This window comes from Megascapheus bottae, chromosome 13 (assembly GCF_031878675.1).
Source record: "Megascapheus bottae isolate mThoBot1 chromosome 13, mThoBot2.hap1, whole genome shotgun sequence".
Classification (NCBI taxonomy): Eukaryota; Metazoa; Chordata; class Mammalia; order Rodentia; family Geomyidae; genus Megascapheus; species Megascapheus bottae.
Window position 1 is genome coordinate 52,947,948 of NC_143521.1, and position 72,089 is coordinate 53,020,036.

Below are 72,089 nucleotides of genomic sequence, written 5' to 3' on the forward strand. Positions count from 1 at the left end.
TCGCATCCACACTCCTCAGATTAGCTACATTTGGTGTTTATTAACCCAGGAGTCCATGAATCCTTTAAAAAAAAAATTAAAAAGAGGGTTGCATCGACTTGAGCACATTTTAGAGCTAGATCATTAGTGTAGATCAAATTTGATTTCAATTGGGAAAAAGGAGGAAGAAGGGTCACCTGCTTTCATTTGCTCAAAGCCTCTACCTTATCAGTCAAAGAAATCCAGTTTTTTGTAATGAGGTAGGACGGTTTCATCAGACTTGATGTCTGTTTCTTCTGGAAAATGAGGGAACTCATTTCAAAGGTACTTTAGGGACTATATGTAATACATGTGCTGTCAACAGATCAACTACTTGTAGACCACTTGAAAAGAAGTACCCCAATGGGGGAGGAAACCTGGAGACAGTATTTCTTTCCAGCTCCTATGGAAGCCCTATTGTCCTACTTACCAATGAAAGAAACTGATGGTCAGAGCAAAGGACTTCCCCAAGGCTTGTGAGCAACAAGCTCAGTGTTCTTTATACCTAGCTGTGCTATTCCTGGGTGGAAAGGATGTAGACAGTCAGACTAGAAAATACTACTCATTTTGTTTTGGCAATATTGGTGTCTGAACTCTGCACCTCATGCTTGCTAGGCAGGCACTCTTACCTCTCTGCCACACCTCCAGCCCAGAACTTCACTTACTGTTAAAACTTAATTTTTTCATGGAGTGAATTGTGATGAGTTAGTTTGGTCATCAAGCAGTAAGCCGTAGTGACTCTGTGAAGGGCATTTTCTGGTGCTTTGAACTCCTGGTTCATAGATGCATTCTTTCTGTTCAGTCATAGAATTATGGTTGGTAGTCATAGAATCATGGTTGGTAAATCATTCATTACTAAAATACGGAGTTACAGTATTCAGTTTTGAAAATTCTGCATATTCACCAAAATTTCCATTTTTGACTGGGGGGGGGGAGCATGGCTCAAGTAGTAGAGTACCCTACCTAGCAAGTAAAAGGCCAAGTTCTAAAAAGAGAAATTTTCCAACCCTATAAAATGGTACTTTGGGGTTTCTGGTGGTCAAAATTCAAGTCCCATTGTATAAGACAACCATAAGACACTTTTCAACTTCTCATTTCTGAACTGATATCCAGCCTTGATCATTTTTCTCTATCATTTCCCATCAGTTGAATATTCTTCCACAGTACCTAGTAAATGGCACGCTCATTATTCACTGGATTAACACTGTAGTGCAAAATTAGTTTTTACCATGTCTGGGAACACTGGAAAACTTGGACGCTTCTAATGATGGAAGGTTTGTTTTTAAAATGATCCTACTATTAGAAGATGCTAGATACTCATGTATGTAGTACTAGCTACTCAGTATGAGGATTGAGGTTCTAAGCCCGGGATGGAAAACCTGTGAGATTCCTATCTACAATTAACCATCAAAAAGGTGAAAATGGAGCTGTGACTTAAGAGGTAGAATACCAGCCTTGAATTTAAAGAAAACCAAAAGCTGTTGTTGGTTTTTACTTTTTTGTAACTAATATAAAGGTTATTACAATATTTTAGTCGGTACTTACCTTCTTCAGCCTTGCTAGTTCTTTTGTATTTGTGAAATATTTCTTCAGGTTATTTGTAACTTAATATTCTGGAAGGTCAGAATGCGTGGTGGCTTACTTATTTGAACTCAGGGCTGTGCACTTGGGAGTCTATTACTTGACATAATGCTTTTTTATTGTCTAGTGCCCATCCTGAAGCTCAAACTTAGGGATTGGGCACTGTCCCTGTGCTCAGGCTGGCACTAACACTTGAGCCATAGCTCTACTTCTGGATAATTGTGGCAGCTAATTGGAGATGAGTCTGCCTAGGCTGGCTTTAAACTGTGGTCCTCAAATCTCAACCTCCTGAGTAGGTAGGATAACAAGTGTGAGCTACCAATGCCTGGCTTCATAATGCATATTTTTAAAATGCCCCTTTTTTCAGATGCTGAATTAATTGCAAGAGGTTGATTAATTACAACAAATGTTCCATGTGACCTTTTGTATTCTACATAAAGACAGTATTCATTGAAAATGTTACTTACACTCATGTTCATTTTTTTATTTCAATAGTGTTTCTTTGAAATTGTGTGTTCACAATACATCAGATGAAATACCATAGGTCTAGCCACTAGACCCAACTAGAAAAGCTAAATCCATCTAACTTGCCACATTTCCAAACAGGTTCCTCATGTTGGTCAGAACCCCTTTAGTGTCTAGTGTCTCCCTTCTCTTTGCTGACTACTTAAAGATTAGGGGCACACACACACACACACACACACACACACACACACACACACTTTGTCTCCCTTGGCCTGCTATACAAAACAACAGAAATCTGACACAACTGGCTGTCTTAGGAAACAAAATTTGGGATTACTTCCTTTCCAGCAGGTGAGTCCAAAGCAGGGACAATAAATGTGGTGACCTTAAATGCAAATTATATATATACATATTGATGTAAGCGAGCAATAAAAGTCCGGCTTCCTGACAATCAGCACCTAATTGAAAGGGGATGATTTTACACTGTGAAACATCAGACTGTGACAGAATTTGGGCTGGGAGGAATCTTAAGAGGCCATAAAATCCTCAGTACCTTCTTTTTTCATGATGCTTCTGAAGACTTGTCAGGGCATTTGGCTTTCACTGGTTCCTTAAGTCTCAGTTCTGATTAAATACAACCAAAACAATCTATCTTCCAAAAACAGAATTTTATACAAGATCGTGGCAGGAACAGAGTTTAGCAGCATAATTCTGTGTGCTATTTTGTCTCATCAAAAAACAACAACAAATGAGTCTCCTAAAGTTACATTGGTTCCTCTTTTCCAGTGCGAAATGGGGGATCATCTCTCAGCTGGTGTGTGTTGTTTTTTAGAGGCATGCCTATGCGACTTACCGGGGTTTTTAAACGCAGGACCTGAGCTTTCCCTTTAAAAGCCCGGTCTGCCTCCACGGGAACCAAGGCTGCACTTCCTTGGGTGGCTGGTGGGAGATGAGCCTCCTGGACTTTCCTGTCCGGGCTGGCTTCCAACAGCCATCCTCCGATCTCAACCACCTGGGTAGCTAAGACTGAAAGACAGACGAGGAGCCCGTCCGCCTGCGGCCCTCGGGGTCTACTTTTCAGCCCACCAGCTGGAAATGACTCGGTTTGCAGTGGGGAAGGGAGGACGCGTGGACACCAGGGCGGGAGATGCCACACGGGCTGCAGAGGGAAGTCGAGGCGTCACTGTCCCCCCCCGGGGGAGGGGCGCTCATCTGTCACACGGGGGCCCCCGGAGCCCACACCCCGGCCCGTCCACCGCCCCTGCGGGCACGCCGCAGGCGGACACCATCGGGCCACCAACCCCACCTCGGGGCGGCGGCCAGGTGACCGAGCCAAAGCGCGCCCGTCTCCGGCCCCGATTCCCGAAAAGTCGGCCGCGGCACGAAGCCCGGAGAGCACTTGGAGCCGAGTCAGTCCCGGGGCGGGCGCCCGGCGCACCCCACCTGTGGCGCGGACCTCCCCCTCCCCCGCCCCCATCCTGGTCCCCGGCCTCGTGCCCCGGGCCCGGGGGAGCGTGACCGGCCACCGTACATAAACATGCACGACGGCTGCTGCCAAGCGCAGCGGCGCCCGGAGCCCGCGCTCGGCGTCGACGCGCCCGAGTCCCGGCACCGCCGCCACGCGCGCGCCGGCGCCGCCAAAGCCCGCCGGGCGCCCGCGCCCACGACGGCGCACCCGGGGCACCGAGCCTGCGCACGGGCTCCGGGGCTGGCCGGACACCTCGCACCGCACGGCGGGCCGCGGGAGCCGCCGGGCCCCGAGCCCCAGAGCCTCGCGCCCTCCCTCACCGCCCGGCCGCCCCGCTGCATGGAGCCCGGCGCCGCGCGCCACGGCGAGGGCAGGAAGAAGATGGCGGCGGCCGTGGCGGCGGCGGCGGCAGCGGCCGCGGCGGCCTCCCACGCGCCTCTGACGCCAATGGAGCGCGCCGGCCGGCGGGCTGCGGACGGCGGCGGCGGCGGCGGCGGCGGCGGCCCGGGCTCCGGCGAGGGGCGGGGCGAGGCGGCGAAGGGGCCGGCCGGAGGCGGAGGCCGCGCGGGCGGCTGGAGGGAGGCGGCGGCGACGGCGGTGTGTGGTGCTCGGAACATGGCGGGCGTCGGCGACGCGGCCGCGTCCGGGGAAGGCGGCGGCGGTGGCGGGGACGGCCAGGAACGGGACGGCCGCGGCGAGGCGGAGCAGCCGGGTGGCAGCGGCGGCGGCGGCGGCGGCGGCCAGGGACCTCCGCCGGCGCCTCAGCACACGGAGACGCTGGGCTTCTACGAGAGCGACCGGCGGCGGGAGAGGCGCCGCGGCCGCGCAGGTGAGGCGGGCGGGCGACGCTAGGCCGCGCGGGTCGGGGCCGGCCGAGGCTGCGGGCGCTGGGGACGCCGGCCCCCCGCGCCCCGCCACCCGCCGCTGCCTCCGGGGGGCTCCCGGCGCGCCGGGGGCCGGGCGCGGTCCGCGTCCGCGGTCCCCGCGGCTGGCGCGGCGGGTGACAGCTCCCCGGGCGGCTGCGGCGTGCGGCCCGGGCCCCACACGCGGGGTTGCCGGCCCGGGAGGCGGCGGAGCCGAGGGTCCCCTTGGGTCCCCCCGGGCCCCCCACATGTCCCCCCCCCGCGGGCCCGGGGCGGACCCCACCCCACGGCTCAGGGAGCCCCACGGAAGACGCGCGCGCGCGCTCTTCATTTTTGTGCATGCCAAGGTGACTTTTTTTTTCCTTAAATTTTATTTTTCCACCGTATTTTTCTTTTTTGTTTTTTTCAACGAACTTGAGCCCCCAGAAACCTGTGAACTCGTCCCTCCCGAGGTGTCACCCAGTGACCGTAATGACCGTGGAACCATGGGAGCCCTTCTCTAAAAACGCTGCATGTGAACTTTTTCCTAAACCGAGCCTGATCCAGTCATCTTGCCACCTAAGAAAATGAGGACCCCCTAGGAAACCCACCTTTCAAGAACGGGTTGCTAAGGCTTGAGCATTTCCCACCCCGGAGTTCTAGGGTTTTGTTGTTTTTAAATCCATTTCTTAAGTGGTACATTATATCTGTATGTCATTTGGCTTTAAAGCAAAAAAGAAAACATTTTAAACTTGACGTGTCCCTGAAGATAGAATGATCACAACAGTTTCCTAAGTCTTAGGTAAAGTCTAGCATCTTCAACCAGCAACTCTTTTAAGTTTCTTTGAACTAAGAGTCTGGGGGGTGCTGCTGCCCCTGTATATTCAGGGACTGTTTCACCGCTTTTTTTCCCTGCAGTTGGCACAAAACACATGTGTACATGATAAGGCTATGCGGTATGGTTATTGGACATTGAAGATGACTTAAGGCCAATGGGGATGGTCAGATGAGATCCTAATTGATTTGCCCCTTGTGGACATAAGTTCCTATCTTTGAAAACTTAAGAACAGACCGACCGTGCCTGGTTTGGTCTTTCTCAGATAACCGCTTAAAATTTTTCAGCCTTTATTTGGTGTAGTTGTCAGTTAAACACTTACTTGCAAAAGTATTTCCTTTCTGAGTTGGCATGCTTTAAGTAAGACAAAACATTACATCTCTCAGTTGTCTGTTTACTTAGAGTTGAATATTGAAAACTGGTTGCAAACAGAAGTAGATGTGGTCATGTTTCAGTACAGTTCCTTTAAATACTCTTGAGTTTCAGTGAAGTCAGTAGTCTAGGAGATGTTTTGTTGTTTTTGCGTGCAGAAGAGGAGTTATCGGGAGCCTTTGGTGAGCACACACCTTGGGCTGCTGGAATTACACCTAATTCTCCTCCTGACCATTCTGAGGATGGAATTAGAAGTGGGAGGGGATCTGGATTCCTGGACTTCGCTAGCCTTCAGCACACCACACACTCACCGATTCACTGAGCACAGTGTACCAAACTCCTTACCAGGGAGACACTCAGCTTTATCCTTGGGATCCGCTTCCCTATTCTGTCAGGTTTGTTTTCTTCCCCCTCACATTTTATAATTAGTATCAGTTCGTTGTGTAAGTAGGTTTTGTTTCTGCATGTCCATATATGCTTTTATATACCCCCTCCATCCTCCTCCCTCATTTCCTTTCCCCGAACAGTCTCAACAGGCATCGTTCCATTTTTGTACATGTGCGCAAAGTGTTTTCACCATAGTTAGCCTCCTCCACATCCTCCATTCGCTCTCCTCGCTCCCTGACAGGACATGTGGTTTTGCCAAGGTCCCTCAGACATGCGCCCGCTGTACTTTCATCAGGTTGTCCCCTGGCCAGTTGTATCAGCTGTGTGTGAGGAGAGATGTCAGTGAGGTCTCACCAAGGGACCAGGACCTCGATGGACATCCCAGGAACATTCTAGCTGGAGGCCACAGCCAATGCTTTTGGGTTTGTTGTCTGGCCTCCTATCCCCTGGAGTCAGCTCTAAGCAGGCTTTCACCATAACTGATGCTGCACTGAGCAAGGGTCCCCCTGCCAGAGTACCATTCTAGCGCTTCTTTCTCTGATCCTGATGCTCCAGCCCTGCTCTCTTGCAGTGCTGGCTAGTCTTGCTTCTCCTCACCAGAGTTTAGACATTGTTCCCCCTGCCAGAGGACCTCTGAGTGGCGCCACCTAGTGTCAAAGGAAAGCATGTCTCCGGGGGAGTCTAGCTAGACTGCCCAGGTTAAGTGCTTCTTTGTTGATACCTCCTTTTGGCTTGCACTGTCATACCCTTTTGCAAGTTATGTCAGCCTTTATCTTTCCATTTTGAAAGTCATCATCTTAGTGTCTTGCTGGGTAACCATTCAGAGTAATCTTTATCATTTTTCCCAAAGAATTCAAGGTTCTTATTATAAGACAGCTCTTGGTCAGTCCAACAGCCTGGGATTCCCTAAATAAATACACAAGTCGAATGCTTATATATACTCTCTCTAAGTTAAACACGTCAAAATAAAGTATAATGCCTAACGTTCATTTTATTGTTGTTTTCTTTCCCTTCTTGATTTATATGTTTAGAGAAGTATTTTCAGATATTAGTTTGGATATACAGTTGTATGCCATATGAATTTATCTACATCAAGTAAAGTTTTCCTTTTTATTTCTTTTCAGACTCTTCTATCACTTAATTTTCAGAATGTCCTTTTTTAAACTTACATATTGTCTGACAGTAGACTGAAACTTGTCCAAGAGGCTGGTACATTAATGCAGTTAGAGATGATACTTTACTCTCCATTCCCACCTATATGTAATCACTGACCTGGAACTCTGGGAATAATGACTAATAAGAACTAAAGATATTCCTCTGCTGTCTTTTCTCCTGTTCTTAAAGAACATTCCAAATTTTGATTGCACTTTTAGACATAAAGCCATACAAGTACCACATATCATTATGCTTTATTCCCCATGTGAACCTTCCACAAAGGTTCCAGGTAAGGATTTTATGCCCAGCAAGTCAACTTTGGACTAAGAATTAGGCAATGTGTATTCTTGGCTCAGTTCAGTTGTTGAGTTACTCTGTAGACAGAGTTTGCTTAGTTAGACTGCTTGCCTCATCCACTTGCCCATTTCATAATGCTCCTACTAAATAGCATCTAAACTAAGTTGGCCAAATCGTTATGTAGACTTATCCGAAGGCTCCTGGTAACATAGGTGCGACACCTGCTGGCAATGAGTGTGAAAATGCCTGCATGAAGCAAGTGTGGAAATATACAGAGTATTGCAGAATTTTAAAAAAAGCCTGAAGTTAAATAAGGGTATACAGTGTTGTTTCTGATAGTAGTTATTTCATGGCGTAGTTTTCCCTTTCTAATGGTGACTCGACTTCTAGAGCCCGTTGCTTATCCTTTTGCCTGTCCTCGGCTTTACCTAGTTTGTTTTACCTCCATCGAAGGTCTTCCAAAAAGACCAAAACCCAGAAAAGCCAACTGATCTGTTTAGTAGTTTCTACAAACATGTTTTGATAGGGTTTTTAACTTTCCATATCCTTGGTTGTTGGTGGGTTTTTTGTCATTGTTCCTGGTGGTGGTGGTTTGGTTTTTTTTTTTTTTTTTTTTTGCTTTGGGGATTGAACTCGGGACCTCCCACCTGGTAGGCAGATTCATATGATCTGTCACTTGAGCCATAGCTTCAGCCTCTTTTTCTGCAGTGGTTATTTGGAGTTAGGGCGGACACTTAGCCGGAGCTGGCCTGACAATCCTCCGCTGAATATTTCCCCTGTCCCGCCATGGGCTGCTTTTGAAGTCTTGAGAACTTCTTTTGACCAGGCTGGCCTTAAACTAGAATCCCTTGATCTCTGCCTCTCAATAGCTTGGATTAAAGGCTTTAGCCATTGCATTTGGCTGCTATTCATATTCTTAATGTCCTATTATTTGTATAATTAAAGTTTTATATTCTTAAATTATTTCCATTTAATCACTCCGTATTATAGGATATATTATATATAGTTATATCTGTGGTCCCAAACTTACCCTGATAGATGATTAAAGGGTGCTGATTTTTAACTATACTCTAGAATCCATTAATTTCTCTTGTACAAGGGAAAAGTAGAATAATTTGAAAACTGACTGGGCAATTATGTAGCGGAATCACAACCCTTAATCAGATAAAGTAAAACAAGTTACTTATTATACAATACTGTTCTGCTTTAAAAGTCTCACTTACTTAATTAGATCATATACACTAAACAAAAAAAATTTGTTTTTGTTTTTGATCAGTTCATTATCTTGGTCTTTTAACTAGTAAACTAAAGTTAAATTCATATCGAAAATTCAGCCCTTGATATTCATCTGTGCCCTGGTTTGGGGAATGCTCACAGGAAGGAGAATAGCCTCCACAAAGCCTCACTGCATTGACCGTGAGATTCTTGATATCCAGTTTCCCACTTCCAGTCCTTCCCTCCCTATCTGTAACCTTATGAAAAGTCAACTTTATTTTTATGTGGCCTTTCTATCTAAATTCGTGAATGTTCTACCTGTTCTTTGCATTTCTAACTGCACCAGTATAAACTGTTTTTGAAAGGGTTAAAAACTCGAACTCAAATATGAGCACAATATGGTTTCACTGATTTGTAACTCAGTACTTGTGAGGCAGAGGCAAGAGGAGAGGGCTCCAAGCCAACTGGGGCAACACATCAAGACCTTGTCTCAGAAATAAACCCAAACAACAAACCTGAATGTATAATATTAAGTAGTCACCTTAGGAGAGGAAACTTGCTCTTAATTTCCAGAAAAGCAGACCTGCGGTTGATGTTGCACAGGTTATGCCTCTACATTTGTACAGCAAACTTGTATTTAGTATTTTATTGTAACGGTGATAAAATTCATAAAGGCTTTCAGTTAAGACTGAAGAGTTGCATACTTCATTTTTATTTCCAAATTCTGTGTTTATGTGTGTATGTGTGTACATGTACACATACATGTGTGTGCACACACACTTCTGTGCTGATCCTGGGCTTGAACTCAGAGCCTGGGTGATGTCCCTGATAATTTTGCTCAGTTAGTGCTCTAACACTAACTTAGAAAGGCTGTTCTGCACTTTGAGTACCATTCTTCAAGAACTGTTCTATCTAAGAACATTTCAGTTTTTTTTTTTCCCCATTCTCTGGTTGTATTTCAAAGTTGCAAAGGAATTATTCTCCTTTATTAGGCCAAACATCACCTTTCCATTGTAAGAGCAAAGTCTATTTCAAGATAACATAATCAAATATTTATTTTCTAAACATTGATTTATTTTCTAAACATTTTTTAAATGTCAAGCAATTTTACTTTACCTAGATCATGTGAAGAAATTACATACAGAAAGAAGTTGTTAAAATAGAGATATTGTGCTATTTAATAACATTGGAACAACTATGATTTACCAATTGTGACTATTTAGTAAAAGGAAAATAATATCAACCATAAATCTAAATCAATTCTTCTAGCATGCTTGCTAATCAATATTTATCTTCAACCATAGAATATTTCTGCAATCTAGTGAGTTAAACTCAGAAAAAGTAGTGTAAACATTGCTTTTTCTTCTGTCCTAAAATAAGAACTATTGTTTAGTTATTGTCTGAGACAGCTTGCTTTAGAAATTAGATCCTAGAACCAAAAAAAAGTAATAATTAAAAGGAGTGAGTAATCACAGATATATTTATATGTTTGCTAATATGACTAAATATATCCCTCTTAAAATAGCATTGCATGTTAAAAAGTAAACTGGAAAGTAATACTGGCTAACTGTTAAGAAAATATAGCTTGGTGCTGATGGCTCAATCATTGTAATCCTAGCTACTCAGGAGGCTGAAATCTGAGGGCTGCCATTTAAAGCCAGCCTGGGCAGGAAAGTCTATGAGACTCTCATCACGAAAAAACAAAACAAAACAGAACACCATGTAGAAGTGAAGCTGTGTGAAGAAGCAAAGGGGCAATGCTCAGGCCCTGAGTTCAAGACCCAGTACTAGTAAAAATATAAATAACTAATAAGTAAATCATTCTCTGTGTTAGATGGATGATCATTATGATGCAGATGAAATAGTATGGAGCGGGGGCCTTGTTCAGGTTCAAGTTTCAGACCCATTTGGCCCCTTACCTTTTCAGTGTGTGAGGACAAGTATTCTAATGTCCTCACCTTCCTCCTTTGGGAAAGGTGAATGCTGTTAACTAGTCTCTATTTGTTCCAAGAATTGCATGAAGTAGTGGAAGCAAGGCCTTTTTAAACAGTCTCTAGCCTAACCTTTTAAATAGGGCCACTTTTCCCAAAGTGAGAAGAGAGAGATAAGATAAGACTCTCAGGATATGTAACCCCATGTGGCACAGTGCAAGGTCCCCCACAGGGGGCCACTGAAGAACCTGGCAGCTTGGTAGCAGTAGCCCAGATGGGAGGGGAGCAGAGCAGAGCATGGCTCCTAGTTTTCCAAATGCACTTGAAAGTAAGAGGCAAGGTTAGTGGTTAGAAGAAAAAAAAAAAAAAAAGCAGGGGGCCTGGAGTTGGCCTAGTGATAGAGTGCTTGCCTAGCATGCATGAAGACCTAGGTTCGAGTCCTTGGTACCACATACATAGAAAAAATCTGGAAGTGGTGCTGAGGCTCAGGTGGTAGAGCTCTAGCCTTGAGAAAGTCCAAGGATAGCGCTCAGGCCCTGAGCTCAAGCCAGACTGGCCAAAAAAAAAAGCAACAAACCACCACCTTGGCAGCAGACTGCTTGGCTTGGAATTGTACTACTGGTTGCTTTTTGTAGATTCCCTCAGGTTATCTGTGCCCTGCACTGTGGACAGAACTACAGAACTTGCTTCATAGCTGGGAGCAGGCGCAGTCAATGTGCTATTTGTTGTCTGGTATTTTAACATGCTCCAATGTAGAATCTAAATTTGTGCTTATAACTAAAATTGTATTTCCAACAGCAGAATCCTAACAATATTTGTTGTTTCTGTTTGTGTGGTAGATTTTTATTGTTGCTGTTTGTTTGTTGTTTTTTGTTATGCTGGAGTCTTGTGCTTGTTGGCCGGATGCTCTACCACTTGACCCACACTCCAGCTTTGGTTTATAAGATAGTTGAAAGACTTATTTCCTTATGTTGTAAGAAAAATCTATTTATAGGTAACTAGTTACTTATATGGTGTAGTTTGCTAACTATACATGACATTACTTTTTCATTATAGAGCCAGAATTTTAAAAATAGCATCATAAAACCTAGGTAACAACCAAAACAAAATTGGTTAATACTACAAATGTATGGAATTAAGTAGTTAAGACTTGGTGGCATGTGATTCTTTTTTTTTTTAATTTTTAAAATGGTTATTATAGCCTGGGAGCATAGCCTTAGTCGTAGAATGCTTGCCTAGCATGTATAAAGCCCTGGGTTCGATTCCTCGGTACAATACACAGAAAAAGCCAGAAGTGGTACTGTGCTCAAGTGGTAGAGCGATAGCCTTGAGAAAGCCCAAGAACAGTGCTCAGCCCCTGAGTTCAAGCAAGTTCAAGCGGAGGATTGGCAAAAAAAAAAAAAAAAAGAAAAGAAAAAAGAAAATCCTATAAAGGTGATGTAGAGAGGGTGACAGTCGTATAGGTCAGTTAATGAGTACATTTCTTTTTGAATAGTGCCACCCCTTCCTCCATTCTCTCCCATCCCACTTACAAATTGTCTAGCTCATTTCCAACATAGTGCCTACTGAGTACTGTGTGGTTCTCATGCTTTCATACTAACACTATCATTTTTCTATGGATCTGCGTGGAAGGCAAGCTGGAAATGGAGCTCTTAGATCTTTTGTAAGACTTGCTTTGCTCTGCTATATACTCAAACTGACAACTTGACCAAGGCCAACTCCACCAGGCATATGGGCCCAACAGTGCTGGTGTGGAGAGCCTCTCGATACCGATCCTGCGCTCTTCTTGTGGATGTAACACAGCTCCAATTATGAGAAGGCACTAGTGTGGAATGTAGTTTTCCTTTTTATTTAGTTTGCTTGTTTAAATGTTAATCTGTTGTGTGATGACATACTCATGGTCTGCCAAGCTTCTATCCTTGCCCTTGGTGTGGGTGGTGAGAATCCTTCCTTCCCATACCCAGAACCTTCCCAGCTGTGAACATGCATAGCACCTCTTCCCTCAGGAATTGAAGTCAGGCACCTGTTGAGTTGCCCTCCTCAATCCCTGAGATCCTTTGACTGAACAGAGCTTTTTCTCTTTCACTGTGCTGTATAGAGTGAGTCATCTGGAGCTTTTTGCCCTTTGCTGACTCCCCCAGTCTCCATCACATGTTTTCTCCTGTAATAGAGAATTGGGTCTCTCCTCTTTTGCCACTTCTGATTTCATTCTCCTTTTCAAGATGCAGCATTGTTATTTATTAAGCAGTTCCATGGATCTTGAACATTTTGACTAATTCTACTTTCTGTGTTCAGATAGATCAGTTTTAAATAGAATCAGTTTAAAGAAAAATGGGTGGAAAATGCCAGAAATTATAATACCAAAAGGCACAAAGAACCTACATTTAACCCACAATACTTGTCACTTCTTCCATTCTCCTAAGATCAGTTTGCTGTCTGCTGCCTATTTGACAAGGAGGCTGTATTTGAATACCACATCTTACATCTTTACAGCCCTTTTCCTCTTCCATTTTGTCACTAGCTTTTCAACTTTCAAGCTCTGGTTCTTTCTTACCATGCTTTTCTCTGTGTGTGATTTCTCTTGTTCTTTACTCCACACATTCTAGCATACAGGCATGGTACACTGTTAACATTCTGGGCCCCAGTGATGCAGGAGTAAATGGTATAACCAGACAGGAGAAAGATAACTTGCAGAGACGCATAAGCAAGGCAGCTGTGGTGGGAGCCAGGAGAGGAAGGGATGGATGATACCTGCACAACTTAAAGAAGTCTTCACAGAGAAGCTAAGGTCTGCTTATTCATTCCCACAAAACTAGAAGGGGGTGTTTGAACTGAGGAACAAGGTGAACCAGCTGATGCTTTTGGGAGACATGAAATGATCAGAGATATAGGGAGGCAGATGTGAGGCATGACGGAGAAGATGGGCCCAGCCAAGTTGTGAGGGTTCTAGTAGCTCCAGCACTGAGGAGCCAGGACAGGATCCTGGAGACAGTGAAGGGCCCCTGCCACAGGGCTGCCAAGCTTCAGCAGCCCAGCGCCAAACCTTGCTTTCAGTTCAAGTTAGAATTGATGGGAGTTAGGACTAGAAGGAAGGTGCAAAGACAGGGCAAGTTTATAAGGATCTGCAGGTAAACAATGAGGGCTGGGAGTTTGGCCTAGTGGCAGAGTGCTTGCCTAGCATGCATGAAAACCCGGGTTTGATTCCTCAGTACCACATACATAGAAAAAAAGCTGGAAGTGGTGCTGTGGCTCAAGTGGTAGAACTCTGGCCCTGAGAAAAGTCCAAGGATAGTGCTCAGGCCCAGAGTTCAAGCCCCACAACTGGCAAAAAATAAAATTAAAAAAAAATAATGAACAAATTCAAACGGAATATTGGAAAAAGAAAAAGTTAATGTCTTGAAGAATCAATGGGGCTTGGTGAAAAGAATGAGGTGGTCATCAGAATTGATACTTGGCTTCTAGCATAACAACTATATAGTGATTCTAGTGATGTTCTGACTCAAGGTCAGGACACCTGGTCAGGGCAGAATTGGCAGAAAAAAATTGAGTTCCACACTGTAGGTGGCAATCTGTCTGTAGGATGGCCAGGTAGAGTTACCCAGGAGGCCTTGGAGTTAGGACTTTGAAGTTAAATGTGTTTGGTACCTTTAGGATTTAGGTGATGATTTTTACTTCACACTTTCCTAAGAGTGAAAAGGTAACGGGACAGATCTGGGAACATGGACATTCAAGGAAGGCTGACATTTTACTGTAGCTAGCATTTTAGTAGGAGGTAGTTACTGAATTAAGCCTCAGAATAGCAAACACTTATGGGTCCAGTGTGAAGAGGGGGAGCAGGTCAGAAAAGCCAGCCTTTGACAGAGGAATCCCCTGTGAGGACAATTTGGGTTGTCAGGAAGGGACCAGGGAGTCTCCAGGGCCAAGGATTCTTCAGAGGTGACAGAGAAATACTTTACTCAGGATTCAGTAAAATCATGTGTAGCATCTTTTGCTTTTTGAATATCCTCTTGCTTTTCAGTATTTATGTAAGAAATACACACACACACACACACGTACACTCACACACGTACACTCACTAGCTATTCAGAATATTCTTTTCTTCTTAGTTGGAAAACTGACTGAGCAAGTATAAATGTTAGTTTTTCCTGGTGTTAGCTATTCTTCTTTGTAGCTCATGCAGCTTCTTTCTCATTCTTTTGTTCTGGTTTTAGAAAGTTCCTAACCAAAAATTTTATTCTGATGAAGTTCTACTAAAGCTTTTATCATGTTAGTGTTGGCAGTAGCATTTATGTCTCGTGTCCCTTTAATCTATATAACTTCATCTCTGTGCTAGACATAGGAAGCAAGACACCCATAGGTCATCCAGTGTCCTGCCTGCCCTGTGCCAGCATGGCTTGGGTGTGAGTCTGCTTTCCCCTTTCTCTGTTCTACCCCAGAGATCTCTCACACCTCACCTCCTCTCCAAGATGTTGCTGATGTAGTATTTAGAGACGAGTGTGTACATTTACAGAGAACAGAAGCCACATGACAGGCATGTGCCCAGAGCTAGGGGTTTGTTCTGGTGCTGGAGGAAGCAAACTATCTGTGATTCATTGTGCAGACCACAGCTAAGGCTGAGAGCTCTTGCAGGGTGGTTTTGACTGGAAGAGCTTTCTCCCAGCATTCCTCACCCTTCAAGGCTCCAGCTCCTTGAGTAGATCCTTGTATGTGGTATCATCCTTCCCCCTGTGTCAGTGTTTGGAGGCCACCTCAGGGCAAAAAGAACCCCATTTCTTAGAAGAGGGTTTGGCCTGCAAATAAGCATGATAGAGTGGACGTGAGTTGAGTGGCATGATGAGGTTGCTGAGTGATAAGCACTGGGAAAAGAGCTTGGAGCCAGACACTAATCCACACCTCCACTCCTCACCGCAAGTCTCCTGTTGAGGCTGAGGGAAAAGCTTCTAGCCCCCATTGACCATACTGTCCTCATCTAAGCTGCAGTAACTAGGGCTGCATTTTCTTTGACTAAAGTTGTGTGTTGTGTGGCTGTTGTGGTTGTTCAGTTGGGAAGCCTTCCCTTCAGGGTGAGGCTACACAGATGGGCTCCATAGATGGGCCCCTACTCTGGCTCTGAGGCTGATGGAGGCATTTCACGGGCCTCTGTTTCAGACCTCAGGCAGTACCTGCAGGGGATGTGACCTGCCTTTTGATTACTGCCCTCTTCAGTCTTGATAGCTACTCTTTCTTGCTCTTTTCTCTCCATCATTCAAGCCTCTTGTCACCATTCTTTCCAAATTCCCATGGTGCTCCAATTTACACCACATGGAACAGCAGTTGTCGTAATGTTTGTTGGCTGTTTGTATGTAGTCCACACATAGGCATAGAATTACAGATTATTGTGTTCTCCTTTCGTTTTATGTATGTATTACCTGTGGCTCTAGCCTGTAAGTTCCTTGATAAATACTCTTCTTTTTGTTATGTGTCATTTTCTTTCTCTCATAGAACTTTCCTTGTTGAGGTTCCTCAGTGCTGAACTAACAAGAGGGTACTTCCTGGAACACAATGAGGCCAAGTACACAGAACGAAGAGAAAGAGTGTACACTTGCTTGCGAATACCAAGAGAACTGGAAAAGGTACCATTTTTTTTTATTATTCATGTCCAGACATTATTTTGAAAGTTACATCAAAGTGTTAATTGTGGAAAAAAAAAGTGTGAACAGCTACAGTTGGGTTTTTAAAATAATTGGAAATAATGTGATAAGCAGTTAAATATGTTGTGGAAATAGGAGTTCCCTTCTAGCAAGAGGCTTTAGAAAGTTGCCAACTGACAGTTGGTCATATCTACCATTCTAGTTACTCTAGAGATCGAGGTTGGGGTGATCATAATTTGATGTCAGCCTGGGAAGAAAGCTCACAAGACCAATAGAAAGCTGGGTGTGGAGTTACACATCTGCCATCCCTTTGGAAGGAAAGTATAAATAGAAGGATCATGGTCTAGGCTGGCCTGGGCAAAAAGCAAGACAACTATTTGGCAAAAAAGGCTGAGTGTGTTACAGTATCTCACTTTGTTATCTGATATATTGAATTTATTTGTATTTGGTTATTTGAAATTTGATAGGGAAGGGGGGAAAACCAAGATGGGGGGGAGGGTAATGGGTACCAAGACATGTGAAAGGGTATCAATGTATGTGAATTAATGCACCTTCTATCTGGCAAATATCATGTAACCCTTTTATTAATTACAATAAAAAATATTAAAAAAAAAAAAAAAGGCTGAGTGTGGCTCACAGCAGAAGAATGGCAGGCAAGCAAGCTATAAGGCCCTAATTTCAACCCCAGTACTGACTTCCTCCCCCCCACCCTGCAAAAAAAAAAAAAAGGCTAAATTTTTATGTGTACAATGATAGTACTAAATTTTATCCAAATCTTAGTTTCACTTCTAATTAAACCTACTATGTTTGTGTTCAGATAATTTTTCCTTCAGAATTTAATGTCCATTTCTATAGATGTATAGTTTTCTTCAGTTTTGTTTTACTAGAATCAAAATATGTTTTGGCTCATCCTGTTGTTATCTCAGCCCTTTTTAACAAGTTTCTCGGAGTCTCATGTGTTAAAGAGCATACACAGTTCTTCAAAGAAAAACATGATTTGTGAATTGTCAGAGTATATGTAAGCACAGTAATAGCCTTCTGTCTTCCTGTGCCGTGTCCCCCGCCTCCTCAGCCGCTCAGGGTCCGTCTGAGGACAGGAATGTTCTTTTTCCTCTTTGGGGTGCTAGCGCTGATGACACTGAGTGGTCCAAAAGTGTGTTGGTAGAAGAAAAGATATGAGATAAAAGATACGAGACATGTTTTCATACAGTTGGCTTTCGCTTCCCATCCAGGTAGCTATGGAGGGAGGTGGTGCCCTCTGTCGCTGTGCAGGAATAATGAGAATGTGGTTGGCTTGGGAAGCAGAGGTGCAGCTTTCTGGGCCAAAGTTCTGTTCTTTTTTTTTTTTTTTTTTTTTTTTTGACTAGCAGCTTTTCTCCTGCCATGGCCATTTGGTTATTATATTATTTGTAGGCTCTCTAGCTTTATCACAAATAGCAGACATGCTGAGGGCAGACTGTGAGACCCTGTATGTAGCAAGTGATTTGGAGGGTCTCCTAAGGCATGTAGCTGGATGTCCCCCTCCCCTGCATCAGTTGGTAGAAGGAACAGAGTCAAGGACAGAATAACAATGCCAGCAATATTTTTCTTATTTTTGGTCAGTTGTGGGGCTTGAACTCTGGGCCTAGGCACTGACCCTCTTTTGCTCAAGATTAGTGCGGTACTACTTGAAGACACAGCACTACTTCTGGTTTGTGAGCGGTTAATTGGAGATAAGAGTCTCACAGAAGCTTTTCTGCCCAGGCTGAGTGTGAACCTCAATCCTTGTATCTTAGACTCCTGAATAGCTAGGATTATAGGTGTGAGCCACCAGTGCCTGGCTCAGCAACGTTTTCCTATATAGATCTTGCTTCAGTGCTACTTGCTGAGTACAGTTTGGGGTGAGACAGAAAATGGGTGAAGAGAGCAAGCAGGCAAGACAGTGGTTAATGGACTTTGATGAAGGACAAGTGCTCAGTTTACATGCCTTGTTATCCCTTCATTGCTGCCTTTCTAGAGAGGACAAGGTCCTGAGGGGCCTAGAAGGAGCCAGAGGGATTTGTGGAAGAGGAAGAAATCTAAGACTTCATCTGGTCTAGAAGTGACACATGGGGAATGTTTCTTCTACTTGAAAGAAAATAGTGATGAATCCAGTTCCTATAAACACTGTTAAGTTGCTTTCTCTGGCAGTGATAACCCACTAGGTCATAGTGTGAGGGGGCAGTGCAGAGGCCGGGGTGCGCATGGTCTTTTCAAAACAAATTATATCCTTTAATTTGACTGGCTTTCCCTCTATATAGGGTAAGTTTTTCTCTCATCCCTCTGAGCATTGCTGGATTTCTCCATTTTTTTCTGTAGAGAAGACACAGGATTTGGCTGACAACCCATAGCCAAACCCTATCAGTACAGCCCAGTCTGTCTAATAGGAGAGGGTATCTGAGCTACTTTATCCCATGTTGGAAGTAATAAGCAGAAACAAAATCTGCTCTGATGCCACTCCTTATCACCTGCAGTCTTTTTTTCTGGTTAATTGGAGATAAGAGTCTCATGGACTTTTCTGCCTGGGCTGGCTTTGAACCCAGATCCTTACATCCTAATGCATGCAGTTCCCCCCCCCCCCAAAGTAGCTAGAATTATAGGTATTAGACACCAATGCCGGGCCAAAAGAGCTATATTTTATTTGGGCATTATAGGCCATGTGTGGGCATACCATTAAATGAGGCTGTATATATTGTTGACATTGAGAGATGAGAATTTATTAGGTACAGACAGGGAACCACTGAGGCACAGAAAGGCTGGATTCGGGTTATATTGTAGTCAGACTATAGAGTTTAGAACTCAGGCTTTGGAGGAAATGACTGAAGATTCATTTCTTAGGAATGCTTCTAGCTCTATAACAGAAGCACCATGCACAGTACTAAGACGCATAGTAGTAAATGGCTTAATAAATACTAATATATACATTTTAAAAAGTAAGTCTAGAGAAAAGAGGTGTCAGTTGTTCTAGCAGGTTAATGAAAACACCAGGGATCTAAGATTTTCGCTGTCCTTGGTCAGTTAAACTCCTAATCCTCTTGCTTTTTGCTTTTGGATAGAAAGATGACAACCACGATCTCGGGTGTAAGTATATCTAAGATGTACCATCTTTTGACTCTCCCTTACAGAATTAAGCTTTCCCAGAGGCCCTTCCCCAATACTTCTACTTCTGTCTTATTAGCTAAAATGAACTACATAGCCATCCGCAGCTGCAAAGGGATGGGAAATAGTATGCTTTCTAACAAAGGGAAGGATGGAGAATGGATATCAAGTCACCCTCTCCTCACTCCTATGCTTCTGAAAAACTAGTTTTGCAGTATTTAACATGGATTGGAATTAAGAACAATGGAAGCTCAAGCTTCCCTGTGCTGTATGAGCTCTACAAAATTTTAATCATCAATTGGTTTATTCCTTGTGATAAATATATACAAGATACAGACTAGTAAGCTTTCACTAACATTAACTCTCGTCCATATAATCTCACCTGTCGTTAAAAAGGTTAAACTAAAATGAAAATATATTTTTGACTTACCTTGTAGTTCCATGCCTTTTGGAAATCCTTTATTTCATTTGTACATGTTACAGCTATTTATATATTTTTCTAAAAATTACTTATTTTCTAAGAACTGGCTAATTTTTATAAGTGCTACATTTATTAAGTTGAATGTACAATGTAAATATTGATACACAAGTGTGTTGGTTAGACTTTCCATCTCTGTATAAAATATCTGTGGTAACAAGTGAGGAAGGGTGTATTTTGGGTCACAGTTTCAGAGGTTTCAGTTTTGGCTCTGTTGCTTGTGGATCTGTGGTGGTGCAGAATCTCTTGCTGTGAGGGCATGTGGCAGAAACTGCTCTTGGCAAACAGGAAGTTGAGAGAGGAAATGGGCAAAAAACGATTTAAAGCTCCCAAAGACACACCCCAGTGACTTACTTCCTTGGTCAAGGCCTCACTTCCTAAAGGGCCCACCATCTGCTGGAAAAGGACGTGGGGTAGGAATCAATCCTCAATACATGAGCCTGTGGGGACATTTCATAGTTAAACCATAACAACAGGTGTAGAATATTGTTACTACTAAGCCTAGACTGTTACCAGAAGGGACAAAGATGCTGTAATTCATGTTCAGGCATTGGCCCCTTTAGCTTCTCATCTTCATTCTTATCACAGACACCTGATCAAGGCATCAAGTTTCCTTCAGACTTTTTTTTTTTTGTCAGTTCCAGGCTTGAACTCAGGGTCTGGGCACTGTCCCTGAGCTCCTTTTCTTTTGCTCAAAGCTTGCACTCGACCACTTGAGCCACAGTGCTACTTCCGGCTTTTTCAATTTATGTGGTATTGAGGAATTAAACCCAGGGCTTCATAAATGCTAAGCAAGCACTCTACATTCCCATGCTTAGCCCATCTTTGTACTCAAGACTAGCTCTCTACCACTGGAGCTGCACCACCACTTCCAACTTCATCTCAGTTTAGAAGATTGGACAGGATCATCCAAAAAGGCTTAGTAGTTGATGGTCCTAACATGAGACTCCTGCAAGGAACAAAAGAAATAGGTACCAATGGAAACATTTCCAGAAAACAAAATGTTAATATATGGCTTGAGAGACTGCCATTTAAGAAAAATAATCCCGAAGTTTATTTCATAATACTGACCTCAATTTAAATTTGTTTTTCCCCCCAGTGGAGAAAAATAGTAATCTTTTGCCTATATTTCAATAAAATAGTTCTAGGGGTCCATTGCAATGCTAAGACTAATTAACCAAGATGTAGCTTGGGGTGATTACTTCTTAGTTACCTATTTGGTTTCCTAAAAGTGCATCCTTGTAAATCTTTCCGTGGCAAAGCTGTTAGTGACACGCCCTTGCTCAGGTGTCCGGGTGAGGCTGTTCAGAAGCAAGAGGGCAGTGCAGAGCATTTTAGGCCTTGGCTGGGGTTCCTTTCCTCCTCTCCGTTGTGCATTGCCCCCTGCTTGTGACAGTATTTCCCCCTTCTTCCTTCAATTGTTTTGTCATTCTGAGGATTTTCAGAGGACAGGGCTAGCTGAGGGTAGCACGAGAAGTGAGGTGCTCCAGAAGGGAGGCCTGAACATGAGGTGATGCAGGCCTGCTCAGCCGCCTTCTCTGACCTATTATGTACTTTGACCTCCTCCCCGTTTACTGAGACAACTAGTGAACTTGCTAAGGTGGCTATTGTCAAGAACTTATTTCTGCCCTGTTAGTTTTGGAAGCAGTGTTGTATTTTTTACCTCCATCAAGTCACTGTGGTACCTTATTCACACAGTGCTGCTAATCACATTGTAAAAAATAGATCTGAGCCTAAGAGATAGGCGATCCTAGCCCGGTCCTGGGGCTTGTACTGTCTCTGAGCTTATTTTGCTCAAGGCTAGCACTCTACCACTTGAGCCTCACTGCTACTTCCAGCTTTTTCTGGGTATGAGGTACTGAGGAATCAAACCAAGAGCTTTATGCATGCTAGGCAAGCACTCTACCACTATGCCACATTCCTAGCCCTGAAGTAGCTCCTTCTACCTGTGAAAATGTTTGCTCCTCAGGTAACCCTCCCCTTGCTGAAGCTCCCAGACGCTCATCTTGCAAATTATAGCCTGGCAGCAGGAACTTCTCAGACTATTCGTAGTTAAGAATACTAATACTAAAAGGTAAGATGAGTCAGGTGCTTAGAAATATAATAGTATTCAACATGGACTGGAAATAAGGGAAGAAAAATGCAAAGATCATTTGTGTGTATTTTTTGTTGTTGCTGCTGTTGGTGGTGGTTGTGGGGCTTGAATTCGGGGCCTGGGCACTGTCCCTGACCTTCTTTATGCTCAAGGCTTGAGCCACAGTGCCACCCTGGATTTTTGAGTGGTTAATTGGAGATAAGAATCTTGGGGGACTTTTCTACCCGGGCTGGTTTCAAACTTCAGTCCTTAGATCTCAACCTCCTGAGTAGCTAGGATTATAAATGTGAGCCACCAGCACCGGACTCGTGTACTTTTTATACAAATTTATATCTTCAGTTATCCACCTCCTGTGAAATAAATGTATGCCACATATAGATTTGTAACATTAACATTGATTGAAATACCTTTGCTTTCTTTGGTTGCAGATGTGTATGTAACCTTGTCTATCCCATAAGATCCTGACTCAGCAGTCTATCTATACCTGGAGGGTAGACTTTCTAGTCCGTGTGAATAAAATTGACTTTTCTTTAGAGATGTCTTTGAGTCTTCAGTAATTGCTTTCAGAGCAGTCATTTGTAAGTTTTCTTGAAGATAAATTTTAGCCTTCATGCGCCTCACATTGTACCATGCACACTCTTCCTCTGTGGGAGGCTTTGCTAAATCTAATTCCCCCTTCCCATGCCTGCCCACCTTTCTCTATCATATACACACTGCAGAGACCTAATGTCTTTACCGGGTTTCCAGCGCATGCCACTTACTACTTAACCCAAGTGTCTGTCAGCTCACAAGATTATGAATTCCCTTGGAAAGCGGTTTTCTAATGACCTCTCTTCCCCAAGGGTAGGAATGAAATGATGTGGTCCCCAACTTCACAGCTTATAAAAAGTGAGATTCGGAGCAGGAGAAACGTGTTGTAAACCTCTTACTCCTAGCTACACACCTCGGTAGCTAGTGCAGTAGCTCACAACTCGGTGGGGTCATTTGTGGTCAAGATGGAACAATGTGGAATTCAGTTCTGTAACATGCTTTGTTTTTCTTTGTTTTTTGTCGGTAACATTTTATTTACTTAAAAATCCCAATGTAACATTAAAAGGTGCTAGGAGGAGATTTTTTTGTGTGTCAAAAAGGAAAATGCAGGTTTGTTTTTTTCTAATCTCTTCACCATGGACAGAGACTTTCATTTTTATTTTTAGGAATATGTCTTTTAGTGGCTAAGGGCAACATTAGTAAGTTCAAAATAAATGTGGTAAGAGTAATTTGCAAGAAAGGGTATCAATGTGTGTGAAGTAATCCACCTTCTATCTGGTGAATATAATGTAACCCTTCTATTAATTACAACAAAAAATGTATTTTTAAAAAAAGAGTAATTTGTAGACTTTTTTTTTTGCAACCATGTAATATTTCATTGACCTAAAGTGTTAGGGAAGCATTCCTCTTAGCTGTTTTTTTCAACATGAAAGATAGGATGTTAGCTGGGGGTGGTGGCTTGGGCCTGAGGATCTGAGAATCGCGGTTCAATGCCAGCCCAGGCTCTGAAGAACATGCGGCTGTGGCTCTAGGGCGACAGCCTTGAGCTGAAGAGCTCAGAGACAACACCCAGGCCCAGAGTTCAAGCCCCACAGCCGAGAAAGGAAAAGAAGATGATGTTAAGAGTTTTGTTGTTTTGTTTTTTAATGTTAAGTCTTCTTCAGCTGTATAGAGACTAGCAAATCCAGCAGTGAGTTTGAGCAACCTTGAGTGACAAGTGTCATGCGTAAAGATGGTGCTTCCGTTTTTTGTAGTCTGAGATCTAGGCCCTGCCTTTCCTGCCCAGGAAATTAGGAATACTCCTTAGCACTGCCACAGCGTGGGCGTGCTGCTCACTGCGGTGAGGTGAAGAGAGATTGAGACGGACTCACAGGCAGGGCCCAGCATGCACTGTGGTGGTTTCTGCAGTCTTGCACAACAGCTCTTTGAGAGAAGGCTTGTGAACGTTGCTGTCCTTGGAGTTTTTGCACTTGGAAAAATTGCAGGAACCACTTCATTAAGTTAATGATTATGCCTGAAAAGGAATTTTAAGAAAACATTTTAAAACTTAATGCCTAAAATGTATAACTCAGAGCTTATGTCTTTAAACAAACAAACAAAAAGAACTATTTCACCTCTCGACCCTCTGCAAAGCTCCAGGTTAAATTGTCTCCAGTACCTAAGGTAGACACATACGGAGGATTCCAAATTTTCATCCATCTGCCTATTGGGGACCTGATTTTCACACTGTGAGTTAGCACCCACTCAGTGGGCTTGAATTTTATTTATTTATTTAAAGAGTACACCAGCTTGTTTTTCATAGAGCAAAAGTTCTTTTTTGTGACGCTCTTCTCTTCCATATTTTAAGGTATATATATATGAATCTCTGCATAGTGGATTACAATGTAAAGTATATTTCTAACTATGAATTGCAGGCAAAATTTGAATTTATTCTCTGGGCAGTAAGCTCCTTAAGCCTTCTTAAAACAGTGAATATGTTCTATTTATTTTGTTTTGTTTTGTGGTAACATCTTGCTGTGTCGCCTTGATAGGCCTGGAACTCTTAATTTACCTGTGTCAGCCACTGGGTGTTGAGATTACAGACATCACCACCCTGTCCAGAACTGTACAATACATGCTTGATTAAGGGAGGGATAGAGAAATCAAAAAATGAGCTACACTGATAACAGGACTTACTCAAGATCTCATGTAGTATTTTGTCTTCATCCCTGAGGTAAAGCATGTGTGCCACAGAATGGGAAAGTGTGGTTTCTTCTCAACATGTTCTTATTATGCTTCTAATTCTTTTCCACATTTTGGTTTTCTGCAAGTTCAAAGAAGTGACCCGTTTATTTTAGGTGTTTATTTTGTAAAGATGAGAAATAGTAAAATACCGCATTTTTACAGGGTAAGGTGCAGTGAGGTTGCAGAGACAGGTCTGAAGGAGAGTGAAATGGAAAGAGTCACAAGGCTCTGACATACCAGTATGACTCTGCTGACAGGAAATACTGCCACCTGTGACGTAAGGAGATAGGTTCCAAAGTCATTGTATGTTCATTCTAGCTGCAAAGTTGTATTTATTTTGAAATGGTTTAAAGTAAGTGTGTGTGTGCGCGCATGTGTGCGCACGCACGCACTGATAGGAGGGCTTGAACTCAGGGTCTGGGTGCCCTCCCTTAGCTTATTCTGTTCAATACTGATACTCCATCACTTGAGCCACAGTTCTACTTCCTATTTTTTGGTGATTAATTGGAGATTAATCTCATAGATTTCCTGCCCAGGCGGACTTTTTAACCGCTATCCTGCCTGAGTAGCTAGGATTATAGTTGTGAGCCACTGAGACCTGGCTTTGAGATGACTTTTAAAGAAAGGATGTTTTTGTGTTTGTCAGAAGAAAAACAGTGGCATATGGCACTGATTTTCATTACTTTATAGTCATACCTCATATATTTAAGAGAAATTTCATTTCACCCATTGCTTACAAATGACTGACTACTTCATGGTAATTTAGTCCAAATAAAAAGAAACTAGTGAGCGAGGACTCAATAACTGCATACCCAAAGCTATGGACATGGTAATGGAAATATAAACATAACTATTTAGACATAAAAACCCATGACTCTATAGACATGTTTTATTTCTTAAATTAATATGTTTCTATGACATACAAACCCTTAGCCTAATTTTGATTAAGTACTAAATACTAAGTCCCAGTGATTGTAAATAGAGATTCTCTCCTTGAACACTTGTTTGTTAAACTTGTCATTTAAAATATGATGTAAAAATCAACATTAATAAATTCTTTTTTTTTTTTTTTTTTTGCCAGTCTTGGGCTTGAGCTCAGGGCCTGAGCACTGTCCTTGGACTTTCTCAAGGCTAGAGCTCTACCACTTGAGCCTCAGCACCACTTCTGGCTTTTTTCTATGTATGTGGTACCGAGGAATCGAACCCGGGTCTTCATGCATGCTAGGCAAGCACTTTAACCACTAGGCCAAACTCCCGGCCCCATCAACATTAATAAATTCTTAAAAAAAAAAAAAAAAAAAAAGAAAGAAAGAAACTAGTGACTGGGTGCTGGTGGCTCACTCCTGTAATCCTAACTACTCAGGAGACTGAGATCTGTGGATCTTGGCTCAAAGCCAGCCTGGGCACTAAAGTCTTAATCTCCAGTTAACCACTAGAAAACTGGAAGTGATGCTGTGGCTCAAGTGGTCTCAAAGCTTTTAATTCTTAACATATCTCAAAGCTAGCAGCAAATCTAAATATGTGAAATTTTTATGACTTAGTTTGGTTCACTAAGTTACTATTTCTTCTTTTTTTATATATATTTTATTGTAATTAATAAAAGGGTTACATGATATTTGCCAGATAGAAGGTGCATTAATTCACATATATTGATACCCTTTCACATGTCTTAGTCTATTTCTTCTTTTTTTTATGGCATTAAGCAACTTGGCAAGACAAGTTAGCCCAAAGAGAAATGCTCTAACAGGATCCTGTTCATAATTAAAAATAATAATAATAATAATAATGCCAGTTGTTTTGCTCAGACTATCTTGAAGAGCAAGCGGGAGGCCTTAGGTCAGACAGACCACACTTGTAAGGCGGATTCCTTCACTCTCATTCATCCTTGGGCACGAAGCCAGCCTCCAGAGCTTCCTTCCTAGTGTGTCAGGCTGAGGCAGTCATTCCTTCAAAGAGCTATTAGGGCCATGCGTGTGTGCCCACCACCGGCCTGCAGTGGTACAGCACGGAAAACACTGCCCGGTCGCTCAGAGCCCTGGCTCCCATGTGCTTTCCATGGGTGATGTGTGGACCCCCAGCCTCATGCTGCCATTTCACATGAGCTACTTGAGATGCTTTGCGGATGAAGTTTTCAGAATTACAACTTGATTACTCTTTCAGGCAATTTTCTCCTTTTTATATGTAAGGAACTTTTAAAAGGGCTGTGTTTTGGAGATGTCTTTAACATCAGAACAGTAGGTACGGTATTTGTAATTTCCATGGCTTTTCCCTTGCCTCTCCGTTGATTTCTCCCCTTACCCCCCACCCCTGTTTCTGGGGCTTTAACTTAGGACCTGGGTGTTGTTCCTGAGCCTCTTTGTACTCAGCGCTAGCACTCTACCACTTGAGCCACAGCACCACTTCCTTCTCCTTTGAATTGTGTGTCCTCACATCTGTAAGCCATTTCTTCTCACACTACAGAAATGTCTTTAAGTTGTCACCACTGGCCGACCTTTTTTTTTTGGTCAGTCCTGGGGCATGAACTCAGGGACTGAGCTTTGTCCTTGGGCTTTTTCCTCAAGACTAGCACTCTGCCACTTGAGCCACAGCACCATTTCTGTGTTTTTCTATGTGTGTGGTACCAAGAAATCAAACCCGGGTCTTTGTGCATGCTAGGCAAGCACTCTACCACTAGGCCAAACTCCCGGCCCCTGACTCTCCATTTTTGTGGTGCAATGATGAAGATTCTAAAGATAGTTGTAGACTTCTTTAACAAGTTGTAGCTTTCCTTCTGACTACTTTCCACATATGTGCTTTCCTTGGCTTCCTACCCCAGCTGCTCTCTTCTGTTCAGCCTCTTCTCTCTGTGGACCATTCCCTCATTTTAAGGGTTATTTAGGAGTCTCCCCTTGGAGCTTCTTCTAAATCCTATTGGGTCTCCCCTATTCCATATACACTCAAGTCTAACATGGTGGCTACTAACACCAAACTGACCACCAGGCCTATATTTCTCACATGGACACAGTTAGAAGCCTCCTGAGGGCAGGAGTATCTCCTGGCTTTCTGCTGTCTTTGGAACCTGCTGGGCTGGGCATCCATCTTTGCACTCATTACCAGCTTAACAGATGCTGGCTGAATTCTGGAATAACACATTCCTTCCCAGCATGGTCTCATGAAGAAAACAGTCACTTATTCTTCCTGGTGTCTTGTGCCTGACCTAGTCCATAGTTTGTGCCCCCAGTGTTCCTACAGAAGTCAAGAAAAGGCTTCTGTGACAGGGCAACCAACAAGGACTTATTACTCAGTCTACACTAACAACTTTCAGGTGACTGCCTCGTATGGGAGGAAGATTTAAAGAATTGTGTGCCTGCTTAGCATTGTGTTTTTATTGTTCATAATGAGTCTGAATTGTTGAAAACCAAGCTGTTGGGATCTTCAGATACAGAATAAGAAATCCAACATATTTGTATTTCTGAGACATTCTGTCAAAATTGAATAGCATTTGTGCCGTTGTTTGAAGATGTACCTTATGTATATACTACAATTTGAGTAATTTAAGGAACAGACATTTATAGTCTATCTTGGGGCTGAAGTCAGATTAAGGTGTCTGCAAGCTTGGTTTCTCCTGAGGCTTCAGTGCTCCACTTATAATAGCCACATCACCCTGCGTCTTCACAGGGTGTCTCCTCTGTGCATGTCTGTGTCCTAATCCCTTTCTTAGGACAGCAGTCATACTGGACTAGGGCCCTTCGCAATGACCCTATTTTAAACTAAAATCACTACTTTAAGTAGAGTGTCACCTGGAAGTTAGAACTTACAAAATATGAATTTGATTGGCATCACAAATGCATGTTGGCAGGGCAGTTAATTGATTGCAGGTGCATTGATGTTATGGTGAGGGCATATCTATCATACCACATTTGTTTGTCAGACATTAGGAGTCACCAGTGTTAGAGCAGTGGAGATAGCATGGGTGTGGCTACTTCAAGCCATCAAAAGGCCCCACCCTCCTGTAAAGCAGAACTAAATGTAACAAGCAAAAGTAAGTGTTATTAAAACAAAATAGAAAACACATCATTTGTCAAGAGTAGTTGTGGGATAAGAATGGGGTCTTCTGGGTGCAGCATTTCTCAGTGCACATGGACTTTTCTGCCTGGGCTGACTTTGAACCATGGGTCCTCAGATCTCAGCCTCCTGAGTAGCTAGGATTACTGGTGTGAGCCACCAGCGTTATCTTCGGTTATCTTTAAAGTTTGAGGAATCCCAGAAAGCCACATCAGTTCAATCAAAGCTAGGGCCAAGGGCAGCTTGTTTCTTGAATAACTGAATAAAAGACTCAAGCAGAAGCAGACTTGCAGAAGGACTACCAGTAAAATGCATATGAACATATTTAAATTTTTCTTCCCCAGGCTGAATATTGAAATTCATTTTTCATAGGGTCTAAAAATTCTTGGAGAATTTGAAGTTTTTATTTATAATTATTTAAAGATATTTCACTTTTTTCTGTCCTTTTAAAATGCAGCTCATGTTTTTTGGAATCTTCCTGTGCCTGGATGCATTTCTGTACGTGTTCACCCTGCTTCCTTTGAGAGTGTGCCTGGCGCTGTTCAGGCTCCTCACTTTGCCTTGTTATGGCTTAAGGTAAGTTTATGAACATTACTTTCTTAAATACCTAAGCTGTTTTTACTAGAAGAGTTTTTAGAACAAGGATAACACATATGGTTTTATTCATAGTGTGACTACTAATGAATTAATTCTGCTAAATTTTAGTGGATATTAGATATTATATTTAATTAAATATTATATATTAGTATGCTTTTTTTTTTTCTGGAAAGGTTTTAAGCCAGAACTTGGCTTTAGCCAGTAAAATGGCATTGATATGGAAGGTTGTGTAGCCAAGTAGAAAGGGCCAAAGTGTAAGGGTTGACTAACAGCCCTGTTCCAAAAGGGCTGCCCCTTCTTTGCTATGAAAGGCCTGGGCTGTAAGCCAGGGACGGAGGTGGCGGATCATGAGACTCTCCTGGAGCTCTTAGTACAGGCTTCTTCCTCCACTGCATTTGAGAATCACTGTTAGTACCCTCTGTAGCCTTCGTTGTAGACACTAGTCAGGTCTCCTGGTGGTCCTGGAAACGACTGAGCAGACAGCCCAGCCCAGCTTGTATCAGCTAGTGAAGACTAGCAACCCCCTCTCTTCTCCCTACCTGTTTCCCCACAGCTGAAAAGAAGGTATTGTGAGCCCAGTGTCCTTGCTGCAGAGATTGGGAGACGTAAAAGCAACGCCCACACCGTGGTTCCTGGTTCATAGTAGACCAGAACAAATATCAGTGTCTTCCTCTTTCTTCTCTGCCAGAACATAAAAATGTTTAGCCCATGTGAACTTCAATTCCTTATTAGTATTGAGGTGGAAGTTTGGAGTTTATAATTTTCTTTTTTGTACAATGATATGCCTCTTCTCTGTGTAGGAACACTACTAGAAACTTCATTATTTTGTTTTAAGCACCATTTTCTGTGTTGCATTTCTATCGTGTCACTTTTGTAAATACATTTCATTTTGAAAGAGTTTTAAAATACTGAAATAGACAGTAATTTGTGAAACTTTACTTAGCTGTAGTAACTATTTCGTGGGATTTAAAATACATAATAATTTAGCCCTGAATATTGAGCCACAAACATACTATTTGTTCATATGTAGACTTATGCTTTATTTAAAAGATTGAGATCACAGAATAATCTCCTTTAAAGTAGAAAATGAGCATATATTTAATAACTAGTAACATTTATTTATTTTTTGTCCGTCGTGTGGCTTGAACTCCGGGCCTGGGTACTGTTCCTGAGCTCTTTCCACTCAAGGCTACTGCCCTACCCCTGGGCCTGGGCGGTTTCCCTGAGCTCTTCAGCTGAAGACTAGTGCTCTACCACTTGAGCCACAGCACCACTTCCGGTTTTCTGGTGGTTAATTGGAGATGAGTCTCACAAACTTTCCTGCCTGAGCTGGTTTTGAACTGCAATCCTCAGATCTCAGCCTTCTGAGTAGCTGGGATTATAGTCGTGAGCTACCCGTACCTGGCTTAACTAGTTACATTTATAAGCAGTACTTTTAAAAATGATCCTTACTCAGTTATAATAAGGAAGCACTCTCCCAAAGTAAGTAAGATCATAATGATTATATTTTGAAAAATAAAAATCTTCGCAAGATTACACAGACTAAAGTAACTATGTAAGTATTCAGTGTGATGCTTTATATATATGCGTATATATGATATTTTTTGTCTTCTGGAATAATAGCATATTTTATTAAACACCAATTAATCAAATGGGAAGATCTTTTAGGAATTTGGCCACCAGCTATGTCCTTTTTATAAACAATTTATTTTTATTCTCATTTTTCAAATAATGTTTATTTTTAACATGTTAATGTAATACATTTTATTATGTTAATATAATGCTTCTAATATTAACAAAGCCTTATTCAGTATGTTTTTTCTTTATTACTTATTGAGAACTCAATAAAATCATGGCATTGTACTTTTTAGACAACAAAAAGAAAATCTAGTAAAACATGGCTAAATTTAAATCTTCATATGTGACTGCATAAAGATGATGCTGCAGTGAACTTTAGATAAGGACATAGAGAGCTAAACTATTTGACATAAAATAACCAAGGCAATGTATAGGCATGTACATGTCCATTATGAGTATTTCTCTTCTCAACAGTCTTTCATTAGCAGTATTTGTAGTCTAGCCATCTTTGTGTGAAAGACTTCTAAAGGCACAGAACGCTCTGTGCGGCCATTGATTTTCAGTGATTAAAGCAATAAAAGACCTGAAGACTCTGCCTTTGGTTTCTTTCTTAGGTGGCTCAGCATATGGATGACATTCGCTATGTGACAGTGACTTATCACTGTTCCTTGGGACCCTTGACGGGTTCTTAAAATAGACTCATCTAGTCAAACACCTAGAATGGTGCTGTAGTTAGGGTTATTACTGTGTGTGTCCCCTGTCTCTTGGAGGAACAAGAACCTAAGTAACATGCAAAGAGTCTCTCATTGTTGCTTCTGACTATAAAAAGAGGTCTTGCTGAGAACCAGGAGACTTTCAGTCCTGTTTCTCCTATTTGCTTGAATGTAAGTGATGGTGGTTCTTTTATCCAATATTTTCCTAATGCTTTAAGATTTTTTAAGCACATATATTTACTTTTTGAAAATACTAGCTTGAAGCACTTTTTATCTAAATCTCACTTTTTAAAATTTTTTATTGTGATTAATAGAAGGATTACATTATATTGACCAGATAGAAGGTGTATAACTTCACAAACATTGATACCCTTTCTCATGACATGGTCCCCATTTTCCTCCCACCCTCCCTCCATTCATCTTGATTTCCCCCCTTCCCTATCCAATTTCAAATAACCAATTAAGCGCATATAAAATATATCAGATAACAAGGTAAAATATTGTAACAATATGAGATAACCAAGGGATGGCAAAAGAGATGAGAGATAACATAGTACATTAAGGACAACAGTCACTCATTATGTGGCTTTTGTTTCCTTATCCTGGAGGTCCTTACATTTAGTGTCATACTATTTGGCCTTATGTCTCTAGATCTAAATCTCACTTTTAAATATATGTTTCCAGTGCTTTGTAGCTAAAATGACACTAGAGGGCAACTTGACACACACTCTTAGCACTGCACTCTGTAGTGCACAGGAGCTGTATGTAGAGTTGCATTTCATTCTGTCACTCAAGTCCATATATACTATATGTGAAACATGAAAAACAAAATTATGTAGCAAAATTTTAGTACCTTGAATAATCCTGTGTGAGATGTTAGATTATATAGACTGTGATTACATAAACTGAAAATGAAATAAATACTAAATATTAAATACTGCTTTTAATTTGCTGATAGTGCCTTTAGTATGTTGTCAGAATTTAGTAATTTGTGTTTACAGTCATATAAATGCAGTTCTTATTCGAGCAATTTAGAAAACAATTTTAAAGGCACAGAGCTTAAAATATATGATAGTGTAAAATGTTACATTAAACAAAACTGATAATATTAAGTCTAAGAACTTTCACATATTTGAGGAATAATTAATTTTCCAAAATGATTAAAGGTAGCCCTCTTTTTCATCTTGTGGTTTTCCTGCCAATGTTCTCTACTTCTATGAAGATGATCTTATTTGTCTTGCCTATAGTTATATCATGTTACATCTTTTTCAGCAGGCAAAAAGTGCTCTTTCCTTCAGTCTGACTTTTTCCCAAAGGGATAAGAAGAAATTAAAGAGACAAGCAAAGAAGTTGATTTAACACATTTTCTCAGTCTCAGTCCATTTAAAAAACAAAAACATTTACTGTCTTCCTAGTTTCTTCCCTAATTTTTTTCCTTAAAACAGGGGAAACTGTATTTTTGTGTTAATTGCATGCTAACATGAAAACGGTAACTACTTGCAGTCTCTGTACTGAATCAGAATTTCACCAATGAGAGCAGTAGTGTTAGCTTCTTTTCGTATTTGATGTAAGTTCTATCTGGTACTACAATTCTCAGAGGCTTCTTAAAGACATAGACAACCTCCTCCTACACACACCTCAGAATTTTCTGCTTTCACATTCAGTTATAGAAATAGTTTCTAGATTCTCCCTAAACTTGTCCTGGTGGTTGGCTTCGGTTTTTGCTTTGGCTTTTTGCTTGTGTTAAAAGCTGAGTACATACACTCTGCCTTTCAGAGAGTGAGGAACAGGAAGATTCTGCAGCTCTTAGGTAAATCCGGGCTTTGCCGTGATTGCCCCGCCAGGGCTCCTCCCTACCGCAGGAACTGCTGTGGTTTTGTCCATATCATATTTCTGCCCTTGCTGATCTCAGAAATACTTAATGGATTCTGTTAATTATCCATGTTTTGTGGGGGAGAGAGGGAAAGGGAGAGGAAATCCAAGATGCGCATAAAGCATGTAGTCTTGAAGAGCAGGTTCATGTATGCATTTCTTCCATTCTAGATAGGGCATTGTCATTTCAGGAAAAACATTTAAGAAATTTAAATCACAGTAATTTTTGTTATGATGGGGGACATAGAAAATAAAATTAAGTTTCGTTATATGAAGTTCTTACGTTTCTAGGAAGAATGTTAGGATTTTGTTTTTTCAGAGAAGTTGATGACTGTGTTTGTGCTAGTGAAGTGTCAATCAAATTTACAAGTAAAACATAGCCAATTATGTGAGTATCTTTTCCTTTACCTGACATTTTTGTGAACCTGATTTTTCCTAAAATCGTGGTATTATTTTGTGCTTTAGACTTCACAATCACATTGAAAAGTTGAACGAAATTTATGGAGAAAAATGGTAAAATATGAGTATTTGAAGAACTGAGTTGTTTTTAAAAAAAAGCCTTTACTAAAACATTTCAGACAGTGCTGAGTTGTACAGGTATAAGTCATAAATGCTAGAGTAGATTTAAACTGTTAGAGTGGGTAAAGTAAAATATGTATGAGCCAGTATTCTGGTCATGCACTTCAATTTTTGGTATAACTCTTCTTTGAGGCTTCATTGACATTTTTTTTTTCCTGTTAAAGGCAAGAATGACCTTTTCGTTTGAGAGATGACCCCACACAGAAAACTTCTTACCTCCCAGAACTGCATATTTCAAATTCTGGAGAGTTTCTTAACTTATGGTTTCTTCGTTCATATATTTGACTTCTTTCAAGATAATTCTGCCACTGATTAACTTCACATATGCATTATAAATAGGGTTTTCTCTTTCCAGATGAAGTTAAGCCTTGCTTCTGGCCAAAGTGACAAATGCCACCATAAGAGTACATGTAGGGAGAGCTCTTGGTATCTTTCTCTGGGGAAACAAGTTTGTCTGTTATTTCCTCTTCTATTGAAAGCAGTGTATTTATTATACTAGAAACACCAGGTATTATTTGTCCCGTGTCTCCTCACCATGCCGCTCTACGTAGCGTAGCAACATTACAACCGTCTCTCTTTCTTTCTCTCTTGTAAATCAGACCGAAGGGAGGAGCACTTTCACTTCTTTATAGAATGGAGTGTGGTGGCACAGGGACTCCTTGTGGTGAGTAAACCCTGATTTTTCCTTCTATATCCTTGGCCAAATTGACATCAGCTCAAATATTAAATATATTACAAAATAGCAGTGTAGGCCGGCAGAACCATGTGGGGATAGACACATTCTGAGAAATGCAGTTCCCTGTCTTTAAGTACCCTGTTCACAAAGCTTTGGCGGCGTTGGTTCAGGAAGGGTTTGACCTAACATGAGAACCACCCCCTAAAATGATCATTAATACATCACCCCAACACCATGGCCACTGGCTGAATTTGGTTGCTTCCATGTACACATTTTTTATTTTACATTATTCAAATACTGAATGTAGCTTTATAAAACACATTATTTCTTTCTAAAATGAAAAATTCGTAAGATTTTACTCATTAACTTTTAAGTGTTGAATGATATATCAAACTTAAAATTGAAAATATTTTGTTTCTCAGTTTAAAGAAAACATCTTGATCTTTCTACTTTATTCCAAGTTACTTTAAAATTATAAAGGTACTTTTCTTTCAAAAATGTGAGCCATAGCTGGGCATGGTGGCTCACACCTATAATCCTAGCTACTCAGGAGGCTGAGATCTGAGGATTTCAGTTCAAGGCCAGCCCCAGCACTAAAGTCCATGAGCCTCTTACCTCCAATTAGCTAATAGAAAACCAGATGTGGTGCTGTAACTCAAGGGGTAGAGTGGTAGTCTTGGGCTGAAGAGATCAGGGACAGTGCCCAGAGTTCAAGCCCCATGACCCACAAAAAATAAAATAGAATAAAAAAATTAAATTAAAAAAATATATATATTGCGGGGTGGGGGTAGGGGGAATTTGGCCAAGTGGTAGAGTGCTTGCCTAGCATGCACAAAGACCAGGGTTCGATTCCTTGGTCCCACATACATAGAAAAAAGCTGGAAGTGGTGCTGTGGCTCTAGTGGTAGAGCACTAGCCTTGAGAAAGTCCAAGGACAGTGTTTAGGCCCTAAGTTCAAGCCCTAGGACTGGCAAAAAAAAACAAAAAACAAAAACAAAAAAAACCATGAGCCATGTTAAATATCTTATTTCAGTTCTTCCCTCTTCCAATTTCACTGGAGATGTTTTGAAATAGCAGAGAGATCCAGTCTATATTTTATAATGAAATAACATTCTGATAGCCTGATATGTTTTGACACTAATGTGAAATTGTGCAGGAATTCTCCCATTTCTTTTGTTCACTTTTATTGAGCAAAAAGAAAAATCTTCCTTCCTGACCTTTTTATCTGCTACCAGTTTTTAAATTAATTAGCAAACTACTAAAGACACAGAGAAAACCCTACTCATTCTCTAAATTGTAACTCTGTTCCTATAAATCTTGAAGTCCTTTAAATTATAAATTCTCAATGATCAAATTGCCAATTGTAATAATCAATCGAAGTGTCTATAGGAATAAAAATTTGGGGAATGTAGAAAGTTTGGGGTTTTTTTTTATTTTAAAGTTCTGTTGGATTTTTATTTTATTTATTTATTTATTTTATTTTTTGGCCACTTCTGGTGCTTGAAATCAGGGCCTAAGTACTGTCCTTGGGCTTTTCTCAAGGCTACAGCTCTACCACTTGAGCCACAGCACCACTTCCAGCTTTTTCTATGTATGTGGTACTGAGGAATTGAACCCAGGTCTTTATGCATGCTAGGCAAGTGTTGGGAGCCAGAGTAGAATCAAATTGTACCTTGATCTGCATCAGACCATGGCTTTATTGTCTTATTGTTTTATGGCCTTATTCTATTTAAATTACCTGAAATTTACCATATGAATGTAACAGCTGAAAGTTCCCTGGTTGAAAGAAGGGATATAAGGTGGAGTTGAGAATAAACAGAGCAGTCTTTACCTGGGCTGCAGACATCCCAGACCGGTGTGTCTGTCTCTCTTCTATTTTTTCCTAGTCCTTGCCCCCTATTTCAGGAACCCCAATCTGCAAACCCTGGTTTGCTGCCGGCTGGCCCCAGCAGGCAAGTACTCTACCACGAGGCTAAACATCTGGTCCCTGTTGGATATTTTTTATATTACCCCAACATGCAACGAAACTACTGATCTGAACTGAATTAGATTAGTGAGATTTTACTTTATCCAGCATGTTGCACTTGTGATTTTCTGGCCTTTGCAGAATGAATTGCCAATAACCACTACTGAATAACTGTGTTTATGAAGAATTTCAGCTTAAAGATTACTCAGAAGCCATTCTAGGTTGATTGGCAGGGCTGTAGGTAATCTTCTTAGAGTTTGAAATGCTTCTCCGATTGTCATCTAAAAATACCCTGGCAGAGAAGGAACAAACACTGTGATTAGTTCCAGTTGCTTTAACTGGCTAGATTTACATGTGAACTTAGGTCTTTTCTTCTGTGGGCTATGAAAAATACAGGTATCCTGCAGTATTCTACCTTAATTTTTCATCTTTCCTATCTCAAGGGTTCTAATATTTGTTTGTTTATTTGTTTTTGGTGGTGGGGCTTGAACTCTAGGCCTGGGCATTGTCCCTGAACTCTTCAGTTCAAGGCCACGGCTCTACCACTTGAGCTACAGTGCCCCTTTCTGTTTTCTGGTGGTTAATTGGAGATAAGAGCCTCACGGGCTTGAGTGTCTGGGCTGGCTTTGAACCTCGATCCTCAGATCTCAGTCTTCTGAGAAGCAAGGATTACATGTGTGAGCTACTGGCGCCTGGCCTTGGTTTTACTTTTTATGTTAATAGAATTTGTAACAGTCAGTTCAGTAGCAGCCACTTACTAGATTAGCAATGGAAGCGCTCATCAGAGCACATAGTAAACAGATGGCCGAGAAGCCAGTGAGTGCATTTTGTCACTTGTTTTTTAACACAATATTTTTTCTGATGTTTATATATAGTGTTAAATTTTACTGAAAGATAGAAGACACAGAGTGGTTGACTCATCCAAATTTGGAAGTTTATTTTCTAAAAGTTTTGAAGATATGTGATAATGAAGAATTTGTCTCTAGAACCAGATGCCAAGATTCCAAGCCAGTTCCCCCAAAGACTACTGTACTCACTATGTGGCTTTACAGGCATGTGCTCACTTACTCCCCACCCCTCCTGCAGGATTGGGTGGTGAAGATCTGTTCTCCACAGGACCCCAGTGATCTCTCAGGGGGATTCCCCAGGGAAGCCTAGGACATCAGTGCTTGCCATGTAGTGATGAAATTATAGCATAGTTTCTGCAACTTGTCTTTTCAACCTAGCTTAATACTAGGTAAAATAAAACTAAACTTACTTTACTTTTTAACTTCTATATTTTAGCTTATCTTGCATGAAATGTGATGTGTTATTTTGAACATAAAATGTTTGGTAGACCTAATTGCTACCCAAAGTTACAAATACAATCTTCCTTTGTATATGTACTGCCACATTGTTCCTTTGTTGCAAATATGTTTATAAATAAGAAATACATTTAGACATATATCCAAGAGTCTTTTTATCTCTTAAATGAAACTACATTGAGATCACTTAACTAGATAGCACTGTAGTACCAAAAATTATAAGTATAATTTTCCACTGTAATAGTTATCAGATTACTTAGCAACTAGCAATTTTATTATTTTAATTTTGCTTTCCAGTCATCGAAGCATTTAAGATATAATGTACATTAAGGTAAAGTATTTCTAAGCCCAGTCACCACTGCCATTTGCTTTGATGACTATTCAGCAGCACCTCTGGCCTCTACACACTAAGTGACAGTACCGCTCCCATCTCCCAACCCTGACAAAATGATATTTCCAGATGTTGCCATACATCTTCTTGGTAAAAATCTTTACAGGTATAACGCTAGTCTACAATGTTTTGCTTCCATTAGGAAGGATAGCAGGGGAAAAGCCATAGATTTGTAAGATTTTTCACAATGGAAATACATCCATATAATTTTATTACTAACAACTTGGTTATTACTACTGTACTTAAGGTACTTCTGTACATAAGTTATCTCCTATAGTTCTTAAACTCAAATGTCCAGCTATTGGATCTATATGGTTCTCCGGGTACTGAGCTATGCCCATGTGTCTAGGAGGAAGAGCAGCACCAGTACTTCGTGGGGGAGGCGTGGCAGGTGCACCATCCGCCCACTGATGCCTCTCATTTTTTCCCTGGCCCTCAGAGGGGAGACAGACAGTTTGAAGCCACGAAATGTCTCCCTCCGTGTGTACCAGAATTAGAAATATAGTTCTCTCGTCAGAAAGAACAGATCTCCTATTCCCAGTCTTGTATAGAAGGAGGGCATAATATTATCATTAGATAGTCCTTGGCAGAAACCTGTGCTCTGAGCTGGGTGTGGGAGATGGGAAATGAAGGTCTCTTTGGTCTCTGAAGAGAAAAGGGCCAGGATCTATGTGGAAGGAGAGGGATGGTATGGAGAGAAGTCAGCGTGACATAAAGATTAGTCTCCTGTGGCCTTGATGGACTTGTCTACAGTCCTAACACCAGTCTGATTTTCCTCTCTGTTTCCACATGTGGTCTAACTTAAATTCTAGGCTGTCTCCCACCTAGGCTCAAGGATGGCTTCCCCCTTGCTTGTGGTTCTTCCTAGATTTGCTTCTCTTCAGGACTCGCAGGTTCCCATATTGTGTGAACAGATCAACCAAGTTCATTAGTGACATCATTTTACCTTGTAGTTCTGTGACAGCTGCTTACAAAACCATACATCATCATCATTACCATGTTGTGCTGTGTCTCAGAGAATAGTTTGGGAGACTTAGAGATCCTAGGTTGGTCTTCGAAAAAGAGCCCTGATCACAGATCTGGACATGGACTGGAAAGAGCTCCAGAGTATAGGAAGCCAATAATACAAGCCAGTAAGAATGAGCAGGTGACTTGGAGAAGTTACTGAGCTGTTTGTTGCAGCGCCCAAAGGAAATACTCAGTCCTTGTTACTGAGTGCATAGCACAGAAGGCTGGCACTGACACCATTTGTCTTGAGGAATGAGCCTGTAGAAAACATACAGAAATTGTATACCCAGTAAAAGAATTCAGTTTTGTTATCATAAGGGTGATCTACACCGGGTGAGTTAGTTATATAAGTCAGGTAACGAGTACATTTCTTTCTGGACAGTGTAACCCCTTTCCGTGCTCTCCCAGTGTTTCTATCCCGTCTCTACCTATGCGTTGTGTAGTTCCTTCTCAACAGTGTCTAGTGCGCTTTTTAAACACACTATTTGTTCCATGTCAACAACTATGTTTCCTTTTGCAATTTAGGTTTAGTTTCTCATACTCTAGTATCAGAAATAAGAAATGCTTCTTATATTAATTATGAAAGATAATTTTAGGTTGCGTCACAGAGAACTAACCTCGGTAAGAACTATTATTGTAAATCAGTACAAATAGGAAAGGCAGATGATCCTTAACCATATAAAAAGAGATACTGAGTCTCCTGAAACAAAATACTACTGAAGCGCCACACTAGAAACTGTTTTTCACTTAGGTAGCCACACACCGGGTACCATGGACTTCTGGCTTCCTTGTCTCCTTACTAGCAGAAGCTGTATAGGAGGCATGGCCCCCAGAGGGAATGTCAGCTGTTTCTACCAAAATGTCACATGACCTGAAAACTCTGTTTTAGGAATTTCTCTTATGGATGCACTTCAATTCATGAGGCATAACTTAAACACTGTGCCATAGTGTGTGGTTGCAGAGGACTGGAAATCTGAGAGCATGTGCTAATGAAGTATGCTAATGAAGTATGACTGGTAGTATGCTACCATAAAAATCTAAGTTTATGAATCAACATGGAAAAATTTGCATGATGTTAAATGAAAAGTACAGTGTATATAACAGCATTACGTAGGAAGCATCGATAGTCTCCAGAGCTGCAAGAGTGCACATAGGCTTGTCACCCTCAGAGAAAAGCGCTGCTTTCCTGGCTCTTCAGCTAGCACTTGGCTCACTGTGAGTGTCCTGAATTCTAAGTGTTATTCTGGTTTAACTTGGCTGACATTTTCATACTATTAGGAAGTAATTCCTTTTGTTTGAAATCTTAAAAGAACAGCATAATTGTCAATGTCATTTTGTGCTAATGTGTGTCCAGTAAAGATGGCTTATTTTGAGGGCACATAAAGTAAAACTTGTATTTTTGTTACTTCTTGTGTGTTTCAGGGACAGGCGTGTGCTTCAACCTGCCCAGGTGTGTGACATTTTGAAGGGTGTCATTTTGGTGATCTGCTATTTCATGATGCACTACGTTGACTATTCCATGATGTACCACCTGATAAGAGGCCAGTCTGTCATCAAGCTGTACATCATCTACAACATGCTGGAGGTAAGCGCACTAGAAACCAGTCTACCTGCCACCTGCACAGATTTGGCCAGGCTCGCATCTTCAAGTCTTCTTTCCAGTAGAAAAGGTGCCTGGGATGGAAAATACTTCACTACAATTCTAGTAAAGGCACTTCTGGCATTACCATCACTCAGGAATTCCACCAAGATGCAGATTCAGGTGTAAGGCAGCTGAAGAGCCTGTGTTTCTAGTGAGGTGACACATAAGCTAGGAGACACCTGGGGCCAGGTCTTCCTGCAAGGTGTTCTTTGTCACGTGCAGTGAAAATTCCTGCTGCCTGTACATTTCTCTGTTTTCTCATATTATTGTAAACTCATGTTTACTTTGAAATTTTTGTTGGAAGTTTAAAATTTTGCAATACGAAGTGAAAGATATGATCATGTCTGCTTGCTACAGTAAATTCACATTATAAATTGCCTTAAAGGTTTTGCATATTTGCCCAGTTTGTCTAAACACCCTCCTCCCTCCCTCCCTTCTTTCCTTTTTTCCTTCCTCCTTTCTTTATTCCTTCCTGCCTTGCTTTCCTCACTTCTTCCTCATCCCCTTTCCTTGCTTTTTTTTATCTATAGAGCTGTCGTTTAGAAGGTGTCTAAGGATTGATTCCACAATGTAAGGCATGTGGTTTCAGCTTCCTAATGAGTAACTCTTCTTTAGCAAATGTTTAATTGACACTTCCTAACTGACAGAACACTGTCTTTGACCTTGAGGATCCAGTGATGAATAGGCTGTTCTCGTGGAGTATATATTCTGCAGGTGGGAGACAGATAATTAGGAAGCTGTTCATAGATGAATAGGATCAGGCTAATGCATCAGAAACCATAGAAGACATAAGAGAAAGAAAGTTGGTTGGGAGTTTGGCCTAGTGGTAGAGTGCTTGCCTAGCATGCACAAAGACCTGGGTTCGATTCCTCGGTACCACATACTTAGAAAAAGGCTGGAAATGGTGCTGTGGCTCTAGTGGTTACAGCTCTAGCCTTGAGAAAGCCCAAGGACAGTGCTCAGGTCCTGAGTTCAAGGCCCAGGACTGGAGGAAGGAATGAAGGAAGGGAAAAGAAGGAAAGTTCTAGCAAGTCTCTTCTACAAGGTGGCCTTTGGCTTACTCCGGAATGACATAAAGCCTTCCTTTTCTTTTTCTTCCTTTTCCTTTCTATGCTGTTCTAATTTTAAAGAGATACCTTTCTTGTAATATCCAACAGAATACAGCTGCATTGCATATAAATATTAGGTGTGTATAGAATGAATCATGATAAATTTATCATGAAGAGTTGGTTTGAATCTGGCTTTACAATGCTAAAATTGTAGGAACTATGAGTTTTATGTGCTTCTTTTTTGCCACCATACAGGACTTCCCTTGCAGCAAACAGCTAATTAGACAAAGTAATTCAAATTCTGCAAACATTTTACTCACTGTGTGCCAGAGAATAGAGACAGGTGGATAAAGAAGTAAATAAAGAAGATCTTTGATCTTTAGCTTACCTTCTGCTAGGAATTTTAAAATCAGGTTTCCAGTATTCAAGTTGCATCTGAGTTTTAGTAACATCTCCAAATCAACTATTGACAGGCATTTTCTTACTGCTTCTCTTTGTAGGTAGCTGATCGTCTGTTTTCATCATTTGGACAAGATATATTAGATGCTCTCTACTGGACAGCAACAGAACCTAAAGAAAGAAAAAGAGCCCATATCGGAGTGATCCCTCACTTTTTCATGGCCGTTCTCTATGTCTGTATCCTTTTAGACTTACTGGAAATTCTAGTCAGGGTGTATGTATTTAATTTGGTTAGCTGTTTCATAGATTTAAAGATGTCTGTGTACATGTATAAATAAGATGAATGAAATGTCTGCTTTGAGAAATGGTTTATTGTAATTAGAAATTAATTTCAAGAGCCTTGTGTAGGTATGACTGTTCTTGCTGTAATGGATTATAAGAGAGGGCTCTATAAAGACAAAAGTAATACAGTTATCTATACTATACATTTATAAAGCTGTTCTTGTACATGAGTCATGACTCTCATAGGACTGTGTCATATATATTTCTTGTTGTCAGTGACACTTGAAAAATTAGTACTTGGGAGCAAAAAGACCTAAATGAAAAGATATGAGGATAAAAGCTTGTTGCAGTTTTAGTGGAGTAAAACATTCTGAATTATAAATTATTATGTATATAATATGAATATAATCCTGCCTGATATGAGTTTATTTTTTAACATTTTTTGCTGTCTCATATTCCATAACAATTAAGGAACCAAAGAAGAAAAATACTCCCAGGCTAACTTTTATTATTCTCTTTTAAAATTCAAATTATCATAATGCAAAATATATGCTTCTCTCATTATTTGCTGGGTTTTTTTTTTTTGATGCTACTGCTTGAACCATACCTCCAGTCTTTTTTTTTTTTTTTGCCAGTTCTGGGCTTGAGCTCAGGGCCTGAGCACTGTCCTTGGACTTTCTCAAGGCTAGAGCTCTACCACTTGAGCCTCAGCACCACTTCCAGCTTTTTTTCTATGTATGTGGTACCGAGGAATCGAACCTGGGTCTCCATGCATGCTAGGCAAGCACTTTAACCACTAGGCCAAACTCCCAGCCCCATACCTCCAGTCTTATTTATTCTATTTACTTGAGAAGACTCTGTGGTCATGGTTGGAGGTATGGCTCAGTTGGTAGAGCAGTAGCCAGCCAGTGAGTAAAAGCATCAGGTACCCAGTTCGTGCCTGTCTCAGACTCAGTAAAGAAAAGATTCTCTGGTCTAAATAAATGGATACAGAGATTTGTTGTTTTATATCGTGTGATACATTTATATTATTATACCTGCTCCATGCTCCATATATGCCCTGTCAGATATATATCACCTATTGTAACAGAAAAAGGATAAAATATTTATGTAAGATTTGGTTTAGAAAGTACAGTCATCCCCCCTTACTTTGAAATTTTATAGTTATTTTATTAATGTGAAAATAAGTCGAGTTTTCCTTGACATACTGTCAGTTTTACATGCAATTCTCATAATGGTTCAAGCAACAACTCTCAATGTAGCTTTTAACTCCCACAACAAGTCACTGCTTACTATTATGATGTCTAATAATGTAAGTATGAGATTTTGTTTTACATATTGATTATAAAGATACTTAAGCAGTAATTCTGTGGATGAAATGAAATTGTTCTATATGTTGTTTTTTCTCTAGGAAGTTTTTGTATGTAGCAAGCCAATTTTTAAACTTAAGATGATGAAGATGATATTTCTGTTTACTATTTCAGTTTGTTGAAATTAAAGGAAGTGTCTTCAAGAAGTTTGAAAAGAACAATCTCTTTCAAATGTCAAATAGTGGTATGTACAACTAGATTTTATTTGTATCTCTAAATGAAGTTAATGAAGAGTTATTCTTCACCATAAACAAAATACTAAACAACATTTTAGGGGAAAAAATTGCATTTTCTAAAACAAATACTTAGTGAGAAAAGGACTTTTTCCCTACTACTGTTGCAGAACCATGTAGGTAAAGGTTGCATAAGACCTTGGACCTTCTGTTCAAAAATTAATTCAAAATATTTTCTTGCCATAAACATAAATGATAAATGATAAAAATCAGAATAAAGGATACAATATATAAAAGATATACACATACCTTTAGTCATTTTTAGAGATTGCACAAAAGTACTAACCATTCAAGAAATAAATAAATTGGACTTAAAAGCTTGTGCTCATTAAAAGAATTAAGAAAATGAAAAGGCAAGTCACACTACTACAAGATTTCAGATGCTTATAACAAAGGATTTTTTTTTAATTCCTGAATATATTAAAACTTCACTAAGCTAGGTGTTGGTGACTCCCGCCTATAATCCTAGCTACTCAGGATGCTGAGATCTGAGGATTGCAGTGTGAAGCCAGCTAAGGCAGGAAAGTCACTGAGGTTCTCCCCAGTCAATCACAGAAAAAGCCAGAAGTGGTGGCTCAAGTGGTAGAACGCTAGCCTCTAGCAAAAGGAGAAGACAAACAGTGCCCAGGCCCAGAGTTCAAGAGGAGAAGAAAATTCAGCTAATCCATTTTGAAATGAGAGTGCAACTTACAAGTGAGAAAAAGGTTGAACAGACATTTTACAAAGGATCCATGAATGGCCAGAGAGTTAGCATTACTGGAATATCACTAGAGAAATACAAAGGAGAGTGAAATGAGGCATCACTTTACCCCCAGCAGAACCAGCAACTCCTGGGCCCACCAAGGCCAAGTTAGTGAGAAAGGGTGCAAAGGAACTTTCTGGTGGTCAGAGCAAACATTTAGAAATGTAGATTAAAAAAAGAAAAACTAAGTGAGGAACAATAGCAATAAATGGAAAAGTAGCAGTAAAGTTCGATCATTCTGCTGGGCCACAGTGGACCTTAGATCTTAAAATTCTGAGAAGTAGTCGATGCTCTGTATTTCTGTTAGTATTCCTCTCTCTCACATGCATACAGCCAAGTGCTGTGAAGTTGAAATGAAAGAGGAGGGAAAGAATGAAAGAGTTCAAGGAGAAAATTTTTTGCTTGTTCATCTTGCTCAAGGCTACTGCCCTACCACTTGAGCTGCAGCCTTACTTCTGTTATCTAGTGGTTAATTGGAGATAAGAGTTTCATGTTCTACAGTGCCCGAGCTGGATTTGAACTGCCAATCCTCAGCTCTCAGCCTCCTGAGTAGCTAGGATTACAGGCGTGAGCCAATGCGCCTGGCTTAGAAATCATATTTTTAATTTATGTTAATAACTTGCTTTGAGTAGCTCTCTCTTTATGCAGCTTTAAATTAAAATGAGCATTGAAGGTTTTTAGTTTTCCTATATAAAAAGTCTTGAATTTTTGTTTTGTTTTTTTTCTTTCTTTTTTTGGTCAGTTGTGGGGCTTGAACTCTGGGCTTGGGTGCTATCCCTGAGCTCTTCAGCTCAAGGCTGCCACTCTACCCCTTGAGCCACAGTTCTACTTCTGGTTTTCTGGTGGTTAATTGGAGGTTAGACTTTCACAGACTCTAGTGCCCCAGCTGGCTTTGAACCTCCATCCTCAGATCTCAGTCTCCTGAGAGCTAGAATTATAGGTATGAGCCACCATGCCCAGCAAAAGTCTTAAAATTTTAAGGAGGAAATTGTAAGTGGTTTTTTTACTTTCTTATATAGGCAGACCCTCAAAATTAATATCCTCTCATATTAAAATTTTACTATTTTAGTTTTAAGAAAATAGCATGTTGATAGTGTATAAATATTAACTCAAGAAATTTAAGGGTTTATTTTGGCTTAAATTGGTTAGTAATTACTCCTTAAAAAGTTTTGCTTTTTGTTGTGAGTTGCATTGTTCATATTATAGTGCAGATTACCTTTTGGTTTTATAAGAATTGCCTGTGGTATCTTTTAATACTCCATTCCTAGTTACTCTGGCTATACCTGTGAAAGTACAGCCCTACTAGTAATGTAACAGGGCAATGAGCCTAATAATCTATATATCAGAAGTACCCTAATTGTTAACCACTACTTTTTAAGCTCAAGAAGGTTAAAAGAAATCATTCTCATTTTAGTAAAATTTGTAGTTTTCTTACTGCATAAAAGTTAATACCAATCAAAATTCTTACTGGCCCCCAGAATTTGTTAATTTTTAGTTCCTACAATATTTTGAAATTGCCTACTTTTTTTTTTCTTTTTTGTTTTTTATTGTAATTAGTAAAAGGGTTGCATGATATTTGCCAGATAGAAGGTGCATTAATTCACATACATTGATACCCTGAAATTGCCTACTTTTTTAAGATTTATTTTGTTATAAATATGCTCATAATAAAATGGTTTTGTGGCCGGGAGTTTGGCCTAGTGGTAGAGTGCTTGCCTAGCATGCACGAAGACCCAGGTTCGATTCCTCAGTACTACATACATAGAAAAAGTCCATAAGTGGTGCTGTGGCTCAGATGGTAGAGCTCTAGCCTTGAGAAAAACCCAAGGACAGTGCTCAGGCCCTGAGGCTAAGCCCAGGACTGGCAAAAAATAAAATAAAATGGTTTTGTGAATTTGAATTTCAATTTGTTGCAAGGTTTCTGCATAGACAGCTGCTGTATGTCCAAGAATCAGATGTTAATTTACTACTTTTTATTACATTATTAGAATTGATAGAAGTTGCTTTGTTTTATTTCAAATAATGTTCTACGGTATTCTATGTTTCTCAAATCAATCTCATTCCAGAAAATTATGTAATGAACTTAGTTTATAGTAAGTTCATTTCTTTATTAACTTTATTATGTACATCAGAAAGGGATTGCACCTGTATAGACATAAGTTTGTAAATAATTGTACAAAATTCCAATTAAAAGTACATTGAGAAATGTAATCTCTTGAATTATGATCCAGAGTTAACTGTCAGAAACTTTTCTTTTTCTTTTTTTTTTTTTTGGATGGTCATGGAGATTGAACTCAAGGCCTGAGCTTTTGTGTTCATGGCTAGTGCTACCACTTTGAGCCTAAGGCTGCTTCCAGTTTTCAGGTTGTTAATTGAAGAGGAGTTTCCTGCCTGGTCTGTCTTCCAATTTTGATCGTCAGATCTGTCTCATGAGTAGCTAGGATTATAAGCATTTGCCACCAGCGCCCAGCAAAACAATTCAGTTTATCTGACTTCGATAGAAATTATTGAAGGGAAATCTTTGACGTTGCAAAATGAACTGGACATATGATCTTGAACTGGGCAGAACGTGTGCACTTGACTTCCATACAATTGTATTGTGTTCTCCAGGGGATAGGTGCGCTCTGCACCTTAAACCCATGGCAGTAAGGTTAGGTCCCCTGACATGGCATTGCATAAAAAAGGACTACAGTTTTGTAAGTAGAATGTCAATTTGTGTCCACCTAGCTCAGAGAATAAAGTTGAAGCTCAAACCCACAGGAAGGAAAGAGCTGAGCTGCCCTAAAAAGGAAGGTCCCTGCAGCTGACTGAAAAGTAGAGGGGCTTTGGGAAGGCAGACACAGTAATGGATAACTCATTTATAGAGGCCAGGGTTTTGCCATGGAGCAGAGAGTCCTGGATCATGTTACTCTTCAGTGGAAATGAGAAAAGAGGAGGCATCGGGGTGAGGTTACCTACAGAGGTAGCACAGTTGGATGTGTGGGTGAACCTGGTATTACTAAAGGAATAGAATCATATAAGACACCAATAGGAAGTCTCATTGCTTTTGAGATGGGTGGGATGTGAATGATCGCTTTCTAAAAGTGTGTAGGTATGTACACTTGCTACAGGCATAGATTTAACCCGCCCTATCCCTTAACTGCACAGTACTTGTCTTCATAGGAGAAAAATAGCTGCTTGAGAAGAGAAAAGCATTGTAGGTCATACTGAAATTGGAAGGCTCACAGGCTCCGCTATCCTGAGCAGAGTCAGTGAGAACCCTCTTCACCATTAGCTGGGTACAGTGCTGTGAATCTGTCATCCCAGCTATGTGGGAACCATAAATAGGTGTGTTGTGCAGTCCATGCCAGCCCATGCAAAAATACAAGACCCTATTCAAAAAATAAGTAAAACAGATTAGCGATTTGGCCCAAGTAGTAGAGCAGCTTCCTAGCAAGCTGGTGCCCTGAGTGAGAATTTAGCTTATTAACTTACAGTTAAATATTACAGTGAAGCCTAATTTTGTTTATTTTCTCCAAAGTTCTACACACATTCCAAAAAAACTCTTGTAATATTGTATTCTCTTAGCTAAGGGCTTCATGAGGTCTGCACCTATGTTCTTACCTGTTTACCAGACTGCAGATGTGGGACATGAGGGCTTCATATTACCCAGAGTCTTGTATTTACTTCTTGCTTCTGTTAATTTTTTTCTATAAAATCAAAACATCTGTCACAATTTTCTGAAACCACTAGAGGAATTTAATAACCCAGTCTGAGCAGATTAATGCTTTGGATAATTTTTGAAGTTTGTTAGAAAAATTGAATATCCATGCTAGAACTATGTTGGAGAAAGAAGGAAATAGTTTGCCAGTGTGATTCTAGGCCATCTATGATGTATATATGTATATTTATGTGCATTTATATATAAAATATTGTATACATACTCTGTATGGATACTGCATCCATTGTTTGAACCAACTGCAAACTGAACACTAAAAGAAAAAAATTGCACCTATATTGAATATATGCATTTTTCCCTAAACAGTTTATCTCTCTACAAACATTTTCATTGTTAGACATTACCAGTAATCTAGAGATGACATAGGACATGACTGTGCATAGCTGTATGTGAATCCTAAGATGTTTTATAAGAAACTTGAGCATCCTGGGTTTTGTAGTTGAAAGGCTTCTACAACCAATACCCCATTGACACTGAGAGACAAGGTTATTTATTTTGTTTACATTATAGAATAATTTTTCCATGTTTCAACACAGTTATTTTATATATGCTTTGTATTATTTGTGTACATTATGGTATTTATATGTTGTCTTTTTTAGATATTAAGGAGCGTTTTACAAATTACGTGCTTTTGCTAATAGTGTGTTTAAGAAACATGGAGCAGTTTTCTTGGAATCCAGGTAAATAGTTGTTCACTAATTCGGCACCTTGTCATACTGCTCTTAAGCCAAAATTATTCTTTCATGTGGCGCAAAATGAGCATTGTGGGAAGCTTGCAGCAGCTGGAAGTTCCACTGTTTGGATATCGGCAATCCCTGTTTCCCAAGAACGAATGGAGTGTGTCTCCTTGGCAGATCTGGGACTGGTATGGGGCTGGCACTTCGCCATGCGTCTGCAGCTTGAGCTTGGAGAGCACAGCCTGCATACGGTGGTTATCCAAAGCCAGTCCCATCAGTTTCAATTTAGGTTCTTTTATCTCTAACCCATCCTCAGAATGAGGAATAAATAAAATAGGAAAAAACTAAAGAAACAAAGTATAGAGAAATGTTACTACTAATATGAGTCTCTGAATCCAGGCTAAGAAATTGTCAAAATTCCGTGAGCTTCCATCATGCATTCAAGTCCGCAGACATTCACTGAATGTATGTTAATATGTACAGTCAAGGACAAGAAATGTGATGCTGAAAGTGCCTAGAATTCTCACTCAGTAGCTGGAATTGGTAATTCCAACACTGATGCCAGCTCAGTGAGACCTGGTCTCTTACTCAGATAGTTCAAGGAATTCGGAAACATTTTAAATGCCTGATATTTCTGTACAACTTTGTTCTTAGTGTTCCAGAAAATTTTAATTCATTCCTTGTTTTCTGGTATCTGTGGAAAAACAGAAACAGAGAAAATGATCTTAGAAATATGTTCCCAAAGATACTTTCTTAGGAAAATCATAAAGGCGGGTACTAGATTTTACAATGACATCATGGCTCATGTTAGGAAATCTTCTCCCTCCACTCCTATCTGTACTGGGATGCTTTGGGAACCAGGTCATTTTGATGACTCAGTATAACTAGGTCAGCTCAGTGTCTACAAAAGGCAGAAGGGACATGTGTGCTGAAGCCTATGGGGCATCAGTGACCCAGTGCTAGGTTTTGCAACAAAGGACAGAGGTTGTGAAGTCATATTCTTTCTGATGATCTGATGATCTCATGTCTTCTCTTCACTACAGTAGCAGCTGAGCCCATTCATTCCCTTACTTTTAGTGGGATTTTTTTTCTCATTGTCTTTTTTTTTTTTTAAAGCTTCCTTTGATGGAAGCTTTACCTACTAAGTGCCCAGGATGATTAGTTACATAAAAGTAATGTGCTGTACTGCCCTGTACCATCACCTGCTACTTGGAATGTATTTGTTGAGTGAATTATCTTTAACCTGGTCACATGTAGTTCTTTTTGATAAAGGTAATAGTTAATTCTACTTCTCCCACACCAATAATTGAAAATGTGATTTTTCCCTGTGGAGATTTCAGATTTCTCATAGCTTGTGATACAGATTCTACTCATTTTAAGAGATGTAATTGTCTCTCATTTTCCCATACTTTTCAGATCATCTGTGGGTGTTATTTCCAGATGTCTGCATGGTGATTGCATCTGAAATTGCTGTGGATATTGTAAAGCATGCCTTTATCACCAAGTTCAATGACATTACTGCAGATGTATGTATTTCAATAAATAATTCACTGTACAAACTTGGTTTAATCTAAAGTTATAGATGATAATAGATTACTACTGAAGCCAGAATTTTGTCTTTTTAAACATTACTCCACTAGTGGAAGTATTTTAATCAGTCATATTGTGCCTATTTTGGCTGGGTTTTAGTTGTTTTTTAAATTTTCTATTTAATAGTTGCCTTTTTTGTGCATGATTATAAATAGGTTTTCTAAGTTTTAAAAGAGCCATATATTTTGTGAAAACTCTTTGATGGAGCTTTGAGCGGTTTGTTTTATATTGTGACCCAGTCCCATAGAATTTCCGGCAATAGATACACAGCTGTAGTATTGCATATGTAGAGAATTTCCTGTGTCATCTCTCATTGCTGCTTCAACCCCCGTAGTTCAAAAGGTGTCTCAGATTTGGGAGGGTGTGTTATTAATAACTTACACAGTGTTCTTATTTCTCTTTAGGTCTACAGTGAATACAGAGCCAGCCTTGCTTTTGACCTTGTTAGCAGCCGGCAGAAAAATGTAAGCCTCGCCTGAAATTAACTAAACATATTCATATGGAAGGAGAAACTATGTAGACTTAAATCTACATAGATGGTAAACATTAAATAACCTACCGCTTTGGCCTCATTATGGTAATTACAACAGTTTGTATTTGAAGCTTCTGTGAGCACTTAGATTTCCACATTGCTTTGCTGAAGCACGTGAACTGTGTGTGCCACGTCTCCCTCCCGCTCGCCCCTCGGCCGTGGGGCGCTCTGGGTGGTGATGTGTGGACAGTCTTTGCAATGCTGCCTAACCCCTCCCTCTACAGGCGTACACTGACTACAGTGACTCGGTGGCCCGCAGGATGGGGTTCATCCCTCTCCCACTCGCTGTTCTAGTAAGTCCATGCTTTCTTCTCTTCCGTAATGATGAGATAGCTGTCACTGTGTGTTAGTCAGGGGGTTCTCAGAAAGGTTGTTTTCACAAGACCATCTAAAAATGAAAGGTAAAGGGCTGGGAGTTTGCCCTAGTGGTAAAGTGCTTGCCTAGCATGTACAAAGACCTGGGTTCGATTCCACATACATAGGAAAAAGCCGGAAGTGATGCTCTGAGGCTCAAGTGGTAGAGCTCTAGCCTTGAGAAAGTCCAAGGACAGTGCTCAGGCCCTGAGCTCAAGCCCAGGACTGGCCAAAAAAAAAAAAAAAAAAAAAGGAAAATAACTTTGAGGAAAAGTTTAAGTTACTGCGCTGTCCTTTTTAAGCTGTCCAGTAGTCAAGCAGAAGGAACCATTGGTGTACAGTGACTTCGCCCCTGAGTCGCCCCAGGGCTGGTCACTCACGTGACCCAGCAGCCGAGGTGTGACAGTGCTGCTGTGCGGTGGCCATCCCACGTCCAGGCACTGGGGTGGAGGAAATGGTTAGAAAAGGCCCAGCTAAATATTGGGATGCTACTCACAATACCAAAGCTTTGTAAAGAAGTAGGCCCAGTAAAGTGTGGTAGGCCCAATTGAGACATTTTGATATTTGAGATTCCCTTTTTATGTGTACATATGCCAATCCTGGGCTGAACTCAGGCCCTGAGCACTGTGTCGGAGGTTTTTTTGTTCAAGGCTGGCACTCTACGAACCAAAGCTTCGCTTCTGGCTTTTTGGTGCTTAGAGAGATAAGGGTATAATGGACTTTCCTTGCCTGTGCTAGCTTTGAACCTCAACCCTCCTATCTCAGTCTCCTGAGTAGCTAGGATTATACACATGAGCCATTAGCACCTGACTGTGAGATTGCCTTTATAAGGGGTGGGAGGGTAAGGGGAGGGGGAAGCATTTTGGAGCTTGAATGTAGGGCCTGGCCACGGTCCCTGAGTTTTTGTACTTACCCTACCACTAAAGCCACAGTTCCACTTCCAGCTGTGTGTGTGTGTGTGTGTGTGTGTGTGTGAGAGAGAGAGAGAGAGAGAGAGAGAAGGAGGGAGGGGGAAGGGGGGAGGGAGGCAGATTAATTGGAGATGAGTGTCACAGACTTCCCTGCCTAGGCTGGTTTCAAACTGAAATCCTTAGATCTCAGCTTCCTGAGTATCTAGGGTGTGAGCACCAGCGCCCATGAAGATTATCATATTTTAAATATATATTTTTCAAAATTCTTACAATTGAAAATTCTTCCTATTCTGCCCAGAAAATATATGTGGAGGAGGAGGAGCTATTTTTGTGGGGGGGGGGTCCTTTTTTTTTTTTTCTTGGCACTGGAGCTCGGACTCAGGGCCTCAGCTTTTTACATGTATGGCTGCCTCTCTGCTCTGTGAGCCATACCTCCACTTTGGGCTCTTTGCTGTGTAGTCAGAGTTAGAGTCTCCCAGACTTTCCATCCCATGCTGGCTCCAGTCCCCCATCCTCAGATCTCAGCCTCCTCAGTAGCTAGAATTACAGGTATTACAAATCTGTAGCTACTCTCTCCAACTTAAACAAAGGTCCCATGTTGGACCCTCATGTTACAGTCAGCATAAAGAAATCCATTGTTTAAATCTTAACTTTTTTGTTGTTTTGGTTTGTTTCTGGCTAGCTCATCCGAGTTGTAACCAGCTCAATTAAAGTACAAGGAATCCTGTCTTACGCCTGTGTCATACTCTTCTATTTTGGGTAAGATTGACTATTCTTGAATATGTTTTAATTTCATAGTAAATTACCAATGTGAGGAGTAATGGAAGCTAATAGCACCCAGACAATACTTCTACTATTCTATTGACTTTACGTTTTACTTTGATCTTAATGAAATACCTTGATGTTTCTGTTTTTGGCAGTACTAAGATTTGAATTCAGGGCTTTCTGCTACTCCACACATACTTTGGAACATCCATCCCTTTTTGCTCTTGCCTTTATTGAGATAAAAATCTCACTTTTTGCCCAGTGACCCTCCTGTTTTATACTTTCCTCTACAGCTGGGGTAGCAGGCATGTTGTGTTACTGCACTTAGCTGTTGGCTGAGATAGGCTCCCAAACTTTTTGACCAATTTGTCCTTGAACTTGTGATCCTCCTTATCTCTACCTCCTAAATGAGGTGCTACACCTAGACATATGTTCTTCTGTTAAAAAAAGAGCTACACAGGTGGCTCATGCCTGTAATCCTAGCTACTCAGGAGGATCTGAGGATCAAGGTTCAAAGCCAGCCCGGGCACATAAGTACCTGAGACTTATCTCCAATTAACCTCTAGAAAATGGAAATGGAGCTTGGCTCAAGAGCAGGGCGGTAGCCTTGTGCTGAAGAGCTCAGGGACAACACCCAGGCCCAGGGGTAGAGTGGTACCTTGAGCTGAAGAGCTCAGGGACAGCAGCACAGGCCAAGTTCAAGCCCCATGACCCACAAAAAACAAAGACAAAAGCAAACAAACAAAAAACTCTTGTTATTTTTCTATATTAAAAAACAAAACAAAACAAACAAAATCCTTGGCCAGGCACTGGTGGCTGACATTTGTAATCCTAGCTACTCAAGAGGCTGAGATCTGAGGATTGTGGTTCAAAGCCAGCCCAGGAATGACCAGTCTGTAAGACTATCTCTAATTAGCCACCAGAAAACTGGAAGTAGTGCTATGGCTCAAAGTGGTAGAATGCTAGCCTTGAGCTAAAGAGTTCAGGGTCAGTGTCCAGGCCCAGAGTTCAAGCGCCAAGACTGGGGGGAAAAAACGCCCTTGACTTCGTATTGTTGCCACATTGAGTTATTAGCATATATCGTATCAACCCAAACATGATAGATACATAAAATATGTCTACGGCTGTTGTAGCGTACATTCTGGTTAAGAGTAAGCAAACAAAGCAATTTAAGGTAGTCATAGGTGATTAGAAAACTGTAAGAATATTTGTTTTGCCATTGTTAGTTTTCTCAAGAAGTGAATTTAGGCTGTTTACAGAGGCTATTCCTATTATCCCAACTACTCAGGAGGCAGAGGTAAGGAGCTCAAGGATAGACAGAATACAAAAGGTTACCAAGACCTCATCTAAGTAACTAAGCTGAACGGGTGATGATTGTAATTCCAGCTGTGAGGAAGGTATAGGTGGGAAGATTTTGTCTGGAGATAAGTCATCACTTGTCTGAAAGGAGGGGCTGAGGATAGTTTGCCTTGTATCATAAGATACTCATCAATAAGTTCTGTATTTCTAGAGCCTCAGGTTAATTGCAAAGTGGCTGAAGGAGAAAATGGCTCAGATCAAAGAACAGAGTTCAAAGTCTCCAAATTTTGTCCTGCTTTTAGTTATTTCATGAGTCAAATAAGGAGTCAGTGTTGTCAGCCAAAGCAGTTCTCAGACTTCTAGACACTGACTCCAGACCCATGCTCTGGCTCCCACTTCTCTTAGCTACTACCTTGTAAATGGACCTTGTCTCTGTGATTGGCTGCTGCTTTGTAAATGGACCTCGTCACTGTAAGGTGATTGGTTGCTGCCTTATAAATGAGCCTCACCTCTGGTGATTGGCTGCTGCCTTGTAAATGGACCTCGCTCCTATACACTGAGGTCCATTCACCAAATAAAATAAAATGAAATGGCTGGGACTTGGAGTACATACCCAGAATTACCAGCTGCTACAGGAATTACTACTACAGTATGGAATTACAAGTTTATTTTCTTTATTATTCGTCATGTGAACTAAACATTTTATATTTAAGAGTATTATGTAGAACTTCCAACTAGTAGACTTTCTTAAGAGAAATGGTTTATGAGACCAAGTTTTTTCATATGATTTAAAAAAAAAAAAGTCTTGGAAAGCTTAAGGTTTGTGTACTCGTGCACCTGCAAACTTGCCCTGTGATTCCTGGGTCCTCACCCAGCCCCACACATCCTCAGCAGCCAGAGTAGGAGACACCAGTCTAGATGAACCCCAGCGAAGCTTTCTTTTGTTTCCCATTTTAGGTTGATATCATTGAAAATACTTAATAGCATTGTGCTGTTGGGGAAATCATGCCAATATGTGAAGGAAGCCAAAATGGAAGAAAAGCTCTTCACCTCTCCCCCGACTAGCACTCCAGGCAAGCCAGCCAGCAAGTCACAAGGCAAATGCAAATCCTCGCAAGGTATGTGTGCTTCCCTGCCTCCCTCCCCGAGCCCTTCCAGAGCTTATTGTCCAAAACCATCCTAACGAAAATCACTTGCAGCCACTTTTTCCTAGTTATTTGGGTTAATGGGTTAGGTTTTTGATCTCATCTCACATACACATGTGAACGGTGCTCTGTGCGTTTGCATTGCTCAGTGGGTGACTGTTGAGCACCTGTGTCTATCGGGCAATGTCAGTGCAGGGATCCAGCAGTGAGGAAACGACCCTATCTCTGCTCTGGTGGTTAGAAGGAATGAGAAAAAAGCACGCATCATAGTGGGTGGTAATAAAGTCCACTCAGGCACCCGTGCTTTGAGAGGACCTCAGCTTTGACTTGGACCTGAAAGGGGATCGGTACATGGCTTTGAGCAGAACAGAATGATGCAGCTGGAATTTGCTCAGATGTGTGCTTGATAGACCAGGAGGGCAAGACCAGAAGCAAGTACCAAGGCCAACGCTGCCTGCCTCAGAGCAGAGCGTGGCAGGAGAGAGGGACCCACTGAAAAACTGGGTCTACATATGATGAAATGCTTCTGGTTATCCATTTTAAATGATGCAGTTAATTTCCAGTTCACTTTTTATTCATAGCTGTTCTAAAAAGGGCATAGTGCCATGGTAAACATTGCCTAGCAAAGTACAAAGCCACAGGTTCAGTTCTCTGCACCAATAAAGAAATAAAAACAGTTCCTGGGTCAGTTGTCCCTAAGGCCAGGCTTAAGAATCCTAAGGTGTGGCTGGGAGTTTGGCCTAGTGGTAGAGTGCTTCCCTAGCATGCATGAAGACCCAGGTTCGATTCCTCAGTATCATATACATAGAAAAAAGCCAGAAGAGGCTCAAGTGGTAGAGTTCTAGCCTTGAGAAAGTCCAAGGACAGTGCTCAGGCCCTGAGCTCAAGCCCAGGACTGGCCAAAAAAAAAAAAAAGAAGAAAAAGCCTAAGGCCTAGTAAATAGTGGCAGGCGAACATTTGTTGGGTGTATTTTCTTTCTGCTTTACACTTTCTAGAGGAATAGATACTTCACTAAATCTAGTCAAAATGACTACAAATGGGAGGTGGTAGGATGCCTTAGAGTCCTGGAGGAGCCAGAGATCATTTTTCAGGTCTGTGGGCAGCCATATTAAGATACGGTACTAGGAAAGGAAAGGCTCTTTCCAGAATGCAGTGATTTTGCTAGCTGTGTGGTATGATCAACATAATACCCCTTTTTATATAAATTTGGATGAGCCAGGTGCAGTGGCTTTCTCCTGTAATCCTAGCTCTCAAGAGGCTGATATCTGAGGATTGAAGTTCAAAGCCAGCTCAGGCAGGAAAGTCTGTGAGGCTTGGCTCCAATTAACCACCCAAAAGCCAAAAGTGGTGCTTTGCTCAAGTGGTAAAGCACTAGCCTTAAACAAAAGAAGCTCAGGAACAGGGCTCAGGTACTGAGTTCAAGCCCCAGGACTAGCACAAGAAAAAGTTTGGATAAAGAAGCAAATTTGGTGTAGCATCTTAGTTTCATTATAAATTCCAGCTGTGTGTACAGTCTGCTCTTTGCTGAGCAGGATTCTGGCACTTATTTAGTAGCACTGGAAAGAGGAATGTTGATAGAACTCATTTACTGTAACTACAGGAGACTCATTCCCTAACTCGGTGGGCCTGCTTTCCCTTAGGCCTTCCCACAGAAGAAACCCTGCCTGCCTCCGTCACCAGCCAGCCCGCTCATCAAAAGGAAAATGTCATACCATTACTTGTGACCAGCAATTCTGATCAGTTTCTGACAACTCCAGATGGTGATGAGAAGGACATAACACAGGAAAATTCAGAGTTAAAACACAGATCCTCAAAGAAAGATTTGCTAGAGATAGACAGGTTCACAATCTGTGGAAACCGAATTGACTGAACCCAGAGTGGCTCATGCGGGGAAGAAGCCGAGCCCCGAGCAAATGCTGTGCTGCCAGGACAGGCAGATGCTAAATGGCACTTAAATATTTATTTAAAAACTTAAATTATTAATGACAAGCAAATCTTAGGATCTTTCTTCCAACACGTCGTGGTGTGGCGGAAGGTCAGATCACAGGACAGTAGTGACCTCCGGCCTTGGCTCTGGGCAACTTCACGGAGCACTTCCTCCTGCAAGGCCAGGCAGCTGCAGCAGCACTTCCGGCACCCGCAAAGCAGGGTCAGGTCCTTCAGCTTTGTCAGCCTGGGCTTCCAGTACGTTGGATTTTTGCCTCAAAGCCTCTGCAGCATAAGAACATACCTGGGAAACTGTGAAGCTTTTACCATGAAATACCTTTCCAGTCTCATGCTGTTTTCACAAACTGTTTTCAACCTTCATCTGCCAAAGCATTCAAAGTTCTTAAAAATAAGTCAAGATAAATGTTCTTACCACCAGAGTAATCCTTGAAGATACATCTGAATGAATCAGAATAAAGACTATCTTAAATAAGACTTGATGGATTGTAATGTTTTATAGAATACAAAACAATCCCTTTGTCAATTCATTTATTTATTTAAAAGAAAAAAATCAGTTAATGAAGGTATGCATCACTGAGAAAATGTTTTATCATTTTTCAGTTTACTCTTTAAAGCAAAATGTGATCTCTGTTATTTAACTGCAGTGGATAAAATAGAAATTTCTTTAGGAAAAAAAAAGGGGGCACTTTTTTTTTAACCTGAAAATACACAGCAGTGTTAACTTTTAAAGTACAGTTATCTGGTTTCGCTTCAAAACAAATCACTTCATCAGTTGAGGCTTTGGTGTTAAGTAGACTGAAAATTTGTAAGTCTACAAAATTCAAAACTGTTGACTTGAAATGGCTTTTTTAAGTTTTAAAAGTATTCCAAGTGGATCAAGCAGACTCCTGGCCAGCCGTCCAGCAACCTGTGGTTCACCTGTGTGGCCAAGGCTGTGTACTGGGGGATGTGCCAGTGGGGTGCAGGTGCTGTGCCAGGCAGGACCTCGGAAGATTAAGGAGTGAGGTGGGGTGGGTGGCGGCCTGCCCGGCAGAGGAGGCATTTGAAGGTGGATGTTGGGAACGGTAACCAAAAAAGTGCTTTTCTGTTTCGTTTGAGATGAAGTTTGCATTTCTCTCTTACCAGTTGGCAATCTGCATCATAGAACACATTACTTCCAACCCGCTGTTTTTTGCGACTCCTTTCTACATTTCTATAAAGATTTGACTACTTCTGATTGCAGAACTGTCTAGAAGATGGTACTGTTAACTTTACATTGTTCAATGTTTCAAGTTTGAAATTTAGCTCTCATGCAAATGTTTCAGGCATACTTACACAGAAGGCTGATTTGAAGTCATTAGTCTATACTGTGGATTAAATGCAAAGCAAGCTTAAATGAGTTGGCTTGTTCATTTGGAATATAAAAGTGAATTTTAATGTTTTGCACTAAGAAATCTGAAGATGAATGTTGAAAATATTGTACAGAAATGCCTTGTGAAACCAGAAAGTATTTTTAAGTTAAAAAAATGAACTTTTTTTTTTTTGGTTTGTGTGTGTCCAAATGGGGCCCTATTTGAAGCTATTCCTTCCCCCTCCCACCCCCACCAACTGAAGGGACAATGTTTCGGTGAACAGGACTTTGAACATGCCCTGGTCAGAGCAACAGCAGGGTTTGGGCTTCTTTCAGTCCCGCTTGAATTCTCTGTCACTGTGCAGTTGTTTTTATTTCTTCTGTAGATTCTGTTGGGAGTGTGGGAGGGTATGCATTTCTTCTGTCATAATGGCTTTCAGTACTAATTTTATAAGTGCATCTTGTGTGAAACTCAATAAATTCAATTTTGTAATCTTTTTTTAAAAAGGTCACTGCCTTTATTTTTGTGATGTTTTCCGCTACATCTGGTAGGGTGCATGTTTCCCACACTAGGGTCCAGTTTACAATTGCTAGGCCTGCCTCGTTCTGTGGTGGCCATTGTCTATTTGAATGGCCTGGTCCTTGATCATTGAGCCCTCTTGGCATATGAAGCCTTCTGCATTCTGCATGTATCATGATGCCACACCGTAAATGTGCTTTTCCCATCTGGAAGTTTGGGTTAAAAAAAAGAAGAAATTGATTAAAGCACACCATTTATCATTCCCTTACTAGTTTTCCCTTTGAAAGCAAAGCAAAGCACATCTACCCAGTGCCTTTCATGAATTTGTCTAGATTTTCTTGCATACTTTGGCAAAGTTTTAAGTAGTTGTACAAAGAAGTTGCCATTCAACAAAGCCGTTTATGAATGCAGTGCGTTTTGATCAATGTCACTCCTTTCAACGCTCACCACCCCTCTCAACTCAACTCTTCCCTCACTTTTCTTAATTTTGTACAAAATTATTGAATTTTTTTTGCCAATTAACAATCTGTGTACCTTGATCTGTGTCACCTTTTCAAACTTTTTTTTACCGCCTTCTATTTTTCTTATTTTTGTGATATATAAATGAATTTTTTACTCCATTCCTCTCTCCTCCCACTTCATTTATTTGCCCTTCCCCTCTTGGGCTCACCCCTCCCCTCTTACAAGTACTCACTTCCTGGTAATTTTTTTCCCCCATGAAAGTCAATATATTTTTATTGCTTCCCAAATTACCCTAACAACGAATTATCAACTATTTCAGTTAGGACTATATATCAAATACTTGTAGTGATTTGGAACTGTACTCATTTGTTTTTATTGGGGTAATGTATAGAGGGGTTACAGTTACATTCGTCAAGTTGTGGGTTCATTACTTCTCACACATTGATACCCCTTCTCATGTGTTCATCCCCATATTCCCTCCCCTACTCCCTCACAATCACTTGGTGTCCCCCCTTCCCTATTTCAAATATATATAATGTACCAGGTAACAAAGTCAGATAGGGTGACCACATGAGATTAACCATAAGGGGAAAAAAAGAGGAAAGAATATAGTACATTAAGAACAACAATCACAAAGATAAACCTCTCATTTCCATATTCTAGAGTTCATTTTGTTTAGACTCATCCTGTATGACCTTATGTGCATAGGTTTTGAGCTATTGTGATCCTCTGTTAGGAGAGTCCTAGATGTGTACTAATTATTACAGATGAAGGAAACCATGGAGCCTATGTTCCTTTGGGTCTGGCTTACTTCACTTAATATGATTTTTTTTCTAAGTCTTTCCATTTCCTTACAAATGGGACGATGTCATTCTTTCTGATGGCAGCATAGAAATCCATTGTGGATAAGTCCTGGTACATTTTTTATTGGGGTCTTGACTTTGTCTTTCTAAAGAATTAAACTATTTTATTTTAGCTCTCCATAGTCTTGTACTTGAGCTAATTTATTTGTAACCACGTATATCATTCAGATTTTATATTCACTATACATAAGCATGAATGAAACTCAGTATAAGCAACTTTTCAAAATTTATTCTACCACTGTTAACAGAAGAGATAGTTCATTCGGTAACTTTAATCACTGCATTTCAATATTCTTCAGCTTTGTGTAGTTTTTCCACACAGGTTGGTGTATCTCCTGGGTGGGGTGAGCAGGTCATCCCTGTCCATTGCTCACACGTTCTCCAGGGACCAAATGGCCTTTCAGGCCTACTTCAGTCCTAAAATTGAAAACAACAGTGTTTGTAACACTGATCTGTTTTCTCTTACTCCCTGTGTTTAAATTGAGAGGACTCTGGCTGATTTAGTGCTTCGCTAAAGTAAGAAGAAATCACTCTGAGCAATCCAACAGAACCCAGTCTCCTGGGCCGCAGGCATGGCTGGGCAAATCACTGCCCCATCGTAGACTCCAGTGCCTGGCAGCCACTGACAGCCACGTGGCAGTTGCTTACCCACTGGGTGTCAGCTGGAAGGCTATGCCATTATCAGGTCAGGACCTTGGCAGTAGAGCCTCTTTGTGTGCTGGAACCCAGGGAGATGCCTTGCTGTCCCCTATAGATGAATGCACCGCAAGTTCAACAACAAGGTAGGCTGTACATGAGACGATTGTAAAACTGAGGAAATGCGTTTAGTCCAGGTGACAGGGCCTGAAGGGTCCTGCATATCCGCCCACACTGCTGTACCAGCATCCACAAAGACCTTAGATCTCGACTTTAGAGAAACTAACTCAAAAATACATTTCTGAAAATACTCAAGAGCATGCTTACTCCTGTGTAGTGTGTGAGCAGAAACCCGGAAGATCTTTGTGCCTCCTTTTGCCAGGTCTGACTCCCACCACCATCCCCGCGCCCCCACCCCCACCCTAGCAACTGAGCGTCAACTGGCTCATAAATGGCAAAGTCCTATTTGTTCCCATACGCTTGTCAAACACCTTTCTTGCCCCTTTCAGGAAAGGCTGTGCAAGGAGATGTGGAGACAAGGTCAGTTAATAATCCACAGAGCAGTACAACTGTGGCGGAAGTCCACAGCGTCACTCAAGGGGGCACTGAAGCTCCCCCAGCAGTGCAGTTCAAGGGGGTTATACTGTTCATCCCTTGCCCAGGCATCCTGGATGGTTTAAATGCCTCTGTGATTCGATTGAAGAGGAATGTACCAAGGAATGATCGTCATTGAGCGGGAGGAAATCAGCTTTGGGAAGGAGTTCTAGGGGGCTGGAACGTTGCATCTGGGGAACAGCATCAGCAGTGTGGAGAAACCAGCATTTCTGGTCTGTGTGTGAACGTTTTTTGGCAAGCTGTGGAGGAGGGGCATTCTGGAGAGCAAAGCTGGCGCCATTTTTAGCTCAGTGACTGGAGAGTGAGTAGACATTTTTCAGACTGGTCGTCCTACCAAGGGGGTAGTTTTGAACCCTCACTTCTTTTCAGTGATACTGTTCTCTTATTTTCGATATGTTTATGTTAGGACATAAATAGGCAGTCAGGACTAGCTAGGAAGGCTAAGGATGGACAAGGAAGTGAAGTGCCTAACAATGTCTTAAGAACAGCTGCTGTAGCCCTAACACCTTGCAATAGTTTCTGGCATGCAGAGGTGGCCAATAAATACTTATTGGGTGAATAAAAGAGGAGCCATTTGTAGAGGATGTACAGTTGAGCTTCCTGGGGCTAGGGGAAAGACTAGGACTTAGACCTCAGACCCATAAGAAAGGGAGGAAGAGCAAGGCAGGCAAGAATGAAGCAGGGTCTGCAGCAGGCTACTGTAGAGCCAGTAGAAAGCTTCAGGAAGGGAACTCCGTCCCGTCCCTAGCTCTAGGTGATAAAGTCAAGGTGCCATGTGACTCCCGATCTGTCATCCCCAAAGAATAGAAGGAGAGAGGAGGGACACAACCCACGGGTTCAACACACAATGCATTGTGGGAGATTTCGTCCCTCTTTGCTTTGACCCTGTAGACCCAGAAGCAGGCTTTGTCGCCTGCAGTGCAGGCAGGATCCCTTCTTGGAAGTTTATGTTTCCGTGGACAGCAAAGATGATGTGGGTCAATGGCTGCATATTTCAGAGGGTGACCTGTGCTGTTGAGATAACAAGGCCTGTGGTAAGACTTGCTGATTTCTTAACACTGAGTGCTCAAGAGACACCGCTAAAGGCAACGGGCAAGACCTGAGCTAGAAGAATTTATGGAAAGGCTGGCAAGTGCACAGATGCTGAGGTGAAACCTCCTCACAAGCAGCAGGTTTAGAATGGCAAGGAAGACTTGGGGCACACTTGAAGTGACAAGTGGAGGGATGAAATCCTGGTCACCAACCCTGGGGACCAGGAGGACCTAGTTAACCCTGGCCCAAGAACCAGGTAAAGAAATAGGTTAAGAGGCAATTGGCGTGGAATGGGAAAGGTCAAGGCAGAGCTGATTATGTGGCATGAGCTGAGCTTCGACAAACCCCGAGTCACACCAGGGGGGTGTCAGGAGCTCCCCGCATGGCCCTAGTAAAGCAAAGTCTACTTCTGTCATGCCTTCCAACCTCCTTCAGTGATCCAGACACACAAAACTGAGCCCAGCTTTTGTCCATCTGTGTCTCCAGGAATGGACGCTGCTTGGGAGAGTCTGGTGTTATTTCTCACAGGGGATCAGTTCTCTGAGTTTGACTGGTCCTCACTCCAGGGACCACGGTGGAAAGGGATGATCTGTGAGGCCCATGCTGAGCAGAATCCTAGCTGAGCTCTCCAGGGATCGAGGCTAGGCAGACATTGCACAAGCTGCACGAGCTGAGTCACAGGAAATTCTTTTCACAATCAGTCACCTAGGTAGGAAGTTCCAGGGCCAAGATTCAACCTTCACCCATGTGACCACAGGACCAGTCCTTAGCTACAGCATACTCTATGGAAACCAGGACATCTCTGCACACGAGCTGATTTTTTTTTTCCGACATCATTTTCTGACTAAAGCATACACACAGAACAGATTTTCCATTCCTTCTGCCTTCCTTTCAGTTCACATTTTCCAGACTCTCATATGATTCTAATTCTCCATAGATTGGCTTTGCTGCAAGTTATTTTTAGAAATGGATTATGGATGGATTGTTCTGGTTATCCTGTTTACATTGTAGAAGCATCATTTTCTTCCCTAAAGGAACCATGAAGCGTGAAAGAGAACAACATAGATTAGTGAGATGTCCAGAAAAAGAGTTTCTCCATGACCCCTGGTCCAGCAATATAGGATGTTCAAATAGAGCTGGTGAGGTCATATGATCAAAGCTCAGAATTAAAGCAGAACTTGCCAGTGTCTCTTCTTCACCTTGGAGAAGTACCTCACCACATCTTATCCTGATGCTTGTTGTAGTAGAGGTCTTGGCACTGGCACCTGCCACTCCTCAAAAAACACCTCATAGTTGGTTGTGGAGGTGGTGATCAGTTGTCAATTGCCCAGAATGTCTTTCTGACTGATTTGTGCTTGCTAAGGAAGGTTTGTCTGGAGTGTTGCAAACTCCTGTCTTGTCAAGGGAGGAAAAAGTAGTTTACTTACAGGAAATCCCATTTTACTTCATCCATTCCTTTATTCCAAAGGATCCTTTTTCAGGTACCGCAGTGCATTTAGGACCAACAGCTGTTCTCTGACTGAGCTGGGCACAGATATACACTCCAATAGTCCCAAGAGTCTAAAGCAAGCCTGTCTCAAAGAATAAAGGAAAACCATCATAACAAATACCATCCAACATGCTATTTATGGGAAAGATGGAGCTCTATTATTTATGTCTCTGTTATCTTGACAGATCAATGAAAAATGGTGGTGAGTAAATATACAAACCAGATCTCTTTTCTCCAGGGCTTCCCTGGACAGAGAGAAAAGATTCAGACCCATGGCTAAATATTTGCATTTTTGAAGGGTGTGGAGATTTTATTTTCATCAGTGATGTCACCTGATCAATGCAATGAGCTTCTTTATCCCTCCATCATTTTTCAATGGACAAGATCTGCAAAGATGAGATGATATGCCCCAAGTCTCACCTTATACATTAATAACAAAAACAAGATGGACCCCAATGCAAGTCTCTAACCCACAACCTCTGGGCTGATCCCACCACAACCCTTGAGGAGAGCACCCTGCCGCCACTGTAAATTAAGTTCTTCGTGATTTCCTAATTAAAATGGCAGTAATTAGCTGTGTCATTATAAATGACTGATAGCAAGATAGTCTTTCCCTCCACACCGCAAAGCTCCTTTGTACTTCCTAATTAGGCCAGGAAATCATCCCCCTGGCAAGCTGACCTCATAGGAAAGCTGAGGCTGTATCTGTAGCATCCCAGCTGGGAATTGAAATCTTCTAGGCATGGGTGAACTCAGAGCCTTCCAACTCCTGAGTTTCACCTTAGGGCAGGCCATTTCCCTTTCTGTTGTTTTCATCAAGTGGCTCTTACTATCTGTACATATTAGTTGTTTCCATACATGTATGTCATGTGCTTTGATCACATCTACTCCCTCTATTACTCTTTCTTTTTTTTTTTTTTTTTGCCAGTCCTGGGCTTGAGCTCAGGGCCTGAGCACTGTCCTTGGACTTTCTCAAGGCCAGAGCTCTCCCACTTGAGCCTCAGCACCACTTCCGGCTTTTTTCTATGTATGTGGTACCGAGGAATCGAACCCGGGTCTTCATGCATGCTAGGCAAGCACTTTAACCACTAGGCCAAACTCCCGGCCCTCTATTACTCTTTCTTATCCCTCCTCCCCACCTTCTTCCCCTTTTACCTCCATAGTAGTCTCTTTTTTTCTTTTATGATACTAGTTGTCTTTGGTTTGGTTTGGTTGGTTGGCCCCAGGCATCCACAAAGGAGAGGAAGACATAGGGTACCTGATTTGTTGGCCTGACTCATTGCACTTATCATCATAATCTCCAGTTCTACCCATTTTGAGCAAATAAAATTTTATTTTTATTTATTTATTTTTATTTTTTGGCCAGTCCTGGGGCTTGAATTCAGGGCCTGAGCACTGTCCTTGGGCTTTCCTCAAGGCTAACTCTACCATTTGAGCCACAGCACCACTTCCAGCTTTTTCTATGTATGTGGTACTGAGGAATCGAACCTGGGTCTTCATGCATGCTAGGCAAGCACTCTACCACTAGGCAAAACTCCCAGTCCAAATTTTATTCGTTATGATGAGCAAAACTCTACTGTATGTAGATCATTCTTTTCTGCCATGTTCTTTCTATGTCCATTGGAGCCCACGCTTGATTTTAATCTAAAAAGTCAATACACAAAAAAATGGAAATGGTAAAGTTACAATTTTGATAAAGTGTGAAAAAAACTACATTACAGACAAGAGTATTGCAATACAAATTAATATGACAGTGCCCAATGAAATAAAATGAAGGGTGCACAAAAAATAGGTTCCTGAAGGCATAAAGGCATATGGCTTGTAATTAGTAATATAGAATCAAATAACTTAAAATTACTATTTAAACTTGTTTGTTAAGCACATCATTTGAAATATGATGTAAAAATCCATGTTAATAAATTCTTTAATAAAAAATTACTATTTAAAACAAAAACAGGAAACTCTCTTGCCTACCAAATCAGTGCAAAGATTTACTAAGAAGTATAAAACCACTGTCAAAAAGGACTGTCAGGATTTTTCTGCTTTTTGATAAATTAGTAAGACTTTTTTGGAAAACAATCTGAAAGTAACACAAAGTCCAAAGATAAGTAAAGTAGCTCAGTATAATTAGGAGTCTAAAATGATAAAAAGCACAAGAATCAGAATCAATAAAAATATGTTTAGCTATATCTTCTATGATTTGTTAGTTATTTACCCTTGGCCAGGTTTCAGTTACTTGGTCTATAAAATAGGACTAAGTAAAGTATCTGATCCCTCTTGTGAATCATAATTATTACCCTACAATGCCATGCCAAAGGAAATAAAACTTCTGTCAATTGCTAGACCTTTTGGTTTTTATGTTTTCAAAATTATAACCTTTGTTACCTACAGCTTACTCCTGGAAAACATCTCTAGCAAGTACTTGGTTTTTGGTTTGGGTTTTGGTTTCTTCTTTGAACTATCATAATCTCAGTTGTAAATTTTATAAGTGGTACCATTAAATCTGGTGCTAGGAATAGCCAAGGAGATGAATCCAAGACACACCTGCACAGGAAGTTATAGTCCTTAACTTTATGAATGGCGAAGCAGCATGGAGATATCTGTGTGGGAACAAGAAGTGCCAGGCTGGATTACCTGTTTACAGCCATGTGTTACATCCACCACTTTTTATCCCTCTCTGCTTCCCAGCCTCCCTTTCTCTCTCAGAAGGAGCAGCAGAGGTTGTCTCAGGACCTCTGAGCTCAAGTTCCAGTTCTGCCGCTGGGAGAGGTCTTCCTGACCCAGCAGTAACATGACAGACACCCTGAAGGCGCTCTCCACATAGCCTTGTACATGGAGGCAGAGGCCTCAGCTGGAGAGGGCTCTCTGGGAGCCCTTGGGAGCAGGGCACAAGTTACACACCCGGCCCTGGCAGCTGCTGCGCCATCCTCACTGCACACCCTCGGGGCCTCTTGGTTACCTTAGCAATCGCCTCTGTCCCAGAGCTGGGGGCAGCAGATGGGACCAGCTGGCAGCAGGACCAGGGGTGAACTGTTTCTCTGCCAGGGCACGAGCCTTGTGCATCTCTGAGGACTTTTACTTCTAGGTCAGGTGGAGGACAGTGGCTTTGAGATGTCATCTCGCAGGGACGAAACTTGTTTCCCTTCCATGGGTGCAGACACACGTCCCCTGGTATCACTTAGTCTCCTAGCAAGTCTGGCCAGCATCCCAACATAGATGAAGTAAACTGTTTTTTTTTTTTTTTGGACACATAAAAATTGACAGAAAACTATGAATGCATGCTAAATTAACCCCCCACAGACATACACACTTGCATTTTTAATGTACAGAAAATTCTATTCATACAGGCAGACAACAGATCCATATTTTTAGAAGGCTTGACTATAGGTTCATCGCAGTGGGCATATTTGATTTAAAAACAGTTAGATCTTCAAATATTGGAGATGAAGTTCCGCCTGCCTCCACTGACCAGGGACTAATTTTTCCTGATCTGCTGTTGGCCTCTTGAAGTCATTATGCCCCTTGGCAGCTGGGTGGAGCCCAAAGGACATTGTATGAGGTATCAGGACAGAAGAGGAAGAGAACAAGCCATATGGCCTTGAGGACGTTTCTAGATCTCCTTGAGCCTCAACTGAGTCTCTGGGCATATAGAAATCACAGACTCTTCTGGATCTTCCTCGGGAAGTTGCAAGAAGATCTAGGAAGAAGTTCTTGGATCAAGCCATGAACTCAGCATAGATGTTTTATTTCTATAAAAGGGACACCCTAGGCGCTATTAACATCTATCAATAATAACACATGGAACTTCCCCTGACAGAAAGTGAGACTGTTCCTTTCAGCATGTCTTGGTAACATTTAGGCTGACATAATTGACATACACTGAATTGTCCCCCCCCACCCTCTCTCTCTTCCTTTCTTTTTTTCCTCCCTCTCTCCCTCCTTTCCGTCTTTTGCTGTGCTGGTCCTGGAAGTTAGATTTAGGGCCTAGGTACTGTCCCTGAGATTCTTTTGCTCAAGGCTAGCACTCTGCCACTTGAGCCACACCACCACTTCCTGGTTTGTTTATTTGTTTGTTTGTTTGTTTTAGTAGTTTGTTGCAGATAAGAGTCTCATGGGCTTCCCTGCCTGGGCTGGCTTCAAAATGCAATCTTCAGATCTCAGCCTCCTGATTAGCTAGGATTACAGGCGTGAGCCACCAGCCAGGCTGGATTCTTTCCAGACAGAACTTTATTCTCACAGTTCTCTTGACTGGGAAGTTCAAGATCTAGGTGCTGACAGAGAAAGATCAGGTGATGGCTCACTCACTCTTTGGTACTTCTTGCTGTGTCCCTGCATGGTGGGAAGGGCCAGGGGTCTCTCTCCACGACTTTGAGAGGACATTAATCCCATCCTTGAGTGTTCTGCTCATGTGTAATTACCTCCTGAAGATCCACCTCCTAATTCCTTTGGGATTTAAATTTCAACTTGCAAATTTAGGGGACAAGAACATTTAGGTCTTAGAGCAGCTTCCAGTGCATATATTATGTCCTGGAAATCAGCAATACTTTTTGGACCAAGTGTTAACCTTGAGGATGTAAGAGAAAAAGAAAGCAAAAGAATAGAAAAGTGAGTATGCCACTAGATGCATAGTTAGCTTCTGCCTGTGCAGATCTATTTACACGAGAAAGTGAGTCTATAACTCCTTCAGAACACTGCATTTGTTTAGATCTATTCATGAAAATTATTCTGAAGGCAAGAATGATACAGATGTGAACTAAGTCCCAGATATTAGAGGCAAATTGCAATTGTGGTTTTCCTGTCTTTCCATGACATGAAAATGCCTCTCTGTTCATCTGAGAAATGGATGGCTTTACACAGCCAAAGCACATGTGCTTTGTAATCCCTGCAAGAAAATTCAAAAGAGGAGTGACACTTGGGCAAAATCAAGTGTGACTCAAGATGCAGGGACCATGGGTTAGTACAGGGGAGCCTGAAATGACATTGAAATCCTGTGTCTGTAAATCCATTCTCACTCAACTTTGGATGGGCATAACCAAATATATTAACAAAAGAGGTACTTGCAAGTCCCAGGAATTTTTGTTGTCACTATGATTGTAATATAGAGCCTGATGAAGGTTGGAGACAGGAAGCTAATGTGTGTGTGTGTGTGTGTGTGTGTGTGTGTGTGTGTTCCAAAGAAGAGCTGAATATGTACTTGGCCAAATTCCAAATTGGCAAATGGTACAATCAGTCTTTGGTCACAACCCAAGCTAAAGCTAAATCTGTCATTTGATCTAAAATGAACTAATTTTTATTACTGAAACAACGTAGTAGGCAACCCAAAGTTTGAAATTAGAACCATATATCTCCATAAGCAATGGTTAAACTTTTGTAAATAGCCACTCTAACATTTGTTATTACTAAAGAGATACCCATTTTTCTACTCTTGATGTTTGATGATGCATTTGAACCACTGTAAAAAGGATAAAAATGTGGCTACTAGAGATATGATTAACAAATACCCAGGATTATTCCCAAGACTTTTTTCCACATTCCTTTCACTTTATTTATTTATTTTTTTGCCAGTCCTGGGCTGGAACTCAGGGCCTGAGCACTGTCCTTGAACTTTCTCAAGGCTGGAGCTCTACCACTTGAGCCTCAGCACCACTTCCAGCTTTTCTATGTGGTACTGAGGAATCGAACCCGGGTCTTCATGCATACTAGGCAAGCACTCAACCACTAGGCCAAACTCCTGGCCCTCCTTTCACTTTTTAAAGTCAATCCATCAGTCAACTGATGAATCAATTGAAGTCCTGGAAACCAAGCCCAGACCCTCATATGTGGTAGGCCAACGCTATCCCACTGAGGTACAGCACTGTCTGTCCTTCTACTTTTAGTAAGCAGTAGGTTCAAGACTTCTCACATCTCTCCCTGCTTCCCTGGAGAATTTGGTTTGTGATGCTGCTGCTACTTCAGTGACACAAAGCCACCCCCTAATGCACTGATCCCTTGAGGAGAACGCTTCCTCCCACATTTGAAACGGACAAAATGGATGATCCAAGACTGTCAATACTCAGACAGGGTCTAGAGCTGACGGTTCATGCACGTAATCTCAGCTACTCAGAAAGCTGACGTCCAGAGGACTGATGGCCCAGACGTAAAAGTCTGTGAGAGGAAAGAGAGAGAGAAGGATGGAGGAAGAGAGAGAGAGAGAGAGACAGAGACAGACAGACAGACAGACAGACAGACAGACAGACAGACAGACAGACTAGATAAAGGCATGGCTCAAGTGCCCATGCAAAGCAAGCAAACCAAGCAAGTGTGAGGTTCTGAGATCAAACCTAGATTTGGACCAACTAAACAAGACCAAAACAATGAGATAAAGAAGCAGATAACCATGCCAACCTTGTATCCATTTTTAAAACTGAATTGACAATGAAAAGCCTTAAAAAATAAACAACTAGAATCTCTTCGTGACTTTTGCCAAACATTTAAGAAAGTGATGCTCTTTCTCCACCATTTTTCCCAGAAAATGGAAGCAGAGAATACTGATCTAGTATTTTGAGAAGGAAAGCATTACTCTAATACCAAATACATAAAAATATTGCAAGAAATAAAGACTACAAACCACTGTCTCTCCTGAATATCGACATGAGCACACCCTTCAAACAACACAAAGCTGAATTAGTAACACTTTTAAAAGATGACATTATAATCAAGTAGGATTTCAGAAATCAGTAAGACAAGTTAAACATTTCACCAATCAATTAGCATAGTTTTAACAGACTGAACTAGAAAACTCATATAGTTGTGCCATGATGGGAATTCTTAATAATATAGGATTAAACCTGAATTTCAAAGACATAATAAAGGCAATACACAAAAATGCTACAGCTAATATCACACAAATGTTAAAAAGACTGAACAGTTTTTCTTTAATATTGGAAAGAATGTCTAGCTTATAATCTAGGTACTAGAAACTAAGACCTTGAGAATTTTAGTTTGAAGCCAGACAGGGCAGAAAAATTCATGAGATTCCATCTTCAAAATACCCAGCAAAAAGCAAGGCTGGGGGCACTGTCTCAAGTGGAAGAGCACCAGCTAAACAAGCAATCATATTGAATAAGAAGCACTGAGTT

At 41.3% G+C, this 72,089-nt stretch overlaps 1 protein-coding gene across 1 annotated transcript; it reads left to right on the forward strand.

Moving 5' to 3' along the window:
- Nucleotides 1-4,114: 4,114 nt before the first annotated feature.
- Nucleotides 4,115-59,861, forward strand: Tapt1 (transmembrane anterior posterior transformation 1). The gene is made up of 14 exons (XM_090343806.1): nucleotides 4,115-4,361; nucleotides 16,048-16,178; nucleotides 29,142-29,260; nucleotides 40,791-40,953; nucleotides 42,560-42,695; nucleotides 43,955-44,052; nucleotides 44,225-44,294; nucleotides 49,403-49,483; nucleotides 50,897-51,006; nucleotides 51,475-51,534; nucleotides 51,827-51,895; nucleotides 53,550-53,626; nucleotides 55,889-56,049; nucleotides 57,718-59,861. The coding sequence occupies exons 1-14, from the start codon at nucleotides 4,148-4,150 to the stop codon at nucleotides 57,945-57,947; spliced, it is 1,719 nt and encodes a 572-aa protein (XP_090199932.1). The 5' UTR covers nucleotides 4,115-4,147; the 3' UTR covers nucleotides 57,948-59,861.
- The last annotated feature ends 12,228 nt before the right edge of the window (nucleotides 59,862-72,089 follow it).

Excerpts from the sequence above, each read along its gene's own strand:
- Tapt1 (XM_090343806.1), top strand. The coding sequence starts at position 4,148 with ATGGCGGGCGTCGGCGACGCGGCCGCGTCCGGGGAAGGCGGCGGCGGT. Across the intron at positions 16,179-29,141 it reads TACCAAGAGAACTGGAAAAG|CTCATGTTTTTTGGAATCTT; the intron begins GTACCATTTTTT and ends TTTAAAATGCAG. Across the intron at positions 51,007-51,474 it reads TCAATGACATTACTGCAGAT|GTCTACAGTGAATACAGAGC; the intron begins GTATGTATTTCA and ends ATTTCTCTTTAG.